The following is a 72,089-nucleotide window of genomic DNA, read 5'->3' on the forward strand; positions in this document are numbered from 1 at the left end:
AGAAGTATTTTTCACATATTGAACATCATTTTTTTCCTTAAAAAAGACGTAAAAAATAATGTTTCTTACACCGTTTATCGAGTAACTATTGCAATAAACTGATTTTGAAGCTTTTTACTCAAATACTTTTACATCTCAAACATTTAATAAGCAGGAATTGTATCCCTGTATTGTTTGCTGTTTTAAACTTTTTGATTGCAAAAAAAAAATGACTGACGCAAATAATAAACTTGAAACCTTTCCCCCATTTTCGCAAATTCTGTAAAAGGAAAAAAATGGATATATGCGTAAAACATACATAGGTTACTTAATTGTAGTTGTTATCGCTGTAGCAAACATTTAAGAATCGTTTGAATTGTATTGTCCAATGATGTTATACTTTTGAAGCGTTGAACCATTCTTTGCGTTGTCAGTTGATTTGTATAAGTAGTTATCTCAGATTGGTGTCGTTCTGAATAATCGATCTCTTGCTGTCACTTCCATTGAGGATGGAATAAGACAGAAACTTGTATGCTGGTTTTGGTGCGTTTCTGTGCGATTCATTAGGGATATTCAGAGCAGTGGTTTGTTAGTTAAGCGTTGCAGCAGTATAATATTACTTTTCTTGTTTACTGTTGATTACTTAAGATAAACATTGGTTCAATTCTCAATCAAATCAAGCTTTATATCACATGCAATGAAATATTTGAAGATATTTATTATAAAGGAGGGGGCAGGCAGCTCCTGCTAGCCATAATACGAATTGGATATAAAGGGATAAAAACATCATAAAAGGATGTAAGGGTTTCCTCAAAATGTTTCGGAAAAATATTTATGATTTAAGCAAAGAAAGAATGCTTTGATCTCTCTCTCTCTCTCTCTCTCTCTCTCTCTCTCTCTCTCTCTCTCTCTCTCTCTCTCTCTCTCTCTCTCTCTCTCTCTTTTCATAGCCTTTATCAAACAAATTAAAAGTCGAAGGAAGAAAACATGTAAGCCGATAAGCATGGTAACATGTATACGAAATGGAAGTGTCAAAAGGAACGCATGAACGAAGTCTGTATTTTTTTCTCGTTCTACACAATGCTACAAAAGTTTTGTTTTGGGGGTTTTTATTTTATCTTGTTGATTGTATTCTATAAAATATATCAATATATACTCGATCGACCGTTTGTAATTTACTTAAAAGGCAGAAAAGGTGTCACAAAGTCAATTGAATTGAGAACTCATTGATTTTTTTACAGCGCAATTTGAAAATGCAAACACACGTTGTAAACACAGATTTAATGACAAGGAAGAGAACAAAACGATCTGTTTTAGGCACCATTGAAAAAAACCCAGTCACGTGTTAGTGATCTGTGGAAACATCGCAAACACAATGTTTCAAAAGAAGAGAATTTCAAAATTTTCAATGCGGAAACGTAGCCTATATTTTAACCAAAATGTTAAACGGGTTGATTCTAATTTTAGTTGATTGACACGGGCTCGCAGTTTTACAAATCACGATTTTTTTCAACAGACACTCTATTACAGTCCGTCTTATATGAATAAATTGAGAGGCTCAATTGAACAGCAAAGAATTTCAATAGTCCCACTGAGCAGAGATAATCAAAAGCAACATTAAAAGTGAATGCGTCTCTACGGGGAAAATTAATCTGAAAAGTTTAAAGCAGACTAAGTAACTTTCATTGTTATTTCTTCATATTTTTAGTTTTTCGAAAGTTTTCTGATCGATGATCTTCTGGCGATTACATTTTAAAAGTCTACAAATTACCAAAAGGCACTGGAAGAAGTTTAATGGACAAATGCATGCAGAAGTCGGTATATATAGACATAGAAAAAGAGAAATAGACAGAGACAGACAGAAAGCCAGACGGACGAATTAGGTAGAGATATAGAGATAAATATATACATCTATTGTAGTACTAAAATATAAACCCCTTTTAAATATTTATATTTACATTCTACTGTGTTTTTCCATTAAATTCCGTGATGTTTAAATGCCTCTAAATGCAACACCTATTCACTGCGTATGAATTTACGAGTAATTTACATAAGTAGTTCTCAAACAGTGATTTCTAAGTTATCGGTTAAAAATGTATTTCATGAATGTTGTCAAAACACCATGTTTTATAATTATTCAACAAAAAGTTGACTTTATTGTTAAAAGCAACAGTTTAAGAGTTATTTATCATGGATTATATTTTCATGCTCGTCGATCTCATCTCAACAGTCTATGTGAAAACCAGTTTAAACCGGTTTTACAAAACAGCTGTTCTTGCTGTTACTTATTCACTCCCTCCGTGATCTGCACTTTATATCGATTTATTTAAGTAAACATTGATTTCTTCAGTAAGGGAATGTAAATATAAGCATTGAATGATTTATTTTTGACGTCGTCGTGTCAATAACTGCCGCCAGGTGAGCAGACAAATTATCATAACGCGCTAACGCGCGTTATTCAATTTGTCTGCTCACCTGACGGCAGTTATTGACACGACGACGTCAAAAATAAATCATTCAATGCTATAATAATGAACTGTATATGGTCACTTAACCCGGCAACACTTGACACAGGAAGAAGTAAATATGGTCTTATGATTTTATCAGCCACAAACTTTATTAATCAGCGACAACGAAGAATCGTGAATTGAGTTGTGTTTGTTTAACCTCTCTAAGGAAATTTCTTATCCACAAAATTACTGTGAAGATGTTAACTACTCTCGTCTTTTTTTTTTTCATTAATAAGTTTGACCCTTATGGCTCTTCAATACAAGACTTCAAGAGCCATTTTCCTTTCGCATCTCGTCGACTTACATATGTGTGTACTAAATTTGCAAAACTCTGAACCAGATCTCAGTATGGATAATATAAGTAGCTGATTTAAAAAGACGGGAGGGTTACGAAAAAGTACTACGGCATTTTAATTTTGTTGAATGCATTTTTTTTTAAGACGAACAAATTTTATGCATGATACTAGCTATTGGGTAAAATAGAATAATATTTTTTTATATCAATCATCTCTAACTTTTCTAACAAAATTGGGGATAAATTTGAATCAAAAACTTTGTTTCGTGCAATATTTCGTACAACATCTGACACTGGTCGGTTAACATTTGAATGTATATTGGGGTTTTTTTTTTTGTTTCAATATCGTATCTCTTAAAAAACAAGCTCATAAAGTCATCAGTGCGAAGTAGATAATCAAGGAATTTAATTCAGCGTTTTCCAAATCCCTCACAGTAAGATATCCCAACCTACAAGTAGCATTTTTTTTTAATTTTTAATTCGGTTTTTGCAAACTTTTCATTTATTTGCAAAACTGGTTTTCAACTAGTGTCAAACCAAAAGTAGTTTTTGTATTTATCGGTTTTAAACTGAAACAAGTTTCTTTGACACTAAAAACCACCTCCGAGTGTGGTTTGGTGTTCAAGATAGCCGAAAGAGAAGTGTTCGAAGAGAGTTTTTGATACGCAAGTGTGGCACAGAATAAATTGAACGAAGCATATGGGTATCGCCCTAACGTTAAACCTACGTCTTTCAAAGGATCTACATGAATGATGGTACATGTATACTGTACTGACCGAAATAACAATGAAGAAAAGAGCGATTCCATTAATACTAACACTGAGAGTTACCCTTTGCAATTTACAACACGCAAACGACAAACATTGTCAAAATAAGTTCAGATATGCAAAAGATCATTTATGTTTCAATCTGTGGGGTTAATTTCTACAGTTTGTTTTATTCACTGAGAAAATGTTATTGCCGCTTAAGCTATTTCTACCCTGTATTTTTTTTTTCCTTAGGTATTAATTGATTATATATAAAAGTCCCTGAAGGTAAACATATATTTTGTCCCTAATTTTTTTTAAATTGTACATTTATTTTTAAATGCATTGATAAGTTTGATGCAATTTTTTTCCCAATGAAAACTTAAAAGAAGCTAATTAATTACAATATATGTACTCATAGTGTGGAAATGACCTATGTGTAAGGCCCCATTTTACTTGGACATCCACTGTTACCCGGGGAATTAGCAGGAGGAGGAGCGGACGTGGGTGAAAAAATCCGACACAGAAGAAAAATACAGAAAAGTTGCCTCATTTTTCCTTCAGCAAGATAAAGATGTGATCAATTCATAGCTCAACAAAATTATAAATGTTTTAATACTACTTTGAGCTTTAAATCGAGTCCGAGTTTCAAAATTCCAGAGAACAAACCGACTTTAAATATGAACAATGAACTATTTGATTTTATTATACTTTCATGTTAAATGCTGAAATCTGATTGATTTAGACGCGTTGATAATCCGTTCTATTACCCTCAGCGTAAGCAACGCACTCGGCAACGGGTAACACAACGCATTGTTACATGCGCGTAAATTATGCGCGTACGGTTCGCCATCGAATTCATGTTATTCCTATATAAAAGCAGTTATTAAAATTAAAATTAAGACATTCAGTAATAACAAAATAAATAGTTCCTGTTTAGGAGGGTACGAGTTGAAATTGACACCCCTCGAAAACCACTGTCAACCTCCGCTTCGCGTCGGTTGACAATGGTTTTTTCGGGGTGTCAATTTCAACTCTTACTCTCACAAAAAGGCACTATTTATATAAAGTTATATTTATCTTTCATGATTTTACGAGAAAACAAGCTTAGCTTCAAAAATGGTTTAGAACAGCTTTGAATAAAGCCAAACACATGTATTGCCGTACAGGTTCTTTGTTCGCTATATTACTAGCGTCTAGGATTATATATTATATTATATTATAGATTATATACCAATATATATAACGCCAGTATTGTGTACATGTACCAAGAAATCTCGAGCTGACAGTTTGGAAGGGAAAATAATTTTTTCCTAATAAAACTTAAAAGAAGCTAATTAATTACAACATACGTACTCAAAGTGTGGCAATGACCTATGTGTCAGGCCCCATTATAATTGTTAGTTTTTGTCATCACTTTGTGTAGTTGTGAATTCATTGAAAGATCTTCTCTTACATTTTATTTTAGTAGATGTAATAATTTCGCCTGTGTATTTCATTGTTGGTCACTCAGACACGGCTCTTTTAAATCAACAAGAGTTGTCTGGCTTTTAAGCTAAGACAACGTAATGGGTGCATATTTCACTTTAAACCTTAACTGGTTGTGACCCAAGAAAAAGATAGTTACATCCTAACGAAAATCCAAGGTCTTGTTAAAATGGCTTAGAGTCTATAACGTGTTCCATAACATGCATATGTATAAATTTGAAACGCCTGAATCTCCCATTGAGTGGACCAAATGATCTATCTATTGACATGTGTAAAACTGAATAAAATGATTTTTTTGTTACTTTTCAAAACGCGCTAGCGCGCGTTACTCAATTTGTATGCACACACCGCTGCAGTTATGAGACTGTATCTTTCAAAATATAATGACTCAGTGCTTAAATAATCCACATATTGATATCTCGATAGCGATTTCATATTATAACTGAAATGTTCGACTTCTTTTTATGTTTGCATCATAATTTTCTTACATTGCAATAAGGCTTATTTAAACTGAGCGTGTTAAAACTTTTAGTTACTTCTCTTTAACCAGAGCTTTGTTATGGCAAATTTATCGTCAAATACCCATTTATACTTTGTTGATCAAAACAAAATGAAGAACTTAGTTGAACTGACAGAGGGTCAGATTTGTTTATCCTTTTCATGAATTACTTTTAAAAGAATTAAAATAATTTTCGATTGTCTACATTAACGTTAACGCTTACACATGCATCGATGAACAATTTCGTGTGCTCATTATATGGTCTTCGGTTTCGTGTCTAAAACAATAAAAAACGATCAAACAAAGCAAAAAATTAAATTAGCTCTCTCCTTGGTGAACTGAGAATAATAAACAGTCATGTTAGCTAGAAAATATCAATGGTGTTTGTCCATGAAAAGTAAGTGTATGCGAAACTTGTTTGTCCGTTCCTAGTGTTACATGTTCCTTTACCGACAACAGAGCGACTTTATTCAAAATTAAGCAAGATCTTAGTGATTTAATGGTTTGGACAGAAAACACTGGGCAAAATTTAAAAAATATCTTCATTAGCTAAAAATGTTAGCTCTGTTACATTTAGATGTTGTATTTTAGGAGTAAGGAATCGATCTTTGGGTATAATGGGATGAAAATTTAAGTTAGGGTGTGATCAAATCCAATAAAGCCCGAAGGGCTTTATGATACATTTGATCACGCCCCGACCGAAATTATGACCTCATAGTATTCAAAAAATGATTCTTTATTACTTATATTCATATAATTTTTAGCATTAGTACGATTAAATATTATAATATTAATTATGGAAACCCCATTTGCTCCCCAATAGTTTTGAACTATACGTAGTAAACAAAATTGGTTCGTAGTGTTATTACAGAGACACAGGAAAATGTAAATATTCGGAAATATATTGCAGCGCTATGGCCTTTGAGCTTACTGGTGGTTCAACAAACAATATCTGATAATCAACAAATGTTTAGAAAATTAAGTCTTGATGAATAATTTTAAACGGGGATAGCAAAGCCTTTAGATACGAAACAAACTATGAAAACCCATAGTAATGGTATACTTGTAAAGCCATCTCATAGAGCTCCTGTACAAAAGTTTATGTACCATTGGGTTTTTTTTTACTTATTTTATGGGGTTTTTAAGGTTGTTATTGTCGTTATTAGAATATTATTCATAGGTGTTTTTCACCAACCTGGGACCAAAGATGTCTTTGGTAAATGATGCTATGCTTAATTACCAAAATTAAATCAAATTATTTGATAAATGTATGTTTTACAGTCAAATGCAAAAATATGTTCTATACATGTAAAATTAAAATGACCGAAGTATATTAAGTTAATATGTTAAAATCAATATTATGATTTGTTCATTTCTTTAGTCTGTCCGCCTGTCTTCTTATGTAATATTGCAAGTACCTACATGTGCGTCACACAAAGATTGCTCATGACTTGATGAAGTATTATGACTAAAACGCCTCTCCATCGAAGCTAAATGGGGGAAAACGTTTTAAAAATACATAATTCTTGGTCAGGGTAGATTTATAGACTTTGATAGAGCAGGACAGTTGTGTTTATGAACAGATTTTTATTGTTACAAAGAAGGGGAGTGTCCAAAGAAATTAATTATGTTATAATTAGTTTATATAAGAAATCAAACATATGTAAGTTAAGTAAAGAGCCATTTTCTTTCGGCTGTATTAGCATTTTGCATCTGGCATAGAGTTTAGGGGATTCTTTTTCCTAAAAATATTATCTTTAAATAATTATGTGAAAAAAGGCAAAAGTTGAACCACCTCCTGGTAATTTTTTTTCTAGATTCCCGTCTTTTACACCCACAAACATACGCGTATCATTAATTTTTTTTCACAAATATCATGGCATGCATTTCTTATAAAAAAAATAAGATATCATTAGATGAAAATCAAAACCGTCAGACTTTACCATATTTTAAGATTATTTCAAGGAGATTGACACTCCTTTGAAATTATAATTCCAGGCGTTTGTTGTTTAAAAAATCGTCGTATAAAACTTAGCTACAAATATATTATGTTTTCAATTACTACTGTACTTTTTTTTTTTAAATTACACTAATTTTACGGTATTTCTGGGGATATAACAACAGTACATGTACATGCAAGGGGTCCCAATCCTATAACTGAAATATTTTACAATGAAAACCAATAATAGAAATATAACTAGATGCGATCTCGTGCGAGCAAAAAATAGGTCTTCCGTGGAAGTTTGAAAATATAATATACGATCTTAAAGAATTTTAAAACCCAAATCTCTAAATTAAAAAAGTTGTCAAGTCAATGAACACTTAATTGCAATTGTAAAGCGGAAAACCACAATAAGAAAAGAAAACAAGTTCCTCCGTTGATCCTCTGGTATTTCAAATAAAAAAAAAAGAAAAAAAAAGAGACATCTAAATGAGATATCCCAGATATCTCAACATAAGAAATGCAATAGTCATTATGATAATTTTCCATGAGAGATTAATGCTGAGTTGAATTTTTGTAAAAATCTAGAATATGCTATCATTAATAAAAAAGTTTTAAAAAATACAATTTTGTTTGCTTCCGGTGACGACTGGACATGCCGGGTAAATCATTAATACCTTTTCTGCACATCTACATATCCATATAGGTCTATCATATAGCAAAGCTTCGTTGCTCTATCAATTCCTGTTATTGAGTCTTGCACAGACAAAATCAGAAAAGAATCTGAAAATATATGAGATACCTCAAAAGAAAAAAAGCAATATTTATGGATTAACCATAACTATGATATGCTGAAATTCAAAATATTCTGGAAAATTCAGTCGAAAATTATAAAAGTAAAACAGTTAAATTTTGTTTGCTTCCGGTTACGACCAGAAGTAACAGACAAGTTATCGATACGTAATCGGCACAAATTCATGACAAGTTCTATTATAAAGTAAAGTTTGGTTGCTTAATCACTTAATATTTTTAAGATCCCGCGCGTACAAAATCAGAAAAGAAACATATTAATTAGATATCTGAAATATCTCAAAGGAAGAAAAAGTATATTTCATTTGAAATGATCGAAAAAGTGCCTTAGATAGAATTGTTCATTAAGCCGATTTTTGGTTTGAATTCCGGTGACTACTAAAGTGATGGACTATTAACTGATACTCTGTATCTATTTGTATGCACATTTGAATGTTAAGGTCAATTTTATAGCAATGATTGGTTGTTCAGTCAGTAACCTTTATGGAGATTTCGCTCGGGCAAACTCAGAAAAATTAACATCTAAAACGATCTGAATAAATCTCAAGAGAAGAAATGCACTTTTCAAGTATTCAGCCCTGCAATGCTGTGTATTTTTAAAAAACAATCTGGAGAATTCAATTGAAAATTACAATAATAGAACAATAATAGAACATCTATTAGAATTTTGTTTGTTACCCGGTTAGGGGCATAAACTAGCCAGTGCACAAGAAATGTTTAATTTTTTATCCTCAAATGTACAAGATGGCCGCACATCCCCCTTAAACATTAAATATTAAAGGTTCCGCCGTACCATTTTACGGGGCGGACCTTACATTATACGACACCGGATCATATTACGGGCCGTACCTCAGGTTATACGACACCGGACTGTTTTACGGGGTGGACCTTAGGTTATAAGACACCGGACCATTTTCCGGGGCAGACCTTAGGTTATACCACACCGGACCATATTACGGGGCGGACCTAAAATTATACGACACCGGACCATTTTACGGGTCGGACCTAAAATTATACGACACCGGACCATATTATTGGGCGGACCTTAGGTTATACGACACCGGACCATTTTACGGGGCGGACCTAAAATTATACGACACCGGCCCATATTACGGGGCGGACCTTAGGTTATACGACACCGGACCATTTTACGGGGCGGACCTAAAATTATACGACACCGGACCATATTACGGGGCGGACTTAAAATTATACGACACCGGACCATTTTACGGGCCAAACCTCAGATGATTCGACAATGTGTGAGGGTCCCATTATTGCCATGAAATATGTCATGTCAAAAACTTTAAACTAATGTTTAATTCTGGATAAGATTAACATGCGCTGACGTAAAAAAAAAAAAGAAGGATAAAAGCCTCTCAGTTTAGTTTCTCACTTTATTTCAAAATAAACAATACTAGGTTAAAATTGTTGTTCTATTGTAATCCAATACATTTTTAACGTCTGCTTTACGGCAAAGGCATATAGCTGCACTGAAAGACTCGGTAGAGCAGGCCATTTATTTTTCTTACTCCATTTTTTTCAATTTTTTATTTTTTTTTATTTTTTGCGTTCTGAAATCTTGAACAGATAATGTTCAGAAACACAACACACGTGGCATCTCTCAAGAGAAAGAGAGAGAGAGAGGGAGAGAAAGAAAGAGAGACGGTCGAAATCCAATAACATCGCAGATTTAAAAAAAAAAAAGAAATCAGTTAAAAAAACATTGCTACTTCTCGCTTATTTGACCCTGCTTCGAGATAAAAATCCGTTGTGTGGTGTGTGATGATCTAATCTGCTAGCATGCAAATGTCTTTCGCTATTTCGTGACTTTGTTTGGAGGAATTGTCTTATTCTACATTTTCCAAAAAATACGAGGTAAGGGGGTTATTTGCTTTTACTCGCTGCTATATTTAAGCTCGGGATGTCGATTTTATTGGAGTTTGAGAAGAAGTAGCATTTCTGTATCTATTTTCTAACACCGTGGCTTAGCTATTGGATGTTTACCAAATATACGGCGTCTGATGAAGCTCTAAAAGAGTATCTATATTGGCCGTTTAGTTGTATTAGCAGAATATGAATGCATTGTGCAGGCACGTAGCATAGTTTTTTGAAAGTGTTGGGGGGTCAGACTTATCCTAAAAAATCTTGACAAGCAAAAAAAAAAAGGGCAACAAAAGGGTATTTCACAAAATCCTGAAAATCCTAATCCGGGGGGGGGGGGGGTACATCCACTGTTTAGAGAAATCTTTGTTAAAAAACCAACCCGATGCAACGTGCCTGTTGCGCATGTCGACTATGTGCTCTGTTGAACTAACTTTTGGAAAATGTAACAAAAAAATCATTGGAAGAAACATTTCAAGAAAGCCAAGTACTCATATGGAACAGTTTTGACAACTCTTGATAAATAAAAGGGAATCACGTTTTCTACAGTGCGTAATCGAATTTAATTACAGCATAAAGTATCTTTGAGCTAATTTCAAACAGATTGGCTGGTTGATTATTTAAGAACAGACACTTTTCGTGAATGGGTCAAGAGCACATGAGAGCACATTGAATGTTACATGTATCGGGTGAGTGGGGGGGGGGGGGGGCACTCCAGACGTTTTTTTACCAGTCGCACATTTCCCTTAAAACAAAGGGTTCTTTTTAATCTTAGAACAAGCACGAATACATATTTTTCCGTTGAGAGGGGGGAGTTCTGAGGTAGTATTCAGTTTTTCAGGGGGTCCCGAGGCCTATATCTGGAACCTTTGCAAATAAGAGTTAGTGTAAACTTTCTAGAAAAATAGGTAACTGACACCCCACCTCCCCCACCTCCCTCGCCCCCTCAAAATGAACTACGAATCAATTTTTTAATGTATAGAATTAGTCCAATATATTTCATAAATGATTATTTAAATGATCAATAGTACAATTGCTGTAAATTATGTAAATGTAAGTAATAAGGAATAATTATATAAATGCTATGAGATAATCAAATATGGTCGGGCGTACTTTAATCCAATAAAGCACTTCGTAATAATAATATAGAAAAAAAATGTTACAATTTTTCCCGGGGTGGAGGGGTGGGGGTCAAAGGGTGCTATTTTTTTGCCGTTGGGGAAGGGTGTAATCCGAGGCTTTTTCGGTAATTATACAATGGGATTTCAATACGTTTAATATAATATTTTCGGGGGGAGGAAGGACGGGGTGTTCACCCCTAGAGCTTCTCCCTATGGATTCGCTTAACAATCAGGCTGTATTGAGACACAATTGTCTGCTATTAAAATGGCCATGAAAATATTCCAGTCATATAAGGATAATTTAAAATGTGTTCAGCGGCCTTTATGGGTTTTTCTCGGGACTTTCGAGTTTTCTTTGGTTTTTTATCGATTTTTTTTTTCTAAAGCAATTTCGTTTCTCAACAGGTTTCCATTTTTCAATAAGTGTCTGTGTATGTAGACTGAGCTATTCACATTCTAATCTCCACCCCCTACGATTTAACTACCGGCATTTTTTTTTCAAACATGTAGTATGTTATTAAACTCGGGTGACAAAATGAATAAATTAGCATTACTACATTAAACCCCGCTCAAGCGCGGGAATTAATTAACACTCTGCACATTAATATAATACAATGCTTAAAATGTTGAACCATTTTGTTTTCATTTTTATGAATACTTTGTCCGATTTCTTTCTTAATTGCTTTCATTACTCATTCTTTAAAATTTTTAACTTTAAAAATTGCATGGCTGGATATTTAGAGGAGCGGGCAGGGAAAAGAAATCTAAACTGAATTGGATAATAGATACATGTACGTGGCCCTAATTCTGTCTGTTGCAGCTGACTGCATGACAAATTACCTTTTTTAAATTTTATATCGAATTAGTGCGTGGGTATTTAGTGCATCTCTCTCTAAATTTGGTACTTTAGGTCAAGTTTCAATATAATTTGTATTATTATAATTTTTTATTATTATAATGTTTAATAAAAAGTATGTTTTGAAGAAAAATAAATTCGCCCCCCCCCCCCCCCCTCCCCGTTAATCTTTACTCTTCTATGGATACATCATTTATCACGTAGAAAACACAATCTGTTCATGATTTACAAATTAACGTTCATGGTTAACTACCAATCTGCGTGGTATAAAAATGTATGAAATTAAAAAAAAATCGCTAGTTTATGTAAATTAATTTCCATATTTTAATCTAAAGTTGTCAGATTCAAAGTAGCTGCCCGGTGGTTAACCTGGTATAACTCATTTTATACCAGTGATATGTATATTTATCATACATAGCTTTTTTAGCGTTAGTATTGATTTCTTTTAGTGTAGCATACATTTACATATAATTTTAAAAATGAATGATGAAAAAATAACTCGGGAATGTAAGGGTGAATATAAGGGGGGGGGGGGTCCTGTCCCCAAGCACCCTTGGTTCTGAAAAGTTCTTACCATCAAAACTAAAACTGCATCAAATTGTTCAAGTTTATCCAAGGTACCTGCATGCCTACGACGCATTAAGTCAACCAGCGTTCTTGGCACCGGTTACCCCGTTCTGGAAAGTTCTATCCAATTCTCTCGCCAGAGGTCGTGCTTCACAAGCGAATAAGTAGGACAATCTAAAATCGAGCATTCAAGAAACGAATTGGCTTTTTTTAAAAATTCAACATTTGTCAAATCTTTACTTAAATGAATATTGTTGAAAAAAGTATTAATCTATAAGTATAGATTCAAACTGAAGCAATGGTATTATACCATCTTCACTGATTCAAAAATTTAAAATCAGATGAACCTGATTTATGTGAGGTTTGAAAATAATGTAATAGAATATTTTTAATATTAATCCATTTCAAAGCACAACGAGAGAGAGAGAGAGAGAGAGAGAGGGGGAGAGAGAGAGAGAGAGAGAGAGAGAGAGAGAGAATGAGAGATCTAGAGAGATTAAGGTTGAATGACCACCTGATAAGAAAGATAACTTATGTAGAAAATAATCTTATTTTGCTTTTGTTAACGTACTATTGTGTTTGAAAAATGTAGAAGCGCTTCGCCACTTCAACCATGTTCATTTAAAACTATTGGTATTTACTTTGATGATAACTACTGCAAAAAAATCCTAAGATTGAACTTCAAGGTGAACTAGAAGACAATAGCTAAAAAAACACCATGTTTATTGAACCCCAAAGTTGATTCTAATGTTCAAAGCAAAATTTCAAGAGTCCGGCATTTTTCATGGTTTATATACTCAAGGTTCATCCCAACAGTCTATGTGTGATAACCACTTTAAGTCGGTTTTAGAAAACGGGTGTTCTTGCTCTTCCTGTTACTGGTTTACTCCCTCAGTGACCTGCAATTGTTACCGATTTATTTATTATATTAATTAAATCATTGCTTTTATTAATAAGGTAATGTGAATATAAATGATTCATTTTTCACGTCGTTGCGTCAATATCTGCCGTTAGTTCAGCAGACAAATAATCATAACGCTCTAATGCGCGTTTTTTCAATTTGTCTGCTCACCAGACGGCAGTTATTGACATGACTACGTAAAAAAAATAAATCATTCAATGCTATAGTAGTTTTGTAATGGTGCACAGGTGCTTGAGGGCACCCATCCCCCTCCAACCGATTATGGCCCCGAGGGTTATCGACTCTCCTCTTCGTAGAAATTCCATTATAGTTATATAGGCAACACACGCCATTTTCAAAATCAGAAATATATTAGCACAAAAACAACTTTCTTTAATCAAGCCTATCGTTTTACATTCAAGGGTGTGGTTTTCAAAAGTCGTTAATTCTCTGGAGTTTATGGATTATTTCGTGTATGAGACTTTTATAAAACTTCTCTTCAAGAATTTGATATGTAATATCACCCTCCCCATTCCTAATACAACATACAGGACCCCCCCCCCTTTCACCATCACCAAATATCAATAGGGGGTAAAACTACTGATAAAATAAAAGAGATTCTAATCCACCATATGGCATGCTGTTGGCAGTCGTACATGTAGTGGCATTGCACCTTTAGAGCAAACATATCATTATGTTTATCAGTTTAAGTAGTTACACGGTGAAATGATCACTCAGTTTGACCAACGTCAAATCATTGAGGCGTCATCATATCCGATTTTATAACCTCAAGCTAATGAAACTTATTTAGTGGTTATTTCTATGTGCGTGCGTGCGAGCGGGTGTGTAATATTGTACTATAAACAAAACTTACAGGTTTAGAGCATTTACAGTCTGAAAAAAAAAATTAAAATCGTAAATGGTCTTTACCAGATCCAGGTATCGTTTATGGTAGTTTCACATTGGCCCTGCTCATGACCTAAGAAGAAAATTACTGAGAGACATTTAATGATAAAAATCTGTGTCAAATTTAGAACTTATTACCCCCCCCCCCAACCCAGCAAAACATTGTTTTTAAATAGACGTGCGTAAAATCAGATCAAGTAACAACTATTGACCTTCAGATAATCTATTTAAAATCCTAATTCAATTGTTTTCTTTCTTTTTATTTTAAAAACCAATCATTTCTCATTTATGATAAAATTACATCGGCTATTCTAGCTTTCTTTATTGATAATTTTCCTCTACCATGGTGCGGAGCCAGGGTATCCTTTGTCTGAGCATGTGTTATATTTGGGTCTGTTAATGAACATAGAACCAAAAGGTCTGCACGACATCGTATCGAGTTAGCTGCTGTCGCCAATATATAAAACCCGGCCTTTAACCGGAGCAGTTGGCATACAATGCTTATTCAAAGTTCGAGCAAACAAGGCCGAGATCGGCTCCCAACAACGTTTTAAGTCAAAGATTCTAAAAAGGAGCCCTATTGATTTCTTTGTAGAGATACATCGAAGTTGCGTTACGGCAGTACTTGTATTTTAAGCAGTGGTGTGTGACACGACATAGCACGCGGTTTTTGTGTTTCTCGTTTGTCTGCGCGTGTCTTATTTTTTCGGAAACAAAATGCTACATCGGACTATCTTCTATAAACGTAGAACCAAAAGGTCTGCACGACATCGTATCGAGTTAGCTGCTGTCGCCAATATATAAAACCTGGCCTTTAACCGGAGCAGTTGGCATACAATGCTTATTCAAAGTTCGAGCAAACAAGGCCGAGATCGGCTCCCAACAACGTTTTAAGTCAAAGATTCTAAAAAGGAGCCCTATTGATTTCTTTGTAGAGATACATCGAAGTTGCGTTACGGCAGTACTTGTATTTTAAGCAGTGGTGTGTGACACGACAAAGCACGCGGTTTTTGTGTTTCTCGTTTGTCTGCACGTGTCCTATTTTTTCGGAAACAAAATGCTACATCGGACTATTTTCTCGGCGAGATCTGTGTCTGTTTTTCTCGGAACTACACTACTGTTTTATGTTGCTTTAATTGGTACCGGTAAGTGATCAAACGAAACCGTTATAAGTTTATCAATAGCATTCTTTTTTTCTATTTTTCTTTTGTGTGTGTGTGTGGGGGGGGGGGGGTTGTAAGGGTAAAAAAAAACCGTCAAGAACGTTAATAACGGGATGTCAACACCGACCTGTTCTATTCATGTTTGTCAGTTGTAAAGAAATGTACACCCTTGAACTTTTTAAACTGTCACAGAGAACAAAAAAAGCGGGATTATTATCTAACATAAAAAAGGGTCCGTATCGCTTGAAGAATCATATCCAAATATAGACACATCACGTAAACAACTATATTTCCATATCAGGAACTATGTCTGTTCCGTATACATGTTAAAAATGCACAAACATTTTACGCGCATTTTTTTCGTACTGTCCTTTCCGATATATTTCATTTTATCAAATAAAATATACAACAAGTAGTCATGTTGTATATTTTATTTGATAAAATGAAATATATCAGAAAAGACAGTGCCACTAATTAGAATTAGAAGTCCAAATTTTCTGTATTTTGATGTTAACATAATATCAATTTGATTCCAGCATGTTTAAAACAATCAATCTCTCTCTCTCTCTTTCTCTCTCTCTCTCTCTCTCATATTGTTGGCCGTTTTGGGAATGTCACTGTGTAATACTTCGTATATTTTATCTGATCATCATCTTTTAAATTCCTCACGGATTGATATACTCAGTTTAGTGTTTTGATTTGATTTATTGAATGGTGATATACACGTACTGTTCGGTAGATGATTGATATCCTGTTAAGATTGGTCAAACTTTGAATTAAACTGAATGGGGGGCATTTTGAACAATAAGATTCAATGTGTGATAATTGTCAATTTTGACATAGATACATCATCTGTCTACGTCACACCTTAAGGTCAAGATCTAGTAAATGATTCAAGACTGCCTTTTTGTTGCTAGAACCATTATGACGTCATAATTGATTTGATGAATCTTTTCCCGTATTTTACGGCTTTAAAGGAATTATGTAGAAAATAAAACAATGTTTTGACATTCTATAGTTAATCACGGGAAAAGTAATCCCGGTACCTATAATTAATTTGACATCATTTTAAAGAGGATGTCAAGGGCTTGTTGAATGCCGTTTTTGGAGAGACTGTAGGCATTCTAGATATATTTCATATGTCAAAAATGGACAGAACTCCTAAATTTGTTACTTTTATCCTTCATATTTCATTGAAAATGACAGTTCAAAACATGATTTTTAATTGTGTTTACCAAAACTTTAGGCCCCGGTACACCATATGAAACAAAGATATTGTTATGAAGCATCATTAAACGAATTCATATCTTGAATTTCATAAACCTGTAGGCATTTTTCATTTACTAGATCTTGACCTTAATCTTGATCTGACATGGTTTCTTTTTTTGGTGGGTTTTTTGCATGGTATTCATCTCAGATGTGTTTATTTCTATTTTGAACTGTTAAACCTTTGTTAAGAGTGGCATTTATGAGTCCAACAAATATTCCGAAGATATTTTCAACATTATTATAATGTGGATACTTTAAAGACGAAAATATATACGCGTTTGTATAAAAGAACAGTTTGACATACAAGAATTAAAATATCAACATTCCATACACATTCACTTATTAATGTATCAAAGTCTCGGCGAAGCGTTAGTTTGAGTTCATTAATTCAGTGAAACAGAAAATTCCGAAAGACATCTCTCTCTTTTGCGTCTTGGATATCATACCTGTAAAAAAAATTATCTTTGGATAGCAGGCAAATGAAACATGTACTAGAATGATTTCAATTTGTAGCTACTTAGACAATTGTGTTTCGCTTAAATCAGCCAGACCTTTGTTAATATTTCCAACCGTGTGGATTTTTAAAAAGATGGGAATCACGTACAACCTACTTAGTGTAACACAGTGACATTTGCAAAACGACCAAAATATATTTTGAATCAAGTGTGGTTCATTCTAATAGTAAAATTTTGTGATGGGATACTCCATCTTAATGTGTATTTAAAAACCTACCCTAAAACATCTTCTGCCCCTCTTTTGTTCACTGTCATAATCAGATGACAATACGTAGTTTGTAAAGCAATAGAGACTGCCTCTGCAGTGGGATACATTTGTGACGTCACACAGCTGATAACGGCGGAAACAGCCGAGCGAAAGGTTACTCTCGGTAAGGTTTGGCATCTTTTGAAATTAATTCCAGCTGAACTACAAATCCTGCAGACTTGGTTTTTTCGAGACTGTGATTAAAATGATCAGGTGAGTATTTTAATGAAATAAAAGAAATTGACTGGAAGTACCCTTTAAAATGTCAAACTAAATTGGAATAAAATGAAATAGAATAAATTGAAAAAAGAAACACTGATTATCCACCCTAAAATCTTAATACAATTGTTATAACATTGCAAAAAGCCAACAGTAAACATTAACATGCCAATGTAAGATCATTGTACTCTCTGTGTTGGTTTTAATGGCCTTTGTTTAAATAAATGATCGCTCAATTAAACATCCATGACTTAATCGTACAGAAAGATGCGACATGACAACAAGTATTATTATACTTTCATGTTAAATACTGAAATCTGAATGGTTTAGACGCACTTAATAATTCGTTGTATTACCCTCAGCGTTAGCAACACACTTGACAACGGGGAACACAACGAATTGTAAAATGCGCGTAAAATATGCGCGCACTGTTGGCCATAGATTTAGAAAAGCAGTGAAGTCTTTTTTAATAAAGATATTCAGTATGATAAAATAAATAATACTGTTTGGGAAGGTAAAAGAAGAAATTGACACCCCTCGGAAACCATTGTCAACCTCCGCTACGGTTGACAATGGTTTTCTCGGGGTGTCAATTTAAACTGTTGCCCCCCTAAACAGGAACTATTTACACATTGTGTTGTTCACCAATGGGTTGCTCTGTAGGGGATGTGAACAGCTTCGTAGCCATGCATCTTGTTATTGAAGTAAGAAACCGCCAATAACACGGGTTAGCGTGTCAGATGTTATCATTGTGTACAAGGGGGTTATTCTAACCCCACGACTGACTAAACGTAATACACAGCAAGTGTTTATTCTATGTGGCTACAAATTGAGATTGTTCTGGTACATACATCACATTTCTAGTTTTGTATGGTTCTTTTTTTGGAGGGGGGGGGGCTTTTCAAAAGTATAGTTGGTTTTATAATTAATAGTTTTTGATGCATGAAAGAAAATGATGAGAAAAAGAACTTTAAGATGTCTTTCAGAGACTTCCTTTTCATTAAAACAATGAACTCTAACGCAAACAGATTCATTTTAAATACATTACACGCGAGTCAATGTGTTGAGCCTAAAGCAAACGAAAATGTTATTATGTTTATGTGCATTCATCATATATTAAGTTATACTTTTTTAAAGCGAGTTATCAATGTGACACTAGGGCATCTAAAGGATGAACTCGCCTTTTCGCAAATTCAAAAACCAATCAAGCTCCCAACAAAGTTTTAGTGACAAGAAAAGGGCGTTTCTGAAACGGAAACCTTTTTACTTCTTTGTTGAGATGCATAGTAGTTTCATCACAGCAGTTCGCGAACGACAGTACTTGTATTTTAAAAGCAGTGGAGATGTGTACAATATACACTGTATCTATAAAGTTACAAAACGTTTTTGTGTGATACTATTTATTCCTAGATTTTGTGTGGGTTTTTTTTGGAAACAAAATCTTTGTACTTCAAAGTATCTTCTCAACGAGATATGTGTTGGTTTTTCTCGGAACTTTGCTTCTGTTTTACGTTGCTATAATTTGTTCTATTAGATCTGGTAAGAATTTAAAAAAACCGGTATAAGTTAATCAACAAATTTCTTTTTTTTTCAAGTACGTTTTTAAAATAATTCTGTCTGCTCGAGATGGGGAGGGGGGAGGTCGATGATTTTTTTTTATAAACATGTATGTACATACAGGGCCAGGTAGATCATGGGCTTCATTGGATTCCATATATATTTCATATATTTTATGAAGTTTTCGGAATGCCACTGTGTTATTCAAGGTAGGTTGTACGCGATCATCATATTTTTTAATCGAAACGGATTGGAAATGTTAGCAAAAGTAGGAGTGATTTTACAGCTATACACAGTGTAGCTACAAATTAAGATTGTTCCAGTACACAAATTACTATTCTAGTTTATTATGCATGGAAATGTATATGTAAGATGAGAAAAGAGAGTTGTTTTTCAGAGATTTCTTTAATTTCTTATTGAATGAATGTCATCAAACTAACGCCACGCCGAGACTGATATATCAAGAAGTGTATGTGTATGGAATGTCGATACACAGTGAATACTTTAGTATTAGTTTATGTCATACACATCTATTGAATCAAAACACCTAAAATAAACACTAGCTGTTTTTCGCATTAAATCGGTCATGGAGGCTTTACATATAATAATGACCTTCCTACCCCTGTAAACAAAGACAACATCTGACACCCTAACTTGTGTAAATGACAGCTTCTTACTTCAATACTTCAATACCAAGACGTCAAATCGCTTAGATCCGCTACGAAGCAAACCACTGGCGGACAATATAGTGCTTCGTGTCATATAACATCTCTCTTTACGATTAAGTCATGGATGTATAAATGTGCGATTATTTCTTTAAACAGGGGTCAATAAAACAGAGTGCAGAGAGAGAGAGAGAGAGAGAGAGAGAGAGAGAGAGAGAGAGAGAGAGAGAGAGAGAGAGAGAGAGAGAGAGAGAGAGACTTTAGGGTGGAAAGAGGATGATGAGTGCGTTTTTTATTTTAACTTTACTCTACATTTTATTCAAATTTAATTTTGAAATATATGGGGCTGATCTGTGTGATTTAATGAGAGGTATAGAATTTGTTAAGAGAGAGAGAGAGAGAGAGAGAGAGAGAGAGAGAGAGAGAGAGAGAGAGAGAGAGAGAAGCAGGCAGTTGATAGATGGTATTTTTCCTTGGATCACAGAGTTTTGGTTTTCTCTAACTAAACTTTAGTTTACATGATTAATGAATCAACATTAGTTTTGGTGATTTTGGATTTTTGCTCTAGGGGCGGGGATCGGGGGAGGGGGGTGTTAAAGAGTTACAAATGTATGATAATCTCATGCTAAAATGTTTACTATACGATCTGTATTTAATTTAGTAACTTTTTTATGCATGTGTTTAGCTTAATTTTTTTGTTATATAATTCGTATTGGTCAGTTTTGTTTTGAAATTTTATGAAAGTATTCCTTACTTTGATTTTTGTTACAGAAAGACGTTTTGATCTTATAAAAAAGTGTTATTCACATATTGAACATCACTTTTTTTTAAAGACGTAAAAAAAAATTTTCTTACACCGTTTATCGAGTACAATGTAACTATTGCAATGACCTAATTTTCGCTTTTTCTCAAATACTTTTACATCGCAAACATTTAATAAGCAGGAATTGATCCCTGTATTGTTTGCTGTTTTAAACTTTTTAATTGCAAAAAAAAAAATGACTGACGCAAAAAAACAAAAAACGTTAAACATTTCCCCCAATTTCGCAAAATTTGTGACATGCAAAAAAAATTTGATATGCGTAAAACATTCATTGGTTACTTGTAGTTGTTTACACTGTAGCAAACATTTAAGAATCGTTTGCATTGTATTGTCCAATGATGTTATATACTTTCTGAAGCGTTGAACCATTCTTTGCGTTGTCATTTGATTTGTATAAGTAATTATCTCAGATTGGTGTCGTTCTGAATAATCGATCACTTGCTATCGCTTCCATTGGGGATTGAGTAAGACAGAAACTTGTATGCTGGTTCTGCGATTCATTAGGGATATTCAAAACTGTGTTTTTAGATTAACGTTGCAGCAGTATAATTACTTTTCTTGTTTACTGTTGATAACTTAAGATAAACATTGGTTCAATTCTCCATAAAATCAAGCTTTATATCACATGCAATGAAATATTTTGTAGATATTTATTAGAAAGGAGGGGGGCAGGCAACTCCTGCTAGCCATTATACGAATTGGATATAAAGGGATACAAAAAAATCATAAAAGGATTTTAGGGTTTCCTCAAAATGCTTCGGAAAAATATTATTTTAGCAAAGAAAGAAAGCTTGGAGATCTCTCTCTCTCTCTCTCTCTCTCTCTCTCTCTCTCTCTCTCTCTCTCTCTCTCTTCATAGCCTTTATCAAACAAATTAAAAGTCGAAGGAAGAAAACATGTAAGCTGGTAAGCATAGTTAAATGTACACGAAATGGAAGTGTCGAGGAACGCATGAACGTTGTCTGTATTTTTTTTTTCTCATTCAACACAATGCTACCAAAGTTATCTGTTTTGTTTTGGGGGTTTTTATTTTATCTTGTTGATTGTATTCTATAAAATATATCAATATATACCACATCGACCGTTTGTAATTTACTTAAAAGGCAGAAAAGGTGTCCCAAAGTCAATTGAATTGAGAATTCATTGATTTTTTTACAGCGCAATTTGAAAATGCAAACACGTGTTGTAAACACAGATTTAATGAGAAGGAAGAAAAAAAGAGATCGGTTTTTAGGCACCATTGAAAAAAAAAACCAGTCCCGTTTTAGTTATCTGTGAAAACATCGCAAACAGAATGTTTCAAGAGAAGAGAATTTTAAATGCGGAAACGTAGCCTATATTTAAACCGAAATGATTAAACGGGTTGATTCTAATTTTAGTTCATTGACACGGGTTCGCAGTTTTAAAAATCACGAATTTTTTTTCAACAGACACTCTATTATAGTCCGTCTAATATGAATAAATTGAGAGGCTCAATGGAAGAGCAAAGAATTTCAATAGTCCCACTGAGTAGAGATATTCAAAAGCAACATTAAAAGTTAATGCGTCTCCTACGGAGAAAATAATCTGAATAGTTTAAAGTAGACCAAGTAACTTTCATTTTTATTTCTTCATATTTTTAGTTTTTCGAAAGTTTTCTTATCGATGATCTTCTGGCGATTACATTTTAAAAGTCTATAAACTACCAAAAGGCACTGGAAGAACTCTAATTGACAAATGCATGCAGAAGTCGGTATATACATAGAAAAAGAAATAGACAGAGACAGACGGACAAGACAGACGGACAAGACAGACTGTATATGAGAGAGAAACAGAGAAGGGGAGAGTAAATAAAGAGAAACGGGGGAGAATATAAGAGAGAAAGAAAGGGAGTGAGATAAAAAGAAAGACAAGAAAGAAGGGATAAGACTATAAAGCGAAGGACGGTGAGATAGACTTTAAGATAATATGAATGAATTATGAGATAGAATATGAAAAAAAGAAAGATAGAAAGAAAAGAGTAAAAGACGAATTAGGTAGAGATATAGAGATAAATATATATTGTAGAACTAAAATATAAACCTCTTTTAAATATCTATAATGAACTCTATATGGTCACTTAACCCGGCAACACTAGACACAGAATGAAGTCAAAACCTTTTATGATTTTATCAGCCACAAACTTTATTAATCAGCGACAACGAAGAATCGTGAATTAAGTTGTGTTTGTTTAACCTCTCTCAAGAAATTTCTTATCCACAAAATTACAGTGAAGATGTTAACTGCTCGAGTCTTTTTTTTCGTTAATTAGTTTGACCTTTATGGCTCGTCAACACAAGAGCCATTTTTCATTCGCATCTCGTCGATTTACATTTGTGTGTACTAAATTTGCAAAACTCTGAACCAGATCTCAGTATAGCAGATAATATAAGTAGCTGATTTAAAAAGACGGGAGGGTGTTACAAAAAAATAACACGGCATTTTAATTTTGTTAAATGTATTAATTTTCTTTTAATACGAACAAATCTTATGCTTGATACATGTACTATCTACATGTATTGGGTAAAATAAAATTCTATTTTTATATCAATTATTTATTCAGGAACAAATATAGATTTATTATTAATCAAAATGAACCAATTTTTACAGGCATACATAAGAAATTCAAAGTGATGAAACCAATTGCATCATAATTTTAACAAACTAAATTGATTTATAAATCTAAACAAATTTCAATGCCCCAAACAAAAACAAATTATTAAAATATGTAATCTATATATTAGATACTTTAATTGATTGGAGAGAGTTTCCTAATACACAGCTGTCTTGGTTAAAGAATGAATTCTTTTCATCCTCTTTGAACATTTAAACACAAGTACAAGTTTCTATTTATCCTATAGGATGTACAGAGTATACATTATTTTAATTGTTTTCCGCAACTATCCGGTTATGAGAAAGTTCCTTTTTGTTCCTGTTGGTTATACGAGACATAATCAAAACTTTCTCCAAAATTCTCTGCAATAAAGTATCATTATTCACCCATATAATGTATTCTTTCTACACGTATCAAACTAGAATTACCATGTAACACTAAACTAAAGTCTACATTTCATGCAGGCAACACTGTTGTGAAACTGATTTTTTTCCGGAGTTGGCACTTCTCTTTAAAACATCTCTTTTGTAGAAAAATATTTCCTAATGAAATAATAGTATTACCTACAGACAGACATTATCTTTTAAATAATTTAATTCTAGTTGTAACGCGCTTTCTGATTGGCTAAAAAATTATTTTATATCGTATAAAGAATGTTGCCTACGTCATAGTAAGACTAACGTAAAAAACGTATCGATACGCCTGACCATACGTTTGAATTTTGTACAACTTTACGTCATTTTAAAGGTCAAATGACCTTTTTTATCTACAATGAAGAGTAAAAAAAATTAAATTATAAGCAATGAATTCAATATTTATTAGTTTTATACGATATAAAATGGTTTGAAACAGTTTACGCTTTTTTATAAACCGCTTCGCGGTTTATAAAGCGTAAACTGTCCCAAACCATTTTATATCGTATAAAACAAATAGATATTGAATTCATTCCTTAAATCATAAAGCATTGAGAAGGGACTTGGGGAAGGGGGGGGGGCAAAGCTAATCTTGTTCTTTTACCTAAACTACTTTAATCCAAAGTCCTTCTTAAAAGCATTAAATATAAGTCTGGGGGTTGTATTTCATTCTAGATTAGTGATTTTTTTTTTCACTTTTCATTTTAACAGAATGTCCATGAAATGGGTTTTTCTTCGTCTTATAAATTTATCGATGTAGGTATCCGCCAAGGATCTTTTACTGGGGACCCTCTTGTTTTATGTACATCAGTGATATGTTTTGAAACATAACTAAATATTTGCGCAGGCTTCCAGATGGTACTTCTTTTGTGATGTTGTTGTAGACCGTGGTATTAAATCTATCCCCTCTACAGCACATTCTCTATTTGAGTTATTTTTAGGTAAATCTTTTTAGTCCTTTCCACTTCTTGAAGACATTGATAGAACAGGAAAATGTTCTAACATATAGGCAGTTGATTTAATCCCAATAAAAGTACAAATCAACAATGAAGCTGAATAATGATTTCTAATCATCGTGTGTAAATTTGGCGTTATTGAATCAAGAATCCAGAAGATAGATATGTTACAAACCATAATTATGAAAGCTGGACTTTTCATATTGATATTGTCTATCGTAAAGCTTGTAAAAAGTTAAACCTATTGAGACTTGTTCAAAACACACTCTACGTACAAACTCCTTAGGAGCTAATGTATTCATTTGTAACGCCTGTTTTTTTTTACTTATTTGGGACAATGCTATGGATAAAAAAGCAAAACTATGACCAAAAATCAAGTCTCTGCTGCTAGAATAGTAACTAGATTAAGAAACTTCAAAGCGGTTTTGTGTGATGAATTAGGTCTTGAGTCTCTATAGCTGACAGAAGAAAGGTTAATTCAATTTTTTTTTTATAAACTGGTCTACGAACTTGCAACTGATAGTTGAAAGGAGTAGCTAATCCCACGTCCATTAACACATAATCAATATCCACTTAGAAACAAAGATGATCTTAATACATCTATTGCCGGATAATTATGCCAGTGCCCTTTCTTATGCCTAAAAATTAAATCAATGCCCATATGAGGAGTGTTTTTAAAAGAACTTTAACAAGGTTGTGGAACGGCTTTGAATATTTTTCATGCTGAAAATCGACTAAGCTTTACAAAAGTAAACATTCTACACAGTCAGCTGAGAAATAAAGCCAGAAATTTGAATGATTAACTGTATAATCATTGTTTGCAAGAGTACCTTAGATGTTATACATTATATGCGTGGCGCAGACTGTGCAAATGCATATCATTTACAAATTTAAAGGGACTTGGACACGATTTGAGCTCAAAATTTCAGATTTTATTTTTCCATTTTTAATGTTTAGAAGGTTAATATGGGTATTTGTAATGCTTTATCATAATTTGAAAGTCAGATATTGAGTTATAAGCAAGATACATTGTTTACATATGTGTTTTAGTGTTATAAGTTTCAATCATAAGTTGCTTTTTTCTATTGAATATATATTTTTTAAACACATTGAACAAGTTTGCCTTTTTTCTTACGAGTTATGAAGGCAAAGAATTGGTAATTCCATACTTAACATTATTTGTAAACAAATATAAGACTCGAGCTTTGTTTATATAACAATGAATTCTTACCTGTGTATCACTCTTATAACTTAAATTATAACATTAAAATTTTGGTCAATTATTCAAAATGTGCAAGTAAACCATTTTATATCTAAAAGGTAAAAAAAATAAAATTTTGTTCTAAAATCGTGTCCCTTTAACAGCCACCCAAAAAAAACTGATGCAGTGTTGTATGTTAGTATCGTCTGAAGTTATCCTCATTCTTTGTCTTTAAAGTCATTACTAAAAAATGTGAATTTCATTTTTAATTGATCTTTCATTACTAGTAGCATCTTACCTTGCATTTTTTGGAAACGGGCTTAGATAGGCAAATTGTTGCCCAGTATTATACCATGTGAATACATAGTACATGGTGTTTGTGTTTAAATCAAAGACTGTCCGAATCCACTTTTGTCGATGCATGCACGGAACACTGTGCCGGATAATTATGCCAGTGCCAAGGTGGCATTTTTGCACCTGTTTAAGCTGCATATATCGAAAAATTCAAATATGCCATATGATAGATCATTGCTTAAAGATTAACAACCACCTTTGTTATCATTGTATCTCACCTGTGAGGTGAGATATTTAAATTTCAAAAATAAATTCCTATAGGAAAATAATTTTTACCATAGGAAAAACAATATTCCTTTAGGTAATTTGAAATTTCCTATCGGAAAACAAGAACTTCCTATAGGAATTTCAATTCCGATAGGAGTTGATAACATCCGATAGGAAAACTTAATATCCTATAGGAAACCTACATGCCTGAATCAAATTCCTACAGGAAATACCATTCTCCTATAGGAAATACAATTCCTATAGGACTTTTTAAAAATCCTTTAGGTATGTCAATATTTCCTGTAGGAGAATCAATTCTCCTATGGGAATTATCATTTTCCGATGGGATATTAATTTTTACAGGTAAATATCTCACCTGTTAGGTGAAACACACTAAAAACAAAAGTGGTTATATACTCTGTAGAAAATAGTCTGTCATTTGGTATTTATGGATTTTTCCGAAAATGCATCTTAAGCGGATGAAAAAAGCCACCTTGGCACTGGCATGATTATCCGGCACATTGTTACGGATGGGTTTTAATTGTTCGGCAAAACCGGGCATTTAGGGATCCTCTTTTTATGACAGTACGACACAACATGTCGATTTGAACGCATTTAGAAACAGTTTATATCGCCAAAAGGTGGTGACTATTTCTGTTGCGCAATGGGTGTAGCTTCGGTCTACCAACCCGCGGGTCCCGAGTTCGAACGCTGCATAAGAGCGGTTAAATTTAAGAACTTGATTTTTCCGCAAAATTGAAAAGTTTTGTGGTCATTTTCATGTCGAACACATGCTAAAAATTCATATCCATATCTTAAAGTAATTTAGAAGAATGGGCTTGTTTGCAGAATTTTCCTCGGATGTGTCAAGGACCCTTAAAAGACTCACCGGTCATATCTCACAGTTCTTATTATGATGTGCATTCGAGCTTATTTCAAAAAAAAAGATTCTTTCTTTTCTTTTATTTCTTATATTCCGAGTGTTTATTTTCATTTTCTTTTTACAGGAAAGGGACCAATCAATATGATAAATAACCTAAGTATGCAGAGTCTATTCTGCCTATCGGATCCCAAACCAATTCACCTTACAGGTAGGTGTTCATAGCAAACATTCATATAAGCACACTGAAACACATTCTTTATCTCATACGTGTGGTGATAGAACCCGTGTGATGAACCTTTGCTTAATCAAACTGGTGATGCTTTATCAAATACTTCCGGTCCGAACTATTTTTGACACAACCCCTCGCTTCAACGCTTCAGTGATCTATTTTCGAAGATTTGCGAGTACTTTAAACATAACTATATCTACTACAAAAAGTGATATAAAAAGGATTTTGTCAAAGACTTCCATTACTTACAAATATGAAGGAAAACACTTAACTGCGTAATCATAGGCGTATATATATTCTCAACTCATAGACATATTCTCAAGACATATATATATTCTCAACTCGTGCTGTAAATGTAAAACAGTCCAATTGAATATCTCATGTTTGTCTTCGAGTAGTTTTTTGAAATATATATGAGGGTAGGAAATAGACTTTAAATGTACCTTGCCCATAATAAAAGAGAAATGATTATAACATGTACACATGTCACTATTTTTTTTATAAGAACAGTTACAGTTTAAACGTTGGAAAAATGTTTATACTTGCATTTGGAATTTTTTCTATTATTACGGCGAAGTGTGATGTACATTGTGTTGGTATAACAATAATGTAAGCGCGATTTATACCCCTAGTAATAAATTTACCTACGTTAAATTGACATGGTCATAAATTTGGTCAAATTCTATTTATCTGTTTTTATTATTTACAATGCTTTAGGAATACATTTCTAATGATGAAATGAAATTTGAGAGTCAGTCGTTGAGGCATAAGCAAGATACAGGGCTCCCAGTTCTTTGCCATGTAAACAAGGCTCGTGCCCTGTTTTTGTTTATGTGGGTTCCATATACCAGTAAAACAGTAAAAAATCTTGTTCAAGCTGATTTGTCTATGTTCTTATTCATTTCAAGCATTGATAAGTAGTTCCTAACGTTTAACACATTCATTTTAGGTCTAAAACTGGAATTTTTACTTTAACATTCAGAATGTAAACAATTAAAAGCTTTGTTTACATAGCAAACAATTGTAAGCTCTGTAACTCGCTTACAACTCAACAAATGACACTTAAATTTTGGATGCCTATCAAAAATGCCTTACTGAAGCATTGTAAACATTAAAATCGAAAAATAATTTTTGACCAAAATCGTGACCATGCCCCTTTAATTCTGTTTTAATTGATATGGCAAGGCCTTTTATTTAAAGGGGCATGGTTAATCGTAAGGAACTGTTTCTTTATGCTTAAAATGAATAATAAGATAGACAACCCAGCATTAAAAGATTTTTTACTGGTATTTTGAAACTATGTAAACAAAAATTGGGCACGAGCCTTGTTTATATGACGAAGAATTGTGAGCCCTGTATCTTGCTTAGAACTCAACGACTGGCACCCAAATTTCATTTGATCATTAGAAATACATTTCTAATGCATTGCAAAAAATAAAACCAGAAAAAATAAAATTTAACCAAAATTGTTACCATGCCCCTTTAATGTACATGTTACTGATGTAGAACGCCGATAAAACATTTCTACGGGTAAATAATGACAAGGTTTAATATCCACACATCGAAGCAGATTGGTAGTTAACGCCTAACACATCAACATAAATTAGGACAGTTTTTTATATGACTAATGATTCTAACACTTATTTTAAAAGAAATATTACCTCACCACGATGTATGTGCGTCACATACCTTCATAATAGTTTAGATTTATTTCCTTATTTTGTATAATTCTTACATAACGAATTCCCTTTCATCTCAATCAGCCGAGAGTCAATAAGTTGTGGTTAATAATAAATATCGGAAGTCTTTGACAACTACGAAAAATGTGCCTCTTGCATTGTAATTATATCAATAGGGGAACCAATGTGAAAGGAAAATGCATTTTGGTATGAATGTGGACTAAGGTATACTCTGTGCAACATTTAAATTTTTTGGATGTGTGCAAATATATGCAAGTCTGGTCCATTATTGTTTTGAGTTTTTGCTATGAGCTTTACAAGGGTTAATCCAAAGGGAATATCATATATGCAAAATAAATTTTGAAAAAACGGCGTAATGTGATAAAAAATTATACTTTGGAATATCTTCCGATTTTAAGTTCACTTCTGTAAATTTTAAAGCATTCTGAAAATTATTTCCTTAGAGGATATAGTTTATGGAACATGAGGTGAACATAGTCACCGATCGTGGCAAAATCATTTCTGGAGGGGGGGGGGGTTTGGGTTTCGTGTTAAAAACTTCATAATTTAGTCTTTTACAAGAAATTGGCAATAGTGCTTATTCAATTTTTTTTTCACTGAATAAATTATTACTTCTTTTGTATTTGAGAGAGTAATATATTGTTTAATTTAATGCACGCTTAGTTTTATCGAAGGTTCATTAAAAATTATGAACTCAACGTAACTTAGCTTTATAATATGACGAATGACCTAGAACCTAGTTTTAGATGCGTTTTAACAAGAGCTTGGACTTTCTGTGGGATGTTACTATCGAGTTTGCTCACCAAAACAAGCTGTCAGATTATCATATTGATCTCCTTTATTCTAATTCGCTAAGAGATGCTGATATTCAATATATTAATATTCATAGACTGTCAAAACCGGAAAGTTGTTTGTCAATAATGCTCTGCTGTGTGAAATTGACGCTGTTTCAGCGAAATATACATCCCTGTGCACATGTTTTGTCCATGTGGTAATTTAATGTTCAGTCTTATATGGCAGGTGGGACCACATCAGTGTAAATCAAAGTTTAATAAATTGCCTAGGTACATTTTTCATCAATAAAATCACTCCAAAATACATCAGTAAAAATTAATGATTTTTTTTTTATATTTACTCTTTCAACAAAGTCCGATTTTAAAAACTTTGAAAAAGCACTGATAATACTGTTGAATTACATGACGTATACATTAGACAAGTTAAACGTATATAAATATTTTTTTTTATATTCAAAAGCTTACTTTTCAGATTAAAAAAAAAAACTCATTTAAACAACATTGGTACTATATGTTTACTGAAGAAAGATTAATTGGCAATTAAATGTAATTGAATGCAGGATTTGTGCTATATCGGAACATAGATAATATATTTCTTTCTATAACTAGGCTGGTTGTTAAACAATTCATTGGAGCTATAATTGAAAAAAAATCTTCCCAAACACATTATTTTGTTTTATCATTCTCAAACTTAACATTTTCCTAACTTTTTCTTTATCACTTGAGACCTCCATAAAATAAGCAATTTTTACTTTATTAAATACTTTTTTTCTACCCACCGTTATAAAAGTGTTGATTGAAAAAAATACGTCTTCTAATGACCGGAAAAATACGTTTGCTAATGTTGCTTCAAACGATATATATTCATTGTTTTATTTATAAATCTAAAGATATCTTTTTAAAAGGCCTGGATGTTAACTTTTTAAGAGAAGAGCTCTGTATCTTAAAGAGGTTCGTTCCTCAGTTTTAAAGTTGCCATTTTGGGTCACATCTATTCTAGAAATTATGCATCATAAACTGATTCTACCCATAAATTCAAATTTAATAATGCCAATTAAACTATCTTAAATAAAATAGTAATGGAAAAATTACATATTTACAGAGTTTAGTTTGGGACTATATTTTGTGGCGGAAGGTTTTTAATAAGAAAATGAACATTTTTCATAACTCAGAGTATCGTCATTTTAGCTTCCTTATTTTCAGTTCGAACAAAAGTTTGATAGCTTGATAGTTTGAGCATTATGATTTCTTCATTTTGTTACATAAAACATAATTTTACAATTTTTCAATATTTTTTATCGATACATATTAGCAAATTAAACATATATTTCATAAAAGTCAAGTAAAAATGAATCCCAATTTTTGCCTAAAATCAGCTTATTTCATATCTCAAATTTTACACTATAGACCCATATTTTTGTTTTATTTTCTGAAATTTTTAAGATTTTTCTGAAAAGTTTATCAATATTTAAGAAAAAGTTTGAAACTGTTAAATAATTACATTACATGTGAATTGGTACTGGATAAAAATAGCGTTTTATCAGTGCAAAAAGGTTAAAATACCAATTAGGTATAAGAAATTGTAACATTTTTCTTTATGATAATTTTAATCTTATTTGTTTTAAATAGTATAAATTTGTATTTGGTGCCATGGTTTATGCCGATAATAAAATATATAGGGAAAAGCGATTTATGTGCAATCTGCACTTTTAGTGCAGAAAGGTCATATTAAATACACCGTAGCACCAAATGAAGCATATAGACCCCAAAATTTTGTTTTGAATTTTGGTTAAGCTTTGTGTGTAAGTTTTAAAAAAAAACTTTAGAAAAAAGCTTTTCGACTTTTGATCGCAGGATCGAACGTCCTTAAGGATTTTGTGAAATATTGAATTTGTAAAGCTAACGTATTTGGAATTTTTTAGCTAGAAAACCAAAATTTATATCTTAACATATCTAAAATGTGAGTTCGTTCTGACGAGTAATTTGTAGACTATTCATTAACATAATGGAGGAATGGAACGATTTTTATTTTTCATATTTCAACAGACCACTATTACATCACAGAAAATACCCGGATGCGGCTGGTGCTAGCCTATATGAGAGGGGGGTCCACTCTCACGGCGGACATTGTGCGGCACACAGAGGCTGATTTCTATCAGTTTGAGCCCCTCCATGGCATTACGATCGCCGTGAAGGAAAACAGACCCGTGCAGTTTCTCAATGGAACGATTAGGTGTGTAGAAAATTTAAAATCGATAACAAACGGCTCGGAACCGAATCCAAGCTTTGCAACATGCATTATCTTGTCCAAATCAAAGAACGAACAATTAAGCTTAATTTTCATCATAACTGTGATTAATTAGATTGAAGAGTTGTGACACTGTGTTTGGAGTTAATTTCGTTTAGTTTGTGGTAATATCAAGGTCAGCATGTAACTCATTACTTTTTGTATATAAACCATTCTACAGTTGACTTTCGATATCTCGAAGACTGATAACTCGAATACATTAGACATGTCAAAGTGATTTGTAAGTCCGAACCTCTTAAATTTTGAGTGGTTTTTTAAAATTATATTTTTTAGCGTTTTGGATGAAGTTTTTTTAAAAACATTTTTGTGACATGTAATTCGGGGTGTCGCATAGATGTACAGTGGTAACAGCGTTATTGTTGACAAGCCAATCGTGTTAAATAGTTTGTGTAAGGTGGGTGATCGTTCGTGTAACGTGCTGGGTCGTGCGTGTATCAGGAAAAATAGTTTGCGTTTTTTACCGTGCGTGTTCGTTCGTTTTTTCGTTTTGTTACTTTTTTTACGGAATGTCAGGGTTTATTCTTAAAACAACGAGAAGTATTTTTTGTAAAACAATGTGAATTTTAAACTTTTTTTAAAGAAAAACATTGACGTTTGTTAGCATGTATTCTCTCTTTCGTGGTTAAATACATTTATCAAGTATTTCCACAGCTAATTCAATCCTTTGTTCGGTCGAGTTAGTTTTGCATAATGTTATAGTCAGCCTATATCAAGCATCCATTGTGTCTTGACACATAATTTTAATCATATTAGCAAGAGCGACACGTTGAATGAAGCGGTCAAGCTTACCCACTCCCCGTTTTAAACTAAACGATTATCCCCAACGTTTTTCTTTCAAGTGAGAATACGATACGCATTCCTATCTGGTTCATTGTGTAAACATTTGTTTGAAATAATTTTTTATAGACGCTTTAAAATTTAGAATAAATAGATATTAATCAATTATGTACTGTAAATAATGAAAATATTCTATGCGTAAAATCGAAATTCTATGGAACAAGGTAACAAATTTACCTCTATCCCGCATAATCAAATCGTACGTAAGGGACCTGGATTACATAAACAGTCAACTCGTATGTAAATAAATTCATGTAGTTAAAGCATTATCTTCAATTAATTTAAATTTAAGTTATTATACGTTATGGAGACAAAAAATTAATTTGTGTATGAATCATATATTTTTTTTGTATGGATGTGTAAATTGTTTACTCGTAAAATATAAAACAGTGCATTGCTACTGTACATGCCGCTTTTCAATAAAACACAAACATAAAGCAATACAAATTAAAGCAATACGTTTTCTTAATTCTAATCTTAAAAATTAATTTTGATTTTGCGTGTTTAATGGTGTAGAATCGTTCGGTTGCGTGTTTTATCGTTTTCGTGTATCGTAAAAATTCAGTAAGTTAGTGATCGTCAGTGTATCGTGCGTGATCGTTCGTGTATCGTGCGTGATCGTTCGTGTATCAGAATCGTGCGTGTCGTTTGTCAACAATAACGTTGCTACCACTGTACATCTTAAACGGGTATGGTCATGATTTTAGTCAAATTCTATTTTTCTATTTTTATTAGATACAATGCTTTATGAATGCATTTCTAATGATAAAATTTAATTTGAGAGTCAGTCGTTTAGTTTAAAGTAAGTTACAGAGCTCACAAATCTGTGTCATGTAAATAAGGCTTATGCCCCAATATGTTTACGTAGGTTCAATACACCAATAAAAACTCTTTTTCAAGCTGATTTTCCTATTTACCTATTCATTTTAAGCATAGATAGAGAGTTCCTAACGTTTAACACATTCATTTTCGGTATAGAATTGAAATTTTACCTCAACATTCAAAATGTAAACAAAAGCTTTGTTTACCTAGCAAAAAATTATAAGCTTTGTAACTTGCTTTTAACTCAACTAATGACACTCAAATTTTGGTTGCCTATTAGGGATGCCTCACTGAAGCATTGTAAGCATCAAAATCAGAAAAATAATTTTTTGACCAAAATTTTTACCATGCCCTTTTAACTATAATAAATGGGTCTGTAAAAATAAGCATGATATTTGGGGGGGAAACTGGATGAATTTATGTTAATTGTACGGTTTTTCTTTACCAACCTCATTTTCCTTTAAGGAATTAAGGAAGCTGGTGTCGATTACTAGTAAATATCAAGACCAGTATTAATTACTGGGTTATCATCAACGTGTGATCAATAATAAAGCCATTATGATGACAACTTTAAAGAACATTTCGAGTTTTAACTTCAGGTCCATATATTACATATCAATACTTCTTTTTGATTAAATTTATTCATTTAGAGATCTTTTTACCTATGTAAACCATCCCGCAACATTACGTCTATATCATGTATAAATAAAACAATAGAAATGTCTAAACAGAGAGACATCAAAAGTATCGATTTTGCTCATTTCCTCTTTTTCTTTATTTATAAGAAGTGATAGGTTTCTATCCCTTCGAAGCATGAGTTCTATAATTTGTATGGGATGGAACTATGAAGTTTTCCTAGATATCATATGTAAATGACATTGACAATTCAAAGAACAATATGCATGTTTCCCTTGATGGGTTCATTTGTCTATTTCAGAAATATCACAAAAGAGGAGCTGGAATCGGTTTATACGGAAATGATTTACCACTGGTTCACATGCAACTTCAAAAATATTGATCTTCCTGGACTCACCGATTCTTTTATTAAGATCTTCACACCTGAACATGGGAAATATTACTCGTGTATCAATCCAGTCAAAACCACAAAAAGCAAACTAGACCTCGTAAAGCAATGCATTCCAATATTACACCTCAAATGTCTCGAGTCGAAAACTCGGACGTTGAAAACAATTCGATTGACGGTGTCTATGGCGGGAAAACTTTTAAAATGGCTACCTAGGCTTCAAGTTCTTCATTTGATACGAGATCCTCGTGGGATAATAAATTCGCAGTTCGAGCAGGAGATAACGGAGGGTAAAAATGTATCAATTGCTTCAAAAGACTTATGTCAAACCATGTCTACAAATTTAAATTCATATAAAGAACTAGAACAGTGCCATGGAAGTAGAATGCTAGGGGTGGTGTATGAAAATTTGTGCCAGAATCCTTTTATTGTTGTGCCAAAGATATTTAAATTTTTTCATAGCAATTATTCAACGCGTGTTAGAGACTTTGTGAAAAAGTTAATGCAAGGACCCGTTAAGGCCTGTGACTACTGTACAGACAGGGGAAAAGCCCTCGCCAATGCTTATCGTTGGATATCAATTATCCACAAAAATGTTTTGAAAATCGTCGATAAACATTGCTCTTTTCTTTACTCGAATCTGGGATATAAACAATTGGACTACAACAAACTGAATGTAACGAAAACATCATGGAAATCCCTAACAAGTTCTTCCATAGGATACCGGTATTCGTGATACAGTGTTCAATATTTTATTCCACATATTGTAAAGTCATAATGTATGCCCCGTGTAATGGCTCACATGTTGCCTAGTAACTGCTTGTGCCTTGGTTTGTCAGTGAACCAATAATTTTAAAACTGGATAAGAAGAAAAGAACCGTAATCAGTTGCAAAGACATGCTATTTCAACGATTACCGTTTTGTATCATATACGTTTGATTTCAATGATGTTAAGAGATTATGTACTTCAAACCATGACAAGAAGATGCCTCTTGTTGATTTTTCAGTCTGACCTAGTGATTTACTTCGTTGTTGCACTGAAATACATGTAGCAAGAACTTACATTTATTCGTCAAAGTGTTATTGTTATGGTCAACAGAACCCAGAGCCGACCGATGCTATACCGAAGTGGTCTTTAGCTCTGTAGCCACCCCAGTAATTCTTAAATTTATACGATAGACACCAGTGAAAATACCTCCTTATTTTAGTAGAAAGTGCTTTGATTTTCTTAAATAATTTATTTTAGGGTATGTCATAAAGTCATCGCCTCATGATTTAAGAAAAGTTATTTGACATTAGTTCATAAAATCGTCTAACAAAGTCACCTTCATCTCATTCATTGACCACGTTACCTCTGAGTTGGCTGTTAGTTGTCAATATTGGTTTTTACTTGATACTCATTTCATATCGTCTTTTATTTACCAGTTGAGTATATTTTGCCGTTCCACGGGTTTTCTATGTTATTTTATGCGCACTATGTTAAATTGATCACTCTTGTTGAAATAGTTCATGTTCAGAACCTTGTTAGTTTTTCATCCCGATGCCTTTTTCTATTAGTACAAAAATAAATGTTTAACTCGTCTGATACGTTATAAAGTACTAAAGTATGATATGGTAGCGTTATAGTTATCAGTGCTTTCAAAATCTTGGCGGAGTAATGCTATATTGACTATACTTCCGTCGGTGCCCATGTTTTTCCTCTAGCCTCAGGTTAATTATATTTTTATGACGTCACATTTGTAGATTGTCATTTTATTTTAGTGATCTCATTTTTGTGCATAAGATAGATTTATTCTTAAAGAAATTCAATGCCTTTTTGATAATGTTGGCAGTCTAAAATCAACATTGTTACTGTGTTTTATATTCAGAAGCTTTATTGTCAACATCATGTGCTGGTACAGGGAATTTTTTAATTTTTAATTCAATGATACAAGTTTAAAAAAAAAATACCGCCTCCAACAAATTTTTGACACTTTTCCAATAAAAAGCTTACGAAGCGAAGTGTTCATTATAATTGATTTTATAATATTTCATTGTTTGGTTAGTTTTTGATATGAATCTGTCGTTTTATGTTTTATACAACGTTGAATAAAGTTTTCGAACAGCATGAATTTTAATTTATTTGTGTGTGTATATAAAAAATCTATGTTATTCGGTGATGTTTTAAAATGTAATGTAATAAAACAAATTAAAATGGGACCCTTAAGGCGCTCATACAGCAATTTGAAGATAATTACTAGCGCTCTCTACTGTACTAAGTAATACATGTAGATCTTGAATTAAAATCCATTTTCACCTTAATATTATTATGTTTATAATTAAGGTTTTCCGCTGGGAGCGGAAAACCTTACTATTATTTATTTAAAGCCAAAAAAAAAAAATACTGATTTGCGATGGATATAATATAATTATCATCGTGGAGATGATTTTAAAAAGGGAACTTAATATTTGTATACGATAATATTTGAATCCAAAGCCGCTAGTTTTAAGTTACGGTTATTAGGGATATCAATTATGACTTGCCCCGCGTTTCAGGTTTTTTACTTGCAAAACATCTACAAACGAAAATACAAAACAACCTTCAGCAGCAACTTATAAATTATTTATTCCATACACAATTCTAAAGAGGTGATTAAATAAATTTTATAAATGCTTTATACTTGTATTCGCTATCTTCCATGGAAAAAAGTGGCATGGAAAAAATGTTGTTCAATGTTCATCAAATACGCTGTGGCCTTAGCAATCGAAAATAATTAACAAACTGTATATTGATAGATTGACATATCAACAAACATTCAGACCCGCAATGTGTTTTTTTACAAGTTCTATAAAATTTAGACTCAATGACTGAATTCTTTACCGTTTCCGTCTGGGTTATTTTGAATCACGTGTGTACGTTATGTGTAGCCATATAGATGAACACTTTAAGTGTTTAATTTTTAAAAGAAATTGTGTACATGCAAAGCAATGCAATGCTAGGACAATTAAATTCCAACAATGTTTATGGTGAGGCCGGTCAGACTGATACTTGTTCAGCTTGTTCTACAAATAGCGAATGTAAGACGAAGTATTTGGGTGTTATATTTTAAACAAATATAAGTATTGCTTTCTAAAAAGCTTGCATTACTCAACAAAGTATTTTATTGGAATCATTCTTAGTTACCTTAGCTGCATATATGTACCGCTCGGTCTGTATCCCGGAAAAATTGACTACTATCCGAAATTTTTCATACAAGGTCTACAGACTTGCAGCTAACATTACCTTTAAAAATACATTTTAGAATTTGCCGCTGTTAATAAATTCATGAAAAAGACGTCTATTTATATTGTTTTCATTAAAATCATTTCATTATTTCAAGCTTGTGGGTGGAATAAAATCAGTTTCACATGTTATATGACATAAAGATGTCCTCTCCCCAGTTTTTCTCGCAGCAACTATTTTTTTTAAAATTTACATAAAAAAATTGAATTATCATGGAGTTGCCCCCCCCCCCCCCATTTTTGTAGTATGTAAAAAAAAATGGTATGAAAATCATGAAATAATGAGTGAAATTTTGAAAACTTTGAAAAATTCAAAACTTTTTTTTCTTGTTTTTTGCTTGTCAAGATTTGTTGAATGAGTCCCCCCCCCTCCCCCCACTTTCAAAAACGATGCTACATGTACGTGCTTGGAAATTACTCATTTCTCTATTCCCCTCTTTAATAAACAAAACAAACTAACAAAACATAACCGATCCAGATAAATATAATTACACGTATCAAAAATAAACTTCAAAAACAAACTACACATTCATCCTTCACCCACAATATTACCTTTTCGATATTTGTCATCGTTGTAGACCCGTGTAACAATCTGTTAAGTAGGTGCTTGCACGACAAAGAAACCCTTGCTGATCTACATTTTCATTAACGCATACAAAGAAAACATATATTTTGATTTATTTTTGAATTTCTTTTGAAGAAATTGGTTCTCAGTCTCTCTTTATGTCTGTTTGTTAGCGGTTAATCCAAGTTCATTTTGAATATCCTTTTGTAATTTAAAAAGTGCGATGTAAATTTTTTTCATGCAATATTTCGGATAAAGCAATGAAGAGTTGTTTCTTGAAATTTTGTTAGACCATAAAATTGTAAAATGCTAACATTGAAAATTGTGCCTGATTTCTTTCCGTTTTTAAGGTAAAACTTTATTGATTTAAAATATGATTCTTTGAGACAAACAAATTGACATACTCAATAAGAGTTTAACAATCTCTAACTGCAGGTCTGTAGCTTTTAGTCAGAAAAAGAATGTGATGGACGACCTCGGACACAGATCGTCCATCCGAATTTCTTGAAAAATTATTTTCGTACGCGGACGCAATACTCACCGAGACTAAATGGTTCGTATCTTAAGTTTTAAGTTTTAACTGCTTTGAAAGGCAATATTGGTTTTCTGATAATTATGAACATGAATACTTAAATAAAAATGGTTAAAATTACAGTAAAATTACCGGCATCGGTCTTCTCCGTGCGCGGATCTAGAAGGGGAAGGGTTCCAGACCCCACCCCCCCCCCCCCACCCAGCGAAATTTCTTTCAATAATTAACGTGTACATTATAAACTTACCAAATATGCCTCGGACATCCCTTGGCAAACTCAAATAACCGTCTGACTTTTCTACCCCAACCCCGGAAAAATTTTCTGATCCGCGCATGTTCCCCCTCCTCGAAATACAAAATTATTCTTCAAAACCCCTTGTAAAATTTCAAGGATCTCCGCATATATACTAAGAGATTCATTTGCGCTTGCGTTCGATATAAAAATGCGTGTAAAACGTTTGCCAATGGTCTTTTACCTTCGTACCGGGCATAACCACAGTCCCACACTGTGAATAAAATGCGGCGAATCAAACTAGAGACAACGTGTTAATATCTGTATTTGCTTATAAACATGTAGTATCATCGAGCAAAATGCACTGTTCAATTATAATTTTTTTTTTACTTTACTTGTAAAATTCAACATCTGTTTCGTAATTTTTTCTCACAGTTTATTTCTTACAAAGTTACTTTTTTATTTAGTGAATGACACTTTTCAGACTTTATATGTGATTTCAAAGAGACAGAGTGTCATATCTCAAGGACTGTTAATCTCTTAAAACAACATTGTGCAATTATCAGATTTTCATTTCTTGGACATCAAAGAATCATTGAGTTTATTCAATTATTTTATATCTGTGAACCTTTCACTCAGCTTACTTATATCATTTCCTGTCAATTTATACTCATTGTTAAGATTCTTATAAATAGTTATGTACAATTGTCAATGCGCAGTCTGGAATACGGCGGCCAGCCCCGGCCACGTCCGACTCTCCCAGAGTCTTGAGTCCGAAGCCCACTACTGGCCATATCCGACTTGTTTGTAACATGTCTGTCTGTTAAATTGTTATAATGTTGCCATCGTTGAGTCTCGTCCAATGATGTGGAATCCTGCATCAATTGCCTGTTTCTTTCTCTGGAACTGTATACTGGTGGACCTTCGAGAATACGGCAAACCTCCCCTTCGTTTGAGCTTACGGCCCACAGCGCGCCTCAACCTTATACCTTATACCTTATACACTTTACGCCAACATTCCCTCACCCGGTTCGTACTGCACACGACCGATGCAGATCCAGACGAATTCTCTATCACCGTAAAATCTACGCGGTCACAGAAATATAATACTTTGTTTCTCAGTGTTTACGCATCTAATATTGTACTATGGTCAGCTATCAATTTTTTGTAATACGTCACAAGTATGACGCAGCTACGACGGAAAACCTAATCGTTGCTTGCAACGAGCTCGTCTCTAGTTAAGTCTCTTTTCTATCAGGATTATTTTATAGGCACATCAAATGTTGAGCATTGCAGTTCTCAAAAAAGGTTCTAGAGCATTGTTCAATTATGGGATATAAACTGACAACAAACTCTGAACGCAAAAGAATTGCCCAGGGGCCAAAGTCAAAAAAAATTTAAAGATTCAGCAATATATCAAAATCTTTGCATATAACCTTTCTTTTTTGTGAACATAATGAATTGTTATACCCCTGTAAAACAGTTACTATATGACTCTATACGAGAAAAAGTCCAGCATTTTGACTGTTGGACTGGAACTGTTAGATTGGAACTGTTAAAATCGACTGTTAAAAAAGACTGTTGACCGGTGACATCACATTCCGCGAAAACGTGTTATTGATTAGAAGGGGTATAACAAAACAGTTGTTGACTGTGTCTCGGGCAACAGTTGATCTGTCGGACCGGCTCGCAAACTGTTGCCAGCGGCCTTCGGCCTTGGGCAACAGTTTGCGAGCCGGTCCGACAGATCAACTGTTGCCCTCGACCCCAGTCAACAACTGTATACTGTTTTCCTTTGTAAAATTGGATTCCTAATGTGGCCCCAACCCTGCGCCTCAAGATTTCGTTTATAACGAATTTGAATCTACACTATCTGAGAAATCTTCACTAAAGTTACAGCTTTTCTAGGCAAATGATTTTTAGAAGAAGATTTTTAAAGATTTTTTTCTATATATTCCCATATAAAAATTTGCCCCACCCCCTGTTGTGACCTCATTTGAACAAACTTGAATGTACCCTACCTGAGGATGCTTTCACACAAGAGCTAATGTTATTAATTTATACCAAAACAAGAATGCTACTACTTAACACTATCCATTTTCATACGGACGTCAATATTTTTCTCAATGGGAATACATTTTTTTTTAAATTAGCATGATCTTACATGTATTATTAGGCAGTTTACAATTATATTTCTGCATCAAAACGTATTGTATCATAACATTTATATCACAAATTATAAACCATGCATCTGATTTTTCAGAGAGAGAGAAAGAGAGAGTATACATGTATAACACACAAAAACACTATAACGGAAACATTTTTCTCTCTCAGTTTAGGGGTGTATTCTGATTAGACCAGAAGCCTGTTCAACAGAGCGCAAACATTCTCTATATACCCGCAGCACAAGTTTTGGCGAGTGCTCACTCCTCCACGGTCCCTAATCCTCACCTCTATCTTTTTAGAGGTCCGTCTTTGAGAGCTCTGTTTTGTATTTTCCTTTAATTTGAAGTTTTAATTTTAAACACTGTTCGTTATCACCGCATGTCATATATACAAAATGTATACAACTTTTGTTTCTTGCATGTTAACAGAAACTTCAGTAGATAGTATAGATCTCATGAAAAATGATCAAAACCATGTGACAGGGGCGGGGGGGGGGGGGGGTATTGAATTTAGGTTATAGTGTTATTATTTTTAATTTTGGATCTATTAAAGACTGTTTGGAAATTATTAAATAGATTATAAAAATATAAAACATCTAATTCTAAACTACATTTCGTTTATCTTGTTTTTTTTTATTTTGTAACTAGCAAAGAACGCTAAACTATTTTCGGAATCGTGATTACTTATAATAACTCCAAAAATGAATATACAAAAACCTGCAGGCTCTAGTCGAAGTTATCGAAAAAGGTCAGTACAGAGAGGAGAGAGGGTCAGGGGGAGGATGCACTTATAGCTAGTTCTTCTCCTTTGTTACCAAAACATAATCTTCTGATGACGTTTAAGAACTTGACGGTCACTCAACCCAACACTTGATAAATAAAGAGGCCAACATTTTATGACTTTGTCAGCCACTAATTGTATCAATCGGTGGGAAAAAGCATCATAAATTGATTTGGGTCATCTCTCAAGGACATTTTTATAGACCAATGGGACTGTTTCAATTTACGATGTTGATTCTTTAACTGCTAATAATGTGAACTTTATGATACTTCAATATGAGCCATTTCCTTTTCACATCTCGTCGGTATACTTTCGTGTATATGTACTAAATAAAAATAACTTTAAACATGTAGTTTTTTTCATATTTTGATGAACTAAAAAAATCGTTTTTTTTCAACGATCCAGTCAGAAACAAAGGTATATTTCATGTTTTTTTTCAAGATAACATGATTTATGTACAATGAAGGGATAGTGGTGTATAAATAGAAATATTTTTCATTTAAGATTGATAAAATTCAAATCGTCTCTCAAGGCAACAAGCTAAAATAACATATCTAAATTTGTGAATTATTAGATACAATACTTAGTACTTTAGAGAGATACTACATACATTAAACATATCTAAATACTGTTAAATCCTCTTTGCGCATATGATATATTACTTTATATTTATCATAATGTATATACCTGTGTAATTCCACTATTCCCCCTCCCCCCCCCCCCCCACTATTTTCTGCTTAAAAAGCTCACTGTCATTCTCATTAGTTTTACGAGTATAGCGTGGGAAAAAAAGTATCCAATTATCCATATGTTATGAAATCCAACTAGCTGCCTCCTTCAAATGGTTTCTTCTAAAGCTCAGTCCACCCGCTCGACACTCAATGTTGGGTGTATAAATTCTCTGTAAATATTTACTACATGCAAAACACAGCTTTTGTCTTCAATAACTGTGTTTCGTTTCTTACTATTTACTTTGTGTTGTCTATTCTGTCTGTGCAGAGTTTGCTTTATTCAAAACTCTCGGAAAAACTGGCTCAGTTTTAGCTCACCTGAGCCAAAGGATCAAGTGAGCTTTTCTGATCACAATTTGTCCGTTGTCTGTCGTTGTAAACTTTTCACATTTTCATCTTCTTCTCAAGAACCACTGGGCAGATTTCGACCAAATTTGGCACAAAGCACCCCTAGGTAAAGGGGATTCAAGTTTGTACAAATGAAGGGCAACGCCCTCTTTAAAGAGGAGGTAATTGAGAATTATGGAAAATTTGTTGGTATTTTTCAAAAATCTTCTTCTCCAAAACTATTCGGTCTGAACAGCTTGAACTTGTGTTGAGGCATCCTCAGGTAGTGTAGATTCAAGTTTGTTCAAATCATGGTCCCCAGGGTAGGGAGGGGCCACAAGAGGGGTATCAAGTTTTACATAGGAATATATAGAAAAAATCTTTAAAAATCTTCTTCTCAAAAACTGTAAGGCCAGAAAAGCTCAAATTAAAATGGAAGCATCCATAGATAGTTTAGATTCAAATTTGTTCAAATCATGGTCCCCAGGGGTATGGTGAGGCCACAATGGGGGAATGGATTTTTACATAGGAATATATAGAGAAAATCTTTAAAAATCTTCATCTCAAAAACTATTAGGCCAGAAAAGCTCAAATCAAAGTGGATGCATCCTCAGGTAGTGTAGATTCAAGTTTGTTCAAATCATAGTCCCTGGTGGTATGGTGAGGCCACAATGGGGGAATGGATTTTAACATAGGAATATATAGAGAAAATGTTTAAAAATCTTCATCTCAAAACTATTAGGCCAGAAAAGCTCAAATTAAAGTGGATGCATCCTCAGGTAGTGTAGATTCAAGTTTGTTCAAATCATAGTCCCTGGTGGTATGGATTGGCCACAATGGGGGAATGGATTTTTACATAGGAATATATAGAGAAAATCTTTAAAAATCTTCATATCAAAAATTATTAGGCCAGAAAAGCTCAAATTAAAGTGGATGCATCCTCAGGTAGTGTAGATTCAAATTTGTTCAAATCTTGGTCCCCGGTGGTATGGTGTGGCCACAATAGGGGGGTCAATTTTTACATAGGAATATATAGAGAAAATCTTTAAAAATCTTCATCTCAAAAACTATAAGGCGAGAAAAGCTCAAATTAAAATGGAAGCATCCTCTACAGGTAGTGTAGATTCAAGTTTGTTCAAATCGTGGTCCGCGGGGTAGGAAGGGGCCACAAGAGGGGTATCAAGTTTTACATAGGAATATATAGAATTTTTTTTTTAAAATCTTCTTCACAAAAACTGTAAGGCCAGAAAAGCTCAAATTAAAATGGAAGCATCCTCAGATAGTGTAAATTCAAATTTGTTCAAATCATGGTCCCCAGGGGTATGGTGAGGCCACAATGGGGGAATGGATTTTTACATGGGAATATATAGAGAAAATCTTTTAAAATCTTCATCTCAAAAACTATAATGTAGATTCAAGTTTGTTCAAATCATAGTCCCTGGGGGTAGGACGGGGTGACAATGGGGGATAATTTTTTATATTTTGAGAAAATCTTTAAAAATTTTCTTGAAGTTCTCAAAACTATTAGGCCAGGAAAGCCCAAATTTGAGTGGAAGCATCCCCAACCTAACCCTAACCCTAACCCTAACCCTAATCATATAGATTTAAGTTTCTTTAAATAATAGTCCAGGAGTAGGGTGAGGCCACAATAGGGGATGAATTTTAACATAGGATTATATAAAGAAAATCTTTAAAAAATCATTTGGCCAGAAAAGCTTAAACTTGTGTAGAGGCATCCTCGGGTAGTGTAAATTCAAGTTTGCAAAATCATAGTCCCTAGTGATAGGATGGGCCGTGATGGCGGTTTGAATTTTTACATAGGAATATATAGAGAAAATCTTTAAAAATATTCTGGGAAAATTTTCGGTCCAAAACTCAGTACTTAGTGTGAAAGCACAGGTTATGCAGATTTAAGTTTGATGAAACCATGAATCCCCAGAGAAAAGTTGGGCCACGATATGGGGGGGGGGGGGGTATATAGGAATAGAGAAAAATCTTCTTACAGGTACAACAACCAAAGGGACTTGGTATTTACCACAAAAAAAGAGGTGGATAAAAATTGGCAGATTTTCAATTTTTTTTCAGCAAGATCTACTGTACTAAGTTGTCAATATATTTTGATACTGTAATGCTAATTTGATCAGAATTAAGGAAATTGTTGCCTATTTGAGCGATGTGGCCCCTGGGCCTCTTGTTTTGTATTTATATCGTATTGTGTTTATTCTCTTTCATATTTTTTTGCATGTTATATTATTACACATGTATATACATCCTATACATGTACTACATTTATTTTCGTTTCTGCTACATTTTTTTTCGTTTTTTTTTATGTCTTGTTTTCCATTTTTTGTATTATATGTTATATGCTTTTTGAACATTTTCTCTGTCATGATAATAACTTTACACACACTGCTGATTTTGCAATTTATTTCGAAGCAAATATTTCTTTCGATTGCAGTCCGTTAGGTAATAGGTAACTCAGTCGAGCAGTATCGAGCTGCAATCGGCTTGTTTTATTTTACTTGTAGGGGTGTATCAAAAGTCAATTTATTTCTAATACTAATTTACTTTTTATGGCAACAACAACTTACCTTTACATATCAACAAAAGCATTTTTGCTTCTGTACAAAAGTTTATAGACGAATCCTTGAGATTTAAATAATATTTCTTTGTGTGTATCATTATTATATTTTCTTTTGTTCTATATTCACATGCATGACAACTATTGTTATTTCTAAGGAGAGGAACTTGTAAGTTGTTAGAACTTGTTTCTGATCCTTTTGTTTAGTCAATAAAATATGTTCAGACGGGAAACATTGTTGAACTTCGATGCATGGACCTTTGAATTTTTAAATATTTCATGTTAAAGGAAGATAATTTCAACGAAATAATAGACAGTATTAAGTACAGTTATTATTCTATGTTTTATCATTTTATTGTGCACTTAAAAATATCGGACGAGTTGTTCTACAGTCACCTGCCTGTTATCTAAAGACTTGTTTGTAATGTTTAATTGTACTCCTATTAGATATTTTATTAAAGGGTTGGCGAAAGTGTTCTTAAAGTATAAAATTTTTAAATCTCTCTGTTTATTTATTTACTTATTTATTTATTTATTTATTTTTGTCGCTTTAGATTTTCGAGAATAAACGTTTTCATAACGTTTGAATTGTTCCACTTTCGTCAATCCAATTATAAACGATTCGTTCTTTGATACAGATATAAATAAAGTTCTGATAAAATTTAAACAATACTCTTATAAAAAGGTTTTTAACAAGTTCTTTCTTTTAAAGTAGCGTTATACACTTTGGACTCGTATGAGGCTGTTTCAAATGTAAACATCTCTTTAAATAATCTTTTTTTTTTTCTCGTTATTATTTTTTTTATTTGCAACAGCTATGGGGTTTTGGATATACTTTAAATGTACCTTCCCAATTTTATAAGAGAGATAACTCTCCATGTACAAACGACCATATTAAAAATTATTTCAAACTGTTTTCCCCTTCCTGACAATTTAGCATTTTTACCTTTGTTCTATCTGTCATTTCGGAAAGATATGTGGATTTATTAGAATGCTGTTCGCATGATTTGCGCTCCAGAAGAAGGATTATAACGTTTCATATAATAAGCGTGAAACACAAATTTAGTATTTTCTTAATAATGAAAAGCAAGGAGTGGATGACCCGAGAAGTCAACATGTACAATATAGGCCTCAGCCTTAGGACTCGGGCTCCTCTTATTTTATTTACCGTACATTAATGGTGAGACGCTGAGGGATATTTGTATCAATTCCTTGAGAGTACACAGATACAAACTTTAAAGCAAAAACAATTTGAATTGTTACTAAAGAAATGGTAATAGACAGCTAAAAAATCATATCCAAAAAACATATAAGGATCTTATGGTTAATTTGTTGATCATCCCACATTTGTACATGACAAATGTATCTGTCATCCATTGTTCTTAAACTTGATATAGACTGATTTCTTTTTTTAAAAAACAAGGAATAACCCTTCCTTGTGAATTCAACCAGCTGAGCGTCAACTTTTTATGTAACATATTATTGATCAGCAATCTTTGACAATTATGAGAAAATATCTCCTTTTTGCATGGTAATTGGTAGTTTTCTAGAAAGGAAATCAATGGTATGAATGTGGACTAAGGAACTCTGTGCAATATTCACATCTTTGAGGCGGTTGATAAGCATAGATATGAGTTCGTTGGTATTATTGAGTTTCGATTTTTTGCTAGGAGTTTTATGTGAATCATGAAGAAATCAAAGTATTCATAGTACAGATAGGCTCATTTCTCGTATGGACGTCGTAAGGTATTTTCATTGATTGATTGGGGGTGGGGCGAAAAGAGTTAAATTGAACCAGATTTGACCTAGAAAATAAGATATCAAATTGTAGAACATCGTAAATATTAAGTTAGATTTATGTTGTCACTTAGATTAACGCAAATCATGAAACAAAAGCAGAGTTGAACTTGATAATGTTTATTGTTCATTTACGTTTGACGACATAAAATGTGTTTCAATACATGAACTCAAGTTAATACAACTTTATTCATCAATGCACATTTAACACTGTGCCGGATAATTATGCTAGTGCCAAGGTGGCATTTTTGCACCCGTTTAAGCTGCATATATTGAAAAAATGCAAATATGCCATATGATAGACCATTGCTTAAAGAGTTAACAACCACCTTTGTTATCATTGTATCTCACCTGTCAGGTGAGATATTTACCTTTCAAAAATAAATTCCTATAGGAAAATAATTTTCCCACAGGAAAAACAATATTCCGATAGGTAATTTGAAATTTCTTATCGGAATACAAGAACTTCCTATAGGAATTTCAATTCCGATAGGATTTGATAAAAACCGATAGGAAAACTTAATACCCGATATGAAAACTACATGTCTGAATCAAATTCCTACAGAAAATACCATTCTCCTACAGGAAATATAATTCCTATAGGACTTTTTAAAAATCCTATAGGATTGTCAATATTTCCTGTAGGAGAATCAATTCTCCAATGGGAATTATCATTTTCTGATGGGATATTAATTTTTAAAGGCAAATATCTCACCTGTCAGGTGAAATACACTAAAAACGAAAGAGGTTATATAATCTCTAGGCAATGGTCTATCATTTGGTATATATGGATTTTTCCGAAACTGCATCTTAAGCGGGTGCAAAAATGCCACCTTGGCACTGGCATAATCATCCGGCACAGTGTTATTTTTAATTCTTAATTTGCATGCATCATTTGCGCCAGCACCAACTGTGTCAACATAAAATTGATTTAATTCATCAGTCTATGTTTTGTTTTTATATCGGTTTTCAAAAACATTCGAAAACGGGTTTCCGTGATTCCTGTAATATGTTTGAAAACGTGTTCATGATATGATATCCACTGTTTTTGCGGACTAATAAGATTCATTGAGCGATTATAAATTAACTGAATTTATAAGCATGCTGATACATATATGCATTTATATTGATACTCTGAATGTAATACATCGTCAGAGGGTCAGATATTTAACACCGCCACTGAAAATAACTGCTTAACAAGCTTAATCTCGCGGCAATTTTTACTCTAAGTTCTTCTAAATCATATGAAAACGACCTATTCTTGCGCTCAGCAGCTCTCCATTAAAAGTAATTAGATTATAACAAAAAAGAAAATTATAATGTGAAATTTAAATATACATCAGATGTAAAGAAAGTGTTGTGGTTTCTATGCTAATGTTCAATAACACGTTAGGAGATGATCCCGCTTTTTTGCAACACTCTCTTTACACTTACTGAATTACAAGCAAATACATGCTAAGATGTCTTTTAAGTTTGAACTACATTTCTGTGCAGTTAACTATTTCAACAATTGTTAAGTCAACATCCGGTGCCGTGTAACAAAAAATACTGCTTACGCAATGAACCAGGCTAAAAATATTCCGAGTTTTTTTATTTGATGAATGTTTGATTTTTAGGGTGGAGGTAGATCGCGGAGAGGGAAGGGATGCTGTCAAACTTTATGTCCACTGTTTAATTCATAAATTTATATCGATCGCGAGTTTCAAGGAAGGAGTGAAGGAATATTTCTATTTTATGTTTTTTAACAGACCACAATTATTTAACAATAAATAAGCGGATGCGCGCGGCTGGTACTAGCTTACATGAAAGACAGACCCATCCTTACATAGGCCGATTTCAATCTGTTTGAACCCCTTCATTGCATCATGCGGACCGTGTAGTGCTTAAAATAGACTCGTGCGGTTCCTCGATGGAACAGTCGGTTAAGTATAGTATTTGAAATCGATAACAAGCGACACGGAACCTTACCCGGAAATAATAGTTTGCATGAAAATTTGTTTTAATCATAGTTGGAACAATGTTTATTTTTCATTATACATGACCTTAGATCAAAGGCAATATTTGGGCATAAAGTTTTGTGTTTGGATATATTCCTGTTATCACTGTTTATAGAGTATTTTACTTTAGACATATTCCTGTTTTATTAACAATCCATTATATTGGAGGTGAGTGTACTGAGTAAAAAAACACAATTTGTCATTCTACATTTTTGATTGTATGTTTACACTTTTAAATGTGGTTCTAGAAAAATCATAATGACATTTGAAGAGTTAAAATGATAACGTAAAAAACAGCTTTTCGTGTATTACTTCCGGTCTTCATATGCTAATAAAATCTGAAAACGCTTTTGTCCTTTCTTGATATCACTCTTCTTAGAAAAGAGATGGTTTGAGTCACATGAATTAACCCAAGTTTTTAAATCGCCCACCACTGAAAACGAAGATTGAAGCGGCAAAAATAAACCGGGTAAATAATAATTTTAGTGGATCCTTTTTCTTTTACTCACTTGTAATTCTGTTTTCTTTTATAATAACTTGTATTCATGTCATCTCCATAGCGACATATAGTCAACGTCCTGCATAAATAAATTAAAACAACAGCAGAGTGGGTTTTTAGTCACTTCAAAGTATTGCTCTTGAACCTTCCACTACCGGGTACTTTAAATTAGATAATGATTCGGCAACCTACATCCCTTAAAAACATGATTCCCGTAACTTCTGAGGAAGAGAACAATATTTTAATGATTCCCCCCATCCTTAATTGATGAGTTGCATTGGTTTTGACAACAAATGCTTGGGAAATATTATTTGCGTGTTATTTATCCTTAACACGCTACAGGAAGTTGCATAGGGTCTATTGGATAATCATTTAGATCAATGCATTGATTACTAATAAGATCAAAGAGTCCGGTTTATATATAATGCAACCTAATTAGAATTATTAAATTAATTCCTCCCTCTGCAATAAACTTTAGATGAAGTGAGGCCGTGTGATGGTGAGCGGCTCTACAAATTTAATCAAGGAATAAGAAATCATTCTTTGAGTATTTTGAGGTGATGAAATCAAATAAAGCACGAAGGGCTTTATGATAGATTTGATCACGCCCCGACCGAAATTATCACTTTATAATATTCAAAGAATGGTTCCTTATTACTCATATTAATGTAATTTCAAGCCATTGTACGATTAGATATTTAAAAATAAAAAAGCAAACCCCGCTGGCGACATTTGAAGTTATGGGTTATATAGTACAAAATCGATACGTAGTGTAACCACAGGCAAAGACACTGTACAATGTAAATAGTTTAGGTTCTCGAAAAAAAATCCATAATGGCAAGTCTGATAATTCTAAAATTGCTGTTATCTTTTATTGACAGATGAACATTTTCTGATATCACTGTTTCATGAATGAAAGATATATACTATATTACAAATGTTCTGTGTAACATCTTATTAGGTCTAATAAACAATCAGTTAAATTTTTTAAAAGCAATTTTCTTAATTTGACCTAAAAAGTGTGTAAAATAAAACGTTACTTATAAAACGTTATAAAAATATTTTTAAAAAATGCATTGACCGGTTTATCGAAATAATTAATAGAATTCAGTATAAATTTATAAATAGTTTCTTAGCATCGTAGTGCAGTGGGTTAGAGGTTTCTGTAAGTCATGAGTTCGAATCTCAATGGAGATTTTAAAATTTGTACCTTCAACAATTATTATAACGTATTTTTTGTTTATGTATTTTAATATTTAAAATTTTAAACCGGTGAAAGTATTTCAATTATAATGTACTTTCATCCACATTAATATTAACAGATGTCCCACGCAACCTATTAAAATCCATACAAATCAATAAAAACTCGTCTCTTGTAAAATGAAATAAAATTATTGTGAATGATTCCGGTATTTAAAATAAACAAAATAAAATAAACATTAATATTTCAAAGAGAATATTTATTAAAATTTGATAGTTTTTTATATGACCCTTACACAGAAATATCACACAAGATGTATCAGTTTAAGTGGAGATAATTTACTACTGGTTCACAAACAACTTCAAAAATATTGATTTCCCTGGACTCATCGATCTTTTCCTTTGCATCTACACTCCTGAACATTGGGTACATTTCTCATGTATGAATCTGCAGAACACAACAGAAAGCAAAATAGACATCGTTAAGTAATGCGTTTTTTGTCACACATCCTTTTATCATGATTTTATCGGATTGAAAATCGTCGACAAACATTTCTCTTTCGTGTACTCTAAACTGCAAAATAAACACGTTGACTACATGAAACTCAAATATGGATAGCATTATTTAACACGTGACAGTATTTTCGTCAAACAGATTCTCCAATCCAGTAAATGAGGTGCAATGCATGACGGTCTACAACGTGTTTACGATTCAACAAACGCACGTGGTTTTTGTCTGTTTCATTCACAATATTTAATTGCTTGCAGGAATGTTTGTACATCTTGATTTTTACTTTAGAAGGTAAAAAGGGAAAGGTTACGTACCAATAACTTTGTTCCATGCTCACATTGAAAAATACTGTTGTTTTAGTTGATCAATTGTTGCTTCAAAAATGATCAGTATCAAACGACTGACAAACATACGCATACAAGTACAAACAGATTTTGATAAGAAAAAACTGCACAATTGTGTATTGGTGACTTTATCATTGTGCACTAGAGATAAATACAGGTAACTGTACATTTTTTACATACGTGAAAAGTCACGGTAGTAGAAATGCACAAATATACAAACGCAGGAGCGCAAGCTATGCAGCATATAGTATTTTGTCCGTTAGGCATTCTGATGAATGTCCCTGAAGAAAATAGCAACGCTCATTCTACTAATATTGTCCCAAATATGGGGTATCACGTGAAAAAACGGTACTCACTGCTTCTAATTCAATAGGACGTACCTCTCTTTTGAACATTGGCAATGGGGAATTTAAATAGGTTGATGTAAGTCCTCATATGCAATATTTTTAAATGTGAGCATAGAAATTGAAGTTCAGACATAATTGTCCATATTAATTTCATAAATTCTGAAAAATTATTCAAAATGAGTTTCCAAAGGTCAATTTAAATTGGTATATATTTTCAATACGCTTTGTATACACTGAAACTTGTAGTAACCCACAATGCCTTGCAACTCATTCACCTGATTGGTTTGTCGATAAAAGTAAACAGATGGCTAAGTTAGTATGCAAATTTATGCCGACGTCACAAAATATAGTGCTCTCGACCTGTCAAAGTACCGAAAGTTTTATGGATGCTCCATAATATTTCTACCAAAGCATATTCATGATGTAGTGTTCAAATATGTTATACCAATAACGTACAGTCATATCGTATGCCCCCTTTGTGGTAGAGCAGTTGTTGCCTAGTAACTGCCTATTGTTCTGTTTGTCAATCATTCTGTTGCTGTGCACTTTTTTCCTATATTTTAAAAGGAACAATTTCGAACCTTTGATCACATGAAAAATCCAAATTGTTTTCATTGCCCATATAAAATCTATACAAACTTGAAGTTGAAACTTGATTTTCATATGGAACGCTCTGTATGTCTCACATGTATGTAGGTTGGTTCATAATAGTGAGGTTTTTAAAAAAAATATATCATATTCTGGTTATTTAATAACTGTAAAACTCCGCCCATGCTCATATGAAATATGAGGGGTTCTAATGCAAGTGACCACATTCTTATAGTGAATGCATTTAGATACAAAATGGCTATTGCGTAATATATTAAAGCACCATTCTAAATGAAATTACTGCTGTAGATGATAATAAAGCAGTATATATCGTAATAAAGCAGTCTTATAATGATATAACCAGAGTATATTATTGAAAAGCATTATTCTATAATAAATCTAACCACAAAAGGTTGCTATGGTGTTCCATAGTTTAACATATCGCACAGACAAGCCAAGAAATAAATATACACAATATAAGCCTCGGCCTTAGGCATCGGGCTCTTCTGATTTTATTTACTGTACATGAATAGTAAGACCCTGAGGGATAAACATGTACTTACCATTTGCTTGATATTGCACAGATTCAAATTTTAAAGCTAAAATATTTTTAAAGAGAGATTGGGGAATATCTGTGTAATTTTAAAGCTCAAAGTTTTTGAATTATTCATTACTTAACAATGGGTAGTGTTATATATAGTAGGTTTGTTTAATAGAATATTCTGGAGTGGTCAGTTATTCTTTCTAGAATATTCTTGAGTGTCCAGGTAATTAAGGTCTTCAGTTTCCAACGGAAGGCCTTATAGTTTTCGTACAGTTTCTTATTATTAAGGTCTTCCGTTTCCAACGGAAGACCTTATAGTTTTCTCCCAGTTTCTAATTAAGGTCTGCCGTTTCCAACGGAAGACCTTATTGTTTTCGTACTGTTAATTTTTTTCCAAATTTTGTGCACACGATTTCTCAAAAACTACTACACCGATCTCAACAATTTTTTCACAGATGATGGGACATTATCTGAATTTTTAAATGTTTTTGAATTTTTGTCGTCGTCACTTCCGGTCCGGATTTACGGTCGATTTTGTAATTTTTTACGACCAATTTTGTGCAGAGCTGATCTCAGAAACTATAAGAGATATGACTTGGAAGTTTTCAGGATAGGTAGAGCATGGTTTGAAGTTGTGCACTATTTAACTGCTTTGTACCAGTGGTGCTATTCCTTGGAGCTCTCTTAGGCACGAAAATGGGGGTACAGATTTCGAATCAAAATTGTCATATATTTTGATCAGTATGATTTTATCAGTTGATATTTTGTTAAGACATATAGAACAAAAGTAGTGGAGAATGAAAAGTTATATCCAATAAAATCAAGAAAAAGGGGCTGGCCCCTTTAATTAGGACCAAGAGACTCGTAAAGTCTATTACGAATACCTTGAAAACGATAAATATTTTGTTATGCATTATAAAATCAAAGTTGTTGATCTCTACATTATCGGTTTGAAAAAGTCGTCGTCAGGCCCATGTTTGACGTAATTAGGGTTTTTATTCTTTATCTTCAAATGGGGGGGGGGGGGTAATTTTGAAATTGTATCGATATTTCATGATATCATTTAAACTATAAGAAAAAATCGGACGGAAGACCTACTCGTTACTCGTAACGAGGTCGTATCTAGTTAAGGTCTTCCGTTTCCAACAGAAGACCTTATTGTTCTCGTACTGTTTATTATTATTTTTTTTTCCAAATTTTGTGCACGCGATTTTCCCGAAAACTACTACACCTATCTCAACAATTTTTTCACAGATGATGGGACATTATCTGAATTTTATATGTTTTTGAATTTTTGTCGTCGTCACTTCCGGTCCGGATTTACGGTCGATTTTGTAATTTTTTACGACCAATTTTGTGCAGAGCTGATCTCAAAAACTACAAGAGATATGACTTTGAAATTTTCAAGATAGGTAGAGCATGGTTTGAAGTTGTGCACTATTTAACTGCTTTGTACCAGTGGTGCTATTCCTTGGAGCTCTCTTAGGCACGAAAATGGGGGTACAGATTTCGAATCAAAATTGTCATATGTTTTGATCAGTATCTTTTTATCAGTTGATATTTTGATAAGACATATAGAACAAAAGTAGTAGAAAATCAAAAGTTATATCCAATAAAATCAAGAAAAAGGGACTGGCCCCTTTAATTAGGGACCAAGAGACTCGTAAAGTCTATTACGAATAACTTGAAAACGATAAGTATTTTGTTATGCATTATAAAATCAAAGTTGTTGATCTCTACATTATCGGTTTGAAAAAGTCGTCGTCAGGCCCATGTTTGACGTTATTAAGGTTTTAATTCTTTATTTTCAAATTGGGGGGGGGGGGGGATTTTGAAATTGTTTATATTTTATGGTATCATTTAAACTAAAAAAAATCGGACGGAAGACCTATTCGTTACTCGTAACGAGGTCGTATCTAGTTATTATTTTTTTTTCCACAAATTTTGTGCACGCGATTTCTCGAAAACTATCCAACCGATTTACACCATTTTTTGCACCGATAATAGGAAGTGATCTTAAAATATTTGGTTTCTAATATTTTTGCCGTCGTCACTTCCGGTACCGATTAATTGCTGATTTTGTCGCTTTTTCGACCCATTTTGTGCACGCTTCATCTCGAAAACTATCATAGATATGAATATGACATTTTCAGGATTGGTAGACCATAGTCTGAAGTTGTGCCTATTGTTTTTGAGCTCACTTTTGCTCGAAAATTGGGTACGAATTTTGTTCCCCTTTTTTGTACACACGATTTCTCAAAGATGGCTCAATAGATTTTCTTGAAATTTTTAAGGAGTGATAGAAATAAATTATATCTCAAGTATCCAGTTTCTAATTTTTTCCAAGTTCATTTCCTGTCGTCCGTTTCCTGTCCCGCGACAAAAAGCTTGTAACATTGAGATCTCAAAAATGATAAGAACTTGAGCTTTCAGACTTTGTAGGATTATAGAACTATAGTTGTACATGTCTTTAAATTATTTTTTTCTGTTCGTCATAACTTCCGGTCGGCACCGGAAGCACTTAAATATTTTTTTATTTTTCATTTAATTTGTTTCATAAAGAATTGAAATATAAGTAATAATCCTTACGTATGTCGTGTATCCGATGTTAGAAAAGGCAAAAAAAATTGTACTTCCGGTGAGATATCTCAAATATCTCAGAAAGCGTTTTTAAATAAATGTTTTACCCACGAAATCTCAGAGAGTCAAGTTATTAATACACAAAACTTATATAGATAATAGAAATTCGATAGAAAATGCGTTTAATTGCTTTCATTTTGTCAACCGTCATTTCCGGTCCTCACCGGAAGGGTTAAAACAAATCCAGCTGTTTGAAAGTTTTACTGTTATTCTTTGACAATTTTAGTACAACTAATAAACAATAAAGTACAAGTGTCTAATGTTCAAGAAAAACCAAGTTTTTATTTTCACTGAGCATTTCCGTCTGTCCGTTTCCTATCAAGAGACAAAAAACAAAGGAATCCACTAGATCTCAAAACCGGTGATGACTTAAACAACCAAACTTTGTGGGATGACAGCCCTAAGTAGGTATCCATGTTTACATTTTTTTTAATTGTCGTCACTTCCGGTCGTCACCGGAAGCACTTAAAAATATGTTTTCCTTATTTTTTTTTTACATGGAATGAATACCGGTATATCATTACATGATCTTACATATGTTAAATAAGCAAACATATTCTACTTCCGGTGGGTTAATCAAATATCTTAGGTACCTATCTTTTTTACAAATTTGATACCTGCAAGAATTTAGTCACTGTAAGTGATTAAGACACGAACATTTATGAATGATAGACAATTGATTGAAGATGTGTTTAACGGGTTTCTTTTTTAAACCGTCACTTCCGGTACTCACGAGAAGAGTTCATAGAATTCATGTTTTTAACAAGTTTAACCGATTGTTTTTGGTGTTTCATCTAGAATAATAACAGTGATGTACACTAGGCAAATGTTTAAAAAAAAACCTAGCTTTTATTTTCATTAATCACTTCCGTTCGTCTGTTTCCGGTCTCGAGACAAAAAACCTAGTTTCACCAGGATTTTAGATTTGGCAGAGAGTATCGATATTTCATTGTATCATATAACACAAAATCGGACGGAAGACCTACTCGTTACTCATAACGAGATCTAGTTCATGTAACTTCTTGTACATATAATTTCTAGAATTTGCTAGATTTACATTTTAGTACAAATAACCTGTAAACAGTGCTCATAGTAGACTCTCATTGGACTTGTGTTCGAAGACATTAAACAATTATCTACTTACTGGGACATTGTGATTTGAACAATTCGGCAGGTTGAAACGGACACTCTTTAGTTAGGGTTCTTATAGTGTAAGTTGTATTTTTATATTTATATATATAAATATAATAGTGTAAGTAAATTATTACGTTTAAAATTTACTCTTTGTGATTGATCTTTGCTGGGTTATTCTGACCGATAACAGTAGTAGCGGAAAAATCATATTCAAAACATTTATGGCAGAACTGATACCGGTAGTTAATTTTTGGTCATCCTGCCTTCTTACATGACAATTTCATCGGTTGTGCATTGTTTTATAACCTGAGATTGAAATTAATTAAGGACAATGTTATTACAAGTTGTCTCATACCTTCATCTCTCATAGATTAATATCTTAATTTTGTTCCAACATATAAGGTATAACAATTCCTTATGAAATCAACCAGCTACATGTACATGTATGTGCAAACTGGTTATGTTAAGTATTATTGATCAGAAATCTTTGACAATTACAAAAAATATCTTCATTTCATATTTGGTAGTTTCTAGATAGGAAATCAATGTTATGAATGCGGACTAAGGTATTCTATGCTATATTCACAGCTTCGAAGCGGCTGATAAGCCTGGATATGAGTTCTTTGGTACAATTAAATTTCGATTTTTTCTGTGTGTGAATCGAGAAGAAACGAAGAATTGAAAGTGTACCAGGCTCATTTGTCACATGGTCGTCGGAAAGTATTTCATATCGGGGGACGAATTTCATCGATAAAGGAGGGGGTATATTAAACCATATTTGATCTTGAAAATAAGATATCAAATGGTATTATATCTTTAACAGAGCTCGATAGCTGTGTCCATTATTAGACTATATGGATCTCCTTTAAAAAAGAGTTAATGCAAAAATCTTTAAATATATTGAAATCTTAAATATAAGATATATGTGTTATTTTTCTTTATCAAGTAAAACTTATTGCTTAAAACATACTTTCTAATATTTTATTGTAGATCTTATGGTTAACTTGTTGATAACCCAGTTTCCTCAAAACAATTATTTAAATAGTGTCACTTAGATGAAGACAATGATAGAAACAAAGTAAAGTTAAACTAAACCATATATGTATTTCGTATACGTTTGACGACATAAAATTTGTATAAAAAAACATACGAGTATTATTCAAGTTAATCTAGAGAAATTCATAAATATGTATTAGCGTCAATTGCGTCCCAAAAATGATTAATCTTTAAATACCGGTCTATGATCTTATGTATAACAGTCTTCAAACACCTTCAAAAATGGATTTCTGTGAATCATTTGATGTGCTTGAAAATTTTAGCATAGCATTTCAAATCGATAACGAACAGCTCATAAAACTAATCGGGAAATTATAGTATGAATTGTATATTCTTTAGATCAAAGCTGGAACAGTGCTCCCTTCTCATTATTCATGTCTTAGATAGAAGTCGTGATGTTTTGTGCTGGGATGTATTCCTGTCATTTTATATTTTAACATTAAGTTCTTGTCGTGCATAAAAAAAATAACAGCATTAGGATTTTTGGCCACCTCAAAGTATTGTAATGAACCTTTTCCACTCCTTAAAATATTGATGACGAGTTTACATCTCTTCATAAATGGGTCCCGTAACTTCTTAGAAATGAAACAATACTTCTATCCTTAATGGTTCAATGTGTTCAATTTGTTTTTAACACCACATACTTGGGTTATAAGGTTGTTTGCCTGTTTTTGCCCTAAGCACGCTACAAAAAGGTGCATTATTTCTACTGAGCATTTGTAGACCATCCTACAAATTGAGCTGATCGATGGTTTTGTATTCAGCAAGATTATCAAGGAACCTCATTTATTCAAGAATGCAAGACAATAATAAATAAATAAAAAGTCAGAAGGCACAAGCTTAAAAATACCATGGAGAAATTCAATTAACCGTCCCTTTTAATTTGATGGAAGTGAGAAAAGTAGCAATGTCATGCTACATATATAGGCTAAAACACAATTGAAAGCCGGGGGCGAAGCGAAATGAAAACAAATGGTAAATTTCTTTTAACCGTTTCTGTTATATTGATGTTTACTCCCTACATATACAAACCTATCACTTCATATCTAAACTGGAACCCGTTATCAATCCTTCGTAGATAGGATATCACTTACTATATAGTATGAAATGTTCTTAAAAGGATACCAATCAATAATGAAGAAGCGCTCCTTATAGGTGGTACTCTTGAAGTCAAAATTAAGAGAGCGGAGCCAAAATTACCTGAACGAGAGGTGTACGAGTTTTATTTTGTTTTTTTTTTTAACATTTTATTGAAACTCTTCTAATTTCACATGATACAAAAAAACAAGTATTCCTTTTAAAGGAATGATCGGCAATAATGATATATAAATAGCTAGAAGCAATCAACATGATCAGTTTGATGTAAAATAATTTAAAAAATACTGTATTTTTACAAAATATAGAATATTTTGAATCTGTACACCATAAGTTCATCATTATAAACCGTCAGCAAATTTAATTTTGAAATAAATTTGGGGAAAGCCGTTCTTAAACTTCTGGTCTAGTTTTATATTTTTAACGTAATTATTAAATGTTAATGTATCTTTTTCTTCAGAATACTAGGTAGGGCTCTTCAAAGAGCATTAACACGTATACAAAGAAAGAGTTGTATCAAAATAATTTAATGCGACTGAAAAGCATTGAATGCCATCATAACCTGCTATTGAGGTCGCATTATAACGTAACCTTGTTTATAAATCAAGCCGTCTTCCTAGCTACTATTATGCAACATCAATGGATCGAGGTTAGTTCATGGAGCATCTTCTTATGATTGAGGTCAATTCAACGAGGTCAACTGCATTGCTGAATGAATTTTTCGATCGAAATTCTTGCGCATGAGACAAAATGTGCATTCTTGAATTAACAGGTCATACTGTATTCAATGTATGTTTGCATCTCTTAAGGTAAATGAATTGAAATAAAACTGAGTAAAATGTTATATAAATACTAAACCAAAGCTTCAAGTTTTTAGAAGAACTACTTATGCAAGCGGAATGTGTGCGCACGTGGAAGCGTTTGCCGGATGCCTCATATGGACACAACAGTGCATGATCGGCCGAAGCCGATCACAATAAATATATTGCATAATTTTTTGCAAAAGAGTTATATATGGGAGAAAAAGGAAAAAAAAGACAGCTAGGCGATCACATCATGTATATCAAATATAAAACAGCTATATATATTTTACTTATAATATTAATTGTAATGGATATTGGGTTCCTAGGTACTATAATAGCTAATATACATGTATATGCTACCTAGAGTAAATCACTAATTGCTCTTCAATCTCTTTCATATTCTGAATATTTACAGTTTTTTTAAGAACATAAATTTCTGAATAAGGAGTGGGTATGAGGTTCTTTACTTTTTCTTCCTCGCCTACCATCATATAGGGCACTCATTAAGATCCACGTGCATTGATAAACTTATGAAATATAAGATTTTATCTAATATAATCCAATCCAATTAAAATTATTGAATTGATTAATTCTTTCCTTATGCAAAACACTTTAGATGGGTGACTCGTTTTGTAATGAGCGGCTCTAAAAGTTTTGTTTAGATATGGTTTTCGAAAAAAAAAATTCGTTTTTACATATCAAGTCCGATAACTCTAAAATTGCAAATATCATTTTATCCCAGTGTGACATTTTAAAATATTGTTGATAAAAAGATGAAAGATATATTATATCTCAACAAGTTGATTATGAAACCAATTAGTTAAATAAAAGCATTTTTTCTTATATCTCTTTTTCCAAAATGTTTCAAATAAAACGAAAATCATTCAATTTTAACGATTAAAAGAATTATAGATATTCTGTGTGTATTTTGGTTTTTCAAAATCGTTTTTCTAAGGTGAAAAAAAACGTATTTATGATTTTTTTTCTGCTATTTCAAATGAAGGTAAAATAAACATTAACATATCACTGAGAATATTAATTAACTTTGATCAATTTTAATATGTCCCTTGAACTAATTTGTCTTTTCACAAAGATATCACACGAGAGGAGCTTGAATCAGTTTTAGTTGAAATTGTTTACTACTGGTTCACATACAACTTATATTGTTATATTCAGTAGTATATTCTCACTATATAACTCTATATAGACGAATAGTCAATAATTGTAATATTAGCTCGTCCGAAAAATATTGACCGGTCAATATTTTTTTGATATTGACCGGCTAGGAATAATATCTAGAGAACATTCCCTCTATTTCAAATAATCGCCTCTGATTTGTTGATTCGTAAACGATGACGCGAATAACTCTTCGCGACTCCAAAACAAGGTGACGTCATAATAGACAGTCAGTCAAGGCAAGTAAACAACGGAGACGCAATGCGACGTTTTGCTATCATAACGGATATAAGGATTTGCGAATTACTGTGAAGTAAAATCAGGTAGAACATCTGTATGTTAATTCTTACGGTCGGCGGAATATCACCAGTGGCCGTTTGATGCTGAGGATATTTTGGAAATGAACTTTGCACAAAATTGAATTCGTGATTTCTTTGTTGAGCTGAGAAAATTACGGCGATCTGTTTTCAATTAATTTCTTAAATCTTGGTTTGTTTCTTCATATAACAAAACAAATGTTGACTGTGTTTTCGGGCAACATTGATTATATTAGCCCCCTTGGGACGAAAATATTGCCCTCCGCTTCGCGTCGAGCAATATTTCGTCCCTCGGGGGCTAATATAATCAATGTTGCCCTCAACCCCAGTCAATATTTGTATAATATTGATTTCCCTGGACTTATGTATCTTGTCCTTAGCATCTACACTCCTGGAGATTGGATGTGGTTCTCATGTATCAAATTAAGAGCAGAACAGAAAGCAAAATAAACCGTTGAAAGCAATGCATTCTATTATTACATCCCTTTATCGCGACTTTATCGAACTAAACTCGTCGATAAACATCGCTGTCTCCCTTACTCTAAACTCAACATAAACACTTGGACTAAAACAAAACTCAACGTAACGAAAATTTCATGGATGCCCCTTAAAAAGTTTGTCATAGCATATTCATGATACAGTATTCGGTCTGTTTTGTCACATACATGTAATGTACAGTTATATGTTAAGCCACCTTTAGATGGACCGCGTGTAGACAAGTATAATTGATTGTCATTCTGTTTGTCGGTCAGCCTGTTGCTGCGCTTTTTTCTGGCATTATTATAAAGGAATGGTTTCAAAAATGGATAAAAAAACAATTCAATCAGGTGCAAAAACACACCCTTTTCCTACGATGTCTGCCCCTATTTAGTGCGTTTATAACATTGCTTTCGAGAGCTTCTGAACTTCAACAGTTTCTGCTAAATATAATAGAAAACAGTTCATAGTCCTGCTAAAGCAAGTAACAAATTGGTCGTTCATGATAGTAACTAAAGGAGCCCAACTCGTTATCATGACCGTTTAAAATGTATTAATACACGCTTAAAGGTATCTCCATATGTGACACTGATATGTCTCACATGTATATGGTTTGGTTCTTAATAGCTGTTTTATTTTCAATTTTATCATGATGGGGCTATCAACCACATAAGGCAACCGTGGCGTTCCATACGATAGCTCATTATATTGCGCAGCAATATAACATGTATATTACGAATTATTACGTTAAAAATGTATAGTTTTATTGTAATAAGATAAAGTGTACAAAAAGGTAAAACACAGTAATATGATAATCTCCTCGTGGCTACAATTTGTATACATGTAGATATTACGTAAATATATATGTTAGACATATATAAGATGTACTGCGTATCTACAAACTGATTTATGTTCAAGATCAACAGTATACAATGGCACAAATATGTTCATAGAAACTTGACAGATATGAATATACCTAGCAATAGTCGTCCATTGGCAAAAACGTGGCAAAATACTCTAAGAATTTTGTATCACAAACTGTACTGAATATCTTTATTTCGTCACTGTAATTCAATATTCCTTGTTTATTTCCCATCACTCAATTCCTGTTCTTTTGTGATTATCTCGTTCATTTCCTCTTCCTGTTTTGGCACTCCATCTGAGACCACTTTCTCTGGAAATTTTTCTAATAAGTGATAGAGTGGTTCTTCTTCCTTAGTCACTTCTTCTGGAAACTTCCCTTCCACCGAAGATTTATCCGGATTACGACATTCTTCATTTTCTTTGTTTGTAACTAAATCAGAAACCACTTTCTCACAATCAACATCGTTACTAGGTTCTAGTCCCACTTTTTCCACTTCCTCTAAAGCCCCTTTTCCAGCAGAATTAAAACCGACTGTATCTTCTTCGAACGCCTCATTCACGGTACCGCTCTCGTCGATACTAAAAGTAACTCCAGGGCTACCATCTCGCATGGTGTTGGTACCATTCACAGACGAACTAACATTGTTAACAGTATCCACGTTATTTGGAATTCCCAAAGCATCTTGATTGGTGGGCGCTATTCCTATTTCCGTTTCCTATTCGCCTCTAATCCTTTCTACGTTAGAAACGTCATCAGCTCGACGGCAGTCGTCTGCGCAATTTGAACCTCCAGTTTTGGCCAACAGTTTACCTGGAGTAAGATACCCCATAATGTCCAGTCCATGAGAACTGGAATTGTTCCTTGGAAGGATAGGACTCAACTTTCCATATCTAGTTGGCGCTTGAAGGACACCCTCATCGACGGATTTTCGGGGATCAAACGTGTAGAATCCTTTGGCGCAGCTATCGCATTTCTTCATGGCGCTCTGTCCAAGGACATTTTGGTTTTCAACGGTTCCACCTCCATGAAAATGAGAGTCATAGTTCTGGTTAACCCAGATTGGCTGTAAAGTAAAACAAAAATCGTTTAAATCGAATTTTTTAACAAACTGAGATATTTTAACAATTAATACTAAATATTTTTTTGTAATAAAGAAAAAAATGTCCGATTTTTAAACCCGTCTTTCTTATGTACGTTGGTCAATATAAGCGTTTGGCAATAGACAAAAATTATTATGGTACCATAACAATTGTATATGTATTTCTGACTTCATTTTTAAATTGAATACTAGAATTGTATCCCTACCATCTGATTTTAAAGAAATAAACTTCAAATACGCCCCATAGATTATCACAAGAAAACAGTTAAATAATAAGAAAAATATGTTACCTTACATGAATAAAATATTTCATATTCATAAGTGTAATTCTTGTATTAAAAGTAAATTATCAGTAAACACAGTACAGTAACTATTAAAGGCTGATGAAAAATCATGTTGAAAAATATTCGATTTTTATAAATATAACGACTAATAATATTAAAGTATTTAAAAGGTATTATACATACATTAATTCTCCCTTTCCTTGCATCATGCATGTCCTCTATCTTGTTATAAACACCGCTCTCTATTCTAGGAAGAGGACGGTGTAAATTGGGGAAGTTGTTACTGCTCAACGATGCATGCTGTTTTTCCCTACAAAAACCAAACATATACACATTTCTATTTGTGCAAAAGGTGGGTTTGATTTCCCAATGCTCAGCAGAGTGTAACTGGGCAGCTGTGGCCATTTTAAAACTATATTGATCCTAATATAAATTAAAGAAGAAATCTGAACAGGAGAACATTCAAGTTTTAAAGCTTAAATAATTAGAATTATTCTTTACTTAATAAAAGTATATTGCTAAATGTTCATATCTAAAATAAAACAAGAGGTCCATGGGCCACATCGCTCACTTTAGCAACAAAAGCTATAACTCCGATCAAATCAGCATTATACATATAGTAACTAATTCAAAATATCTTGACAATTTGGTAGAGTGGATTGTGCACAAAAATTAAAAAATCTTCCAATTTTAATCAACATTATCTTTATTTAAAGAATCAAACTCCTTTCGTTGTTTCAGTAGTTGTGAGAAGATTTTTCGCTTTTCCTACTTAAATCTCCCTCTATTGTAGTCCCACATTTCTCCATGGAACCGTGATTTGATTAAACTTTTATCTCAACACTTGTGCTTTCACACAAGTTTAAGCTATTTTGGATGATTGCTTTTGAAGAAGATTGAAATTTGTTCTGTATATTATTCCATTTTAAAAATTCACCACTTCATTGTAGCCCAAACCTAATTTTGAAAACGATGCCATATAAATCAAGATATATATCGGGGTGTCAATTTAAACTGTTGCCCCCCCCTTAAACAGTAACTATTTACACATTGTGCTGTTCACCGATGGGTTGCTCTGTAGGGGATGTGAACGGCTTCGTAGCCATGCATCTTGTTATTGAAGTAAAAAAATTCCGTTAACACGAGTTAGAGTGTCAGATGTTATCATTGTGTACAAGGGGGTTATTCTAACCCTATGACTGATTAAACATAATACACAGCAAGTGTTTATTCTATAAGGCTACAAATTGAGATTGTTCTGGTACATAAATCGCATTTCTAGTTTTGTATGGTTCTTATTTTTTTTGGAGGGGGGGGGGGGCTTTTCAAAGTATAGTTGGTTTTATAATTAATGGTTTTGGATGCATGAAAGAAAATGATGAGAAAAAGAACTTTCAGATGTCTTTCAGAGACTTCCTTTTCATTAAAAAATGACCTCTAACGCAAACAGATTCATTTTTAATACATTACACGCGAGTCAATGTGTTGAGCCTAAAGCAAGCGAAAATGTTATTATGTGTATGTGCATTCATTATATATTAAATTATACTTTCTTCAAAGCAAGTAATCAATGTGTAGCGTAGCTCATCCGAAGGATGAACTCTCCTTTTCACAAATTCAAAAACCAATCGAATTCCCAACAAAGTTTTAGCAACAAGAAAAGGGCGTTTCTGAAACGGAAACATATTTAGTTCTTTGTGGAGATGCATAGCAGTTTCATCACAGCAGTTCGCGAACGACAGTACTTGTATTTTAAAAGCAGTGGTGATGTGTACAATATATCTATAAAGTAACAAAACGTTTTAGAGTGAAACTATTTATTCCTAGATTTTGTGTGGGGTTTTTTTCGGAAACAAAATGTTTGTACTTCAAAGTATCTTGTCAACGAGATAAGTGTTGGTTTTTCTCGGACCTTTGCTTCTGTTTTACGTTGCTATAATTTTTTCTACTAGAAATGGTAAGTATTAAGGAAAGAAACGGTATAAGTTGATCAACAAATTTCGCATTAAAACGAATTAAAACCTTGCAGTTTACACAAAAAATAATAATTTTTCGTTATTTACAATTTGGTCCATTTAAAGAATTCAACATATTTCAATTTCAAAGAAATTAACGTATTTATGGGATTGATGTGAGAAAAAGATAAAGTTTAAATCTCTCTCTCTCTCTCTCTCTCTCTCTCTCTCTCTCTCTCTCTCTCAATGTGTTCAATTGGAGCACCTGAATAAGGAACAATGACAAAGTTTAAGCGTCGTGAGATATAGAGGGGGTGGAATGGAATTTCGCCAATTACGTTTTAGGTTGATATTTGACAAAAGAGTACACATTAATTCTATTCTATTTATTCTATATATTTTTGTATATTTTGTTTTATATTGATGCTGAATAAATAGTTCATGAATTACACATTAAATTACTCATCAAATCCACCTAGAATTTTTAAATAAGAATTTAAAATGTTTTTCCCCAACTCTTCTTGAAACAAAGCAAAGTTTCTAATGTTTCAATTACTTTTTAGTAAAGAACTTTTTCCCCAAAGGAGTAAGAATTGATAAAATATTTAATTTATTAAAAAGTATATGGGCCCGGCCAGTCTTACTTTTAAGCTGCATTTATTTTATGTAGTTTTAGTTTAGGACCTTCTGAAGCTGATCAACCTAATGGTCTCCACGGGCTAGGGAGGTGTGATACACAGGTATATCGGATGAAGTCTCAGGTGTATGGTAAATGTATGTACATACAGGGACAGGTAGATCATGGGCTTCATTGGATTTTATATATTTTTCATATATTTTATGAAGTTTTCGGAATGCCACTGTGTTATTCTAGGTAGGTTGTACGCGATCATCATATTTTTAAAACGAAACGGATTGGAAATGTTAGCGAAAGTAGGAGTGATTTTACAGCTATACACAATGTGGCTACAAATTAAGATTGTTCCAGTACACAAATTACAATGCTAGTTTATTATGCATGGAAAATATGTTAGATGAGAAAAGAGGGTTGTTTTTTCAGAGATTTCTTTAATTTCTTCTTGAATGAATGACATCAAACTAACGCAACGCCGAAACTTTGATATATTAAGTAGTTTATGTGTATGTGAATGTTGATAAACGGAGAATACTTAAGTATTATTTTATGTCATACGCATCTATTGAATCAAAACACCTAAAATAAACACTAGCTGTGTTTCGCATTAAATCGGCCATGGGGGCTTTACATATAATAATGACCTTCCTACCCCTGTAAACAAAGACAACATCTGACTCCCTAACTTGTGTTAATGGCAGCCTCTTACTTCAATACCAAGACGTCCAATCACTTAGATCCGCTACAAAGCAAACCACTGGCGGACAATACAATACTTGGTGTCAAATTATATCTCTCTTTACGATTAAGTCATGGATGTATAGATGTACGATTATTTCTTTAAACAGGGGTCAATAAAACAAAGCGCTGAGAGAGAGAGAGAGAGAGAGAGAGAGAGAGAGAGAGAGAGAGAGAGAGAGAGAGAGAGAGAGAGAGATGGACTTTAGGGTGAAAGAGGACGATGAGTGCGTTTTTATTTCAATTTTACTCTTTCATTTTATTCAAATTTAATTTTGAAATGTATGGGGCTGATTTATTCTGTGCTAAAATGTTTACTATACGATCTGTTTTTATTTTTAGTGAATGTTGGTAATTTAATAAGCAGGAATTGCATCCCTGTATTGCTTGCTGTTATAGAAACTTTTTTATTGCAAAAAATAACTGACGCAAATAAAAACATTAAAAATTTCCCCCATTTTCGCAAATTCTGTAACACGCGAAAAAAATGGATATGCGTAAAACATACATAGGTTACTTAATTGTGGTTGTTTACACTGTAGCAAACATTTAAGAATCGTTTGCATTGCATTGTCCAATGATGTTATACTTACTGAAGCAAATACATACAAAACATTGAACCTGTCTATGCGTTGTCATTTGATTTGAATAAGTAATTATCTCAGATTGGTGTCGTTCTGAATAATCGATCTCTTGCTGTCACTTTCATTGGGGATGGAATAAGACAGAAACTTATATGCTGGTTTCAAGAATTGTTTACATTCTCATCCTCAAATGTTCAAGATGGCCGCACATCCCCCTTAAACATTAAAATTTAAAGGTCCGGCCGTACCGTTTTACGGGGCGGACTTTACATTATATGACACAGGACCATATAACGGGGCGGACTTTACATAATACGACAGAGTACCATATAACGGGGCGGACCTCAGGTTATACGACACTGGACCATTTTGTGGGACGGTCCTTACATTATACGACACCAGACCATATTACGTGGCAGACCTTAGCTTATCCGACACCGGACCATTTAACGGCGGAGACCTTAGGTTATACGGCAACGGACCATTTTACGGGACGGACCTTAGCTTATACGACGCCGGGCCCTTTTACGGGGCAGACTTTAGATTTTACACCACCGGACCATTTTAAGGGGCGGATCCTAAATTATACGACACCGAGCCATTTTATATGGTGGACCTTAAATTATGTAACCAGATAGCCGTATATATATGAAATATAATTTTATGATTGTATTCCACTTTACGTTAATAAGTCATTAGCTTGTTGTGCACTCGATACGGGATAAGTGTATAGTAAACAATGTTAAAGGTCATAAACCGAAAAAAAACAACTGTGTAGTTAGAATTCGTGGTGTTAGCAGAATAACCAGAAAGAATAAAACTCTCGATAATGATTGCACTTTGGAAAGCGGTCAACGGATACAAGACTCTTAAATGTAATGAACCTTTAAAAATGGACTTTGTTTATAAGTCACTTATGAACTGTGACCCGAAAAGAATTTTTAACAATTACTTATTCTATTTTACTGATTTTTATGCTTACGATTTGATTTAAAATTGGTAGATTGATTTAAGACCACTATACGATTACTGTGCTTAATAAATATCATAAAACTTAAACTGACTTATGATTTAAAAAGTCTAAAGAATAACAACAGAAGGATCATAATTATACGACCGGACCATTTTACGGGGCGGACCATAAATTATACAACAATGTGTGAGGGTTCCGTTAGTGCCATGGAATATGTCATGTCAAAATCTTTAAACTAATGTTTGATTCCGGATAAAATAAATTGCGTTGACATAAAAAAAGAAAGATAAAAGCCTCTTAGTATAGTATCTCATTTTATTTCAAAATAAACAATACTTGGTTAAAATTGTTGTTCTATTGCAATCCAATACATTTTTAACGATTGCTTTACGGCAAAGACATATAGCTACACTGATAGACTCAACAGTGCAGACCATGTTTTTTTTCTTTTTTACTCCTTTATTTTAATTTTTTATTATTTGGCGTTCCGAAATCTTGAACAGATAATGTTCAGAAACGTAACACACGTGGCATCTCTCAAGAGAAAGAGAGAGAGAGGGAAATAAGGAAGACAGACGAAATCCAATCACAGCAGATTTAAAAAAGTACAGTTTTAAAAAAAAACATTGCTTCGTCTCGCTCATTTGACCCTGCTTCGTGATATATATATATCTGAACTTTTACTAACAGGAGTTAGTGTAAACTTTCTAGAAAAATTGGGAACGGACACCCCCCCACCCCTCCCCGCCCCTTCGAACTGAACTACGAATCGATTTTTTATGCATAAAAATTAGTCCAATATATTTCATCAATGATTATTTAAATGATCAATAGTACAATTGCTGTTAATTATGTAAATGTAAGTAAAAAGGAATAATTATTTAAATATTATGACATAATCAAATATGGTCGGGCGTTCTTTAATCCAATAAATCACTTCGTGCTTTATTGGATTTTGATCAACCCGACGGTATTTGATCATCTCTTAATTTAATACTTAAAGAACAATACCTTATTCCTTCAAAAGATATGGATATTATATCATTAATTACATGACACATAATAAGAACAAAATTGTTACAATTTTTCCCGAGGTGGAGGGGGTGGGGTCAGAGGGGTGATATTTTTTGCCGTTGGGGAAGGGTGTATTCTGAGTCTTTTTTTTTGGTAATTATGCTATGGGATTTTAATACAATTGATATTTTCGGGGGGAGGAAGGAGGGGGTCCTCACCCCTATAGCCCCTCCATATGGATTCGCTTAACAAGCTGGCTGAATTGAAACACAATTGTCCGCTATTAAAGTGGCCAAGAAAATATTCCAGTAATATAAGGATAGTTCGAAATGTTTTCAGCGGCCTTTATGGGTTTTACTCTGGAATTTTGAGTTTTCTTTGGTATATTATCGATTATTTTCTCACGCAATTTCGTTTCTCAACAGGTTTCCATTTTTCAATAAATATCTGTGTATGCATACTAATGTATTCACATTCTAAACACCACCCCCTATGATTTAACTATCTGCATTTTTTTTCTAACGCGCAATGTGTTATTAAAGTCGGGTGACAAAAATGAATAAATAATTAGCATTACTACATTAAACCCCGCTCAAGCGAATTAACACTCTACACATTAATATAATACAATGCTTAAAATGTTGAACCATTTTTTTTTTCATTTTTATAAATACATTGTTCGATTTTTTCTTCTTTTAAATTACTTTCTTAACTTATTCTTTAAATTTTGACTGAAAAAAAAGTTGCATGGCTGGATATTAAAGGAGCGGGCAAGGAAGAGAAATCTAAACTGAAATGGATTATAGATACATGTACGTGATCTTAATTCTGTCTGTTGCAGCTGACTGACAAAATTAGTCTTTTTTATTTCATATCAAATCAGTGAGTGGGTATTTAGTGCATCTCAATCTTAATTTGGTAGTT

The 72,089-nt window shown here is 33.1% G+C and overlaps 1 protein-coding gene across 2 annotated transcripts; it reads left to right on the forward strand.

The window, feature by feature from the left end:
* The first annotated feature begins 14,947 nt into the window (after nucleotides 1-14,947).
* Nucleotides 14,948-37,430, forward strand: LOC128158803 (carbohydrate sulfotransferase 1-like). 2 transcript variants are annotated; one of them, XM_052821760.1, is made up of 4 exons: nucleotides 14,948-15,646; nucleotides 27,730-27,813; nucleotides 32,375-32,561; nucleotides 35,233-37,430. In XM_052821760.1, exons 1-4 carry the CDS (start codon nucleotides 15,559-15,561, stop codon nucleotides 36,053-36,055), a joined length of 1,182 nt encoding a protein of 393 aa, XP_052677720.1. In that variant the 5' UTR covers nucleotides 14,948-15,558; the 3' UTR covers nucleotides 36,056-37,430. The 2 variants fall into 2 exon arrangements, with proteins under 2 accessions (XP_052677720.1, XP_052677721.1); XM_052821761.1 differs by lacking the exon at nucleotides 14,948-15,646 and adding an exon at nucleotides 17,777-17,908.
* The last annotated feature ends 34,659 nt before the right edge of the window (nucleotides 37,431-72,089 follow it).

This window comes from Crassostrea angulata, chromosome 8 (assembly GCF_025612915.1).
Source record: "Crassostrea angulata isolate pt1a10 chromosome 8, ASM2561291v2, whole genome shotgun sequence".
Taxonomy (NCBI): Eukaryota; Metazoa; Mollusca; class Bivalvia; order Ostreida; family Ostreidae; genus Magallana; species Magallana angulata.

What these genes read in the sequence shown, in the direction of transcription:
- LOC128158803 (XM_052821760.1), top strand. Translation starts at nt 15,559, where the DNA reads ATGCTACATCGGACTATTTTCTCGGCGAGATCTGTGTCTGTTTTTCTC. An exon ending in TGTTGCTTTAATTGGTACCG is followed by an intron (nt 15,647 to 27,729) that starts GTAAGTGATCAA and finishes TTCTTTTTACAG; the next exon opens with GAAAGGGACCAATCAATATG. An exon ending in CAAACCAATTCACCTTACAG is followed by an intron (nt 27,814 to 32,374) that starts GTAGGTGTTCAT and finishes ATATTTCAACAG; the next exon opens with ACCACTATTACATCACAGAA.